The sequence below is a fragment of the Protopterus annectens genome, chromosome 2.part1 (genome assembly GCF_019279795.1).
Source record: "Protopterus annectens isolate FY-2018-M chromosome 2.part1, PAN1.0, whole genome shotgun sequence".
NCBI lineage: Eukaryota > Metazoa > Chordata > Ceratodontiformes > Protopteridae > Protopterus > Protopterus annectens.
The window spans coordinates 934,834,676-934,906,764 of NC_056729.1; positions in this window are offsets into that span (position 1 = coordinate 934,834,676).

A 72,089-nucleotide genomic window follows, 5' to 3' on the forward strand; every position below is an offset into this window, starting at 1 on the left:
TGGCTCACTTTTTGTTGGACAAAAGTTTGCATTTCCTCCTTAGCCTGCTCCATGTCAAAAATGACTTTGATCCTCAAGGAAAAAATAATCTGCAGATAGCTGGATACATCAGATTGAATGTGACACCTGCTTCTAGACATTCACTGAGTAATGGAATAAATTTGTTTCTCTTCTGCCTGGTGTACAGTAAATAAAATACTTTGCCCTTTTGCCACAATGTTGTCATGATCAACTCTTTCTTCTGTTAGGTTTGCATCTTAGCCAATAAAGGTCTTAGCTGCTTTCTCTTGGCCATATTTTGGGCATGCACACTGCATGCCCTTTCATTTAACAGTTCCTGCTGTGGAATACCAGTCTAGTTGCTTATCTCTGCTTCATAACTTTAATATAGTCTGTTCCTTCTAGCTTATGTGGTATGGCAGAAAATCTCAGCTTTTCCTATGTGCTCTATGCTCTAATTCTGCCATTTTTTGAAACATCTCTTCTTGAGCTGTTTCATACTCAGCCAGCTTTTTCTTCATTTTGCCCTCTAATTTTTTAGTAGTTTTATTAGCTCATCTGAATATCTGTTTAAAGCATCTTCCATTTTTCTAGTCTTTTGTTATTTGAGTTAATATACAGTTTCAATGTTTTATTTATTTTAACAGCTCTAAGCACACAACTTATTTTATTTTTCCTCTAGATTACTGGAAGCCATGTCTTGCACCAATGCTGGAGCATGACCTGCTTTTTGCTGAACAGCTGCAAGATTCTTCCCAGTTGGTGTTTTCACTTCCCCTGTTCTAGTTAGTTTTATTTCAGGATGTCTTAATTTTCTTCTCTGCTGGCATCCAGCTAGTGTACTTACTAGCCAGTAAGTGAATTTAATTCAAGCTGACAATATCACTGGCTGTTGATTTTCAGTTTCTGTTTTCACACTGGCAGAGCTGTAGTTAAGCTGTTGACCAGTGGGTAGCCATCTTGGAACCTGCACTTAATTTCAAGTTTGATATAAAATGTTTGTTAGAAGGGACACTTTTGTAGTTGAGTTTATGATTTAAGTCAAATTTTGTTATCAATACATTGGTGTTTAATAAGATGTGTTTACAGCAATTAAAGTGTTGTGATATAACACAGATTGGAGAGATTGTGCTGGTGTAAAATGTTGCATTTTGGTGTGTGACATATTGGTTTGGTGATGAAAGATAGTGAGAGGGAGAGGTTGAAAGAAGGAATGAGATTAAGTTTGTGATTAGACTTGGAGGAAGTAGTATTATGGGCTGAAGAATGAGCTTAGCTGATAAAAGAAATGAGTGAATGAATGTACAGGGTATGAGTAGAGTGAAGGAAATGTAAAAGGTTTTGTGAGAGGTGAAGATTTATACAAGTTTTATGATGTGTTTGAATTTTGGTGTTTTGCTTGTAAGATGTTTTGTGGTGGTTGACAGTTTGGAGCAAAGGTACTGTGAAAAGAGGGGCAACAGTATTTGTTCTTGAATGGTGGAAGAAGGGAAGGATAAAGTGGAAAAGTGAAAAAGAAGTAGGACTACTGTGGAGTACTCAGGTAGTGGTAAGGTGAAATAGGTGGCAATGCACGAGTAGTTCTGTATGAGTATATTAAGGAAAGAAGAGTGTGTATTTACTAGAAAGGCTCACCCAGACTGCTACACTTTGCTGTGAGGGAAAGGTTAGTTTGCTTTTTATTTGTTGTATTACTTTATCCCCTTTTTCTATTTGAATACTGTGATTTGTTTTATTTACCTTGTGTTTTACTTGTATTCTGCTTTTAACTGCATATTAAAACTTGAAAAGAGACCACAGCTCTGTCTCTTGTGAGTCAGGCAGAAATTAGTATAGGTCAATAGAACAGGTCAGTTAAGGTTAATCATCTGTGAACTGAGGGGGTAGAAAACCTTCTATTTAAGGGGTAAAATAAATCATTTCAGAGCTTTACTAGAAAAGCTCACCCAGACTCTGCTACACTTTGCTGTGAGGGAAAGCTTAGTTTGCTTTTTATTTGTTGTATTACTTTATTGCCTTTTTCTATTTTTAATACTGTGATTTGTTTTATTTACCTTTTGTTTTACTTGTATTCTCCTTTTAACTGTATATTAAAACTTGGAAAGAGACCACAGCTCTGTCTCTTTTGAGTCAGGCAGAAATTTTTTTTCCTCACCCGGTTACTGTAGTGTTCTTAAACACCACTGTCTTTCTAGTTGCCTTCCCCTTATGTTAATTTGACCATATATCTCATTTCCTCTCTGTTTTTACTGGCTTGTGTGAGTAAGCACAAAATTATCATTTTGTGAAATCACCCCCCCTTCAACTATTTAAATGTATTGGCCATCCTCCTGTATTCCATAGTACCAGAATACAAAAGTGACCACCCCCTTTCAATCTATCTTGCTGTTTTAAAAATAGTGACTCTCCACTAAAACTTAACTTTTTAGACAGGTAAAACTTAAGTTATCTACTTTCGCATCTAACTCCTCTAGTGCACACTGCAGTGTTTAGGATAACCCATTTTTTTTTCATCTTACCTTTAAGCATCCCTGTGACTAGCACTTGCTTTAAAACCTGCTGGAAAGCACTAGGAAGACTTAAACTGATACAAGCACTGAACTCTCCTTGTTAATAAGGAGAAATTAATCGTAGGCACTAAACAGCCTATAATTGCAAAGTACCTTGCTAAGGTAAGGGAAAACAGCTCTTGTACTTTACAAAAAAATCAGCAAACCAGGCATGTCCAAGGGTCAGCTTCTGGTGATTTCTCCTGTCCACCTGGTGAATCTGGGCATACTGTGGCAATGCAGCAATTGCCTCATGTACACAGACAACCCTCTCCTCCTACCACCCAACACTACATCCTGCTAGAGAGGCACTTACATAGCCAAACTGGAAGCAAAGCTCTCTCCACCCAAGATTGTGCTAGACAGTCAAGAGGAGAAGGTTAACACTCGCACTACACCTCAAACAACACATAGTTATTTCTTAACTTTCTCCTCTTGCTTCTTACATATCACTTCCTGCCTTCCCTCCTTCCATATAACTTCTTCTCCCATATTTTTCACAATACTTCCTGCCTTCACCTCACCCAACACACCCTCTAAAGTGCCTTTAGTATTTGCTAATAATTACACCAAGAGACTCTTTTTGGGAAAAGGTGGCAAGTTTGACTGAAAACTGCCCTACTCTGCTCAAGGAATTGGTAGGGTACCTTTCTATGAGCAGATTTTACTTACAAATATATCTATACATCCATAGCACAGTATATATATTTAAATTCCCTGATAAAGCACTGTATGCACTTTATATCTATAATCTGCTAATGATATATGGCAATATTATCATATTCTCAAAATGCAGAAGATTCATTAGGACTGAACATCAAAGAAAAGTATGTCACCATATTCTGTTCTGTGTAGCTATAAATTTATTTAATACTTTATCATGTTATTGGGCACATTACATCCTACAGTGTCATTCTTTAATCTCATAATTTTAATTGTTTTAACTTTAAGCCTTTTAAAATGTAATTTTTAATCTATAATAATCTTGTAATATTTTCTGAATTATTATCTCTTGTCAATAAGGCAAATATAGAAGCCTTATTGCCAGGTGGGATTATTCACTGATATCTTTTAAGTGACTTTTATACATTGCTTTTTATGTATCATGCCAACTCTTTAAGTGTGTTGCTACTGATGCTCACACAGGCAACAGCTATAAACATCATTAGCATTAGCAGTAACCTGATGTTGGTTTAGGTGACTCCACGTTCTCTTGTTATTTACAAAGCATTAAAAACAATATCAGCTATTTGCTTTAACCACATTTGAATACCCCCATGTGCTTAGTATGTATTTTTAAATTGTCTGTTCATGTAAAGTATGTCACCTTTCATACTTTATTCCATCATTGTTTATTCCACTGTTGCACAGAAACCATTAATCTGATCATCAGTTATTGGAGAGCCCACATTCCACCTCTCAGTAGTTATCTTGGAATTAGTGCTTCTGCTTTCTCCTGGTGAGAGAAGTAGTGCAGGGACAATTCTTCCTGGAGACTGCTGATCACCAGAAAGCATAATAACTGCTTTATAGGTGACAGCTTGGAATCTGTGCTTATATTCTGGTCCTGGCATGAGAAGGAGCAGGCTGCATTGATTCCTGACTGTTTCTGGTTGGAGAGTGAGTGTTTGTGCTTAACGTACCCGATTGGTCTGGTTGCTATTTGAATCATCTATCAGAAAAAGGCTACAAGCCTGCAGACCCTTGCATCATCTGGGACAAGACTGTGGATCACCAAACAGACCATGGCCTGCTTCCCTTCTTGGGATTGGTGCTAACATTTTACTTCTGGTGCAAGAAGAAGCAAAGGAGCATTTTATCCCAACAGAGTGAAGCTGTGCTGAGACCAGCATTAGTAGTGGCCAGGCAGTAGCCATTCATGCGACTCCCCTCTTTTCATTATTCTTGACAAGCTAATCCTTTATTTTTCAGTAAGTACTGCTTGATTTCTTTCTAACTTCAGAATATCTGCCTAAATACTTCATCCTTAAACTTTCAGGGTCTAGTTATTAGTCTCCCCTCAAGTGTTTGGGAGTGCTCTGTATAGACTCAGACACCTCAAGTGACATTTTTCCTGTAAAGGCACAATTGAAATTTCTCCAATACCTAGTTGCACACAGTACAACTAGTTTGCAGTGACAAGCACTGACCACATAGTTGCAAATCCTGATACTCCTGACAGTGATTGATATACTCACTCCAACTGTCTAATCAATAAATAAGGGTCTGTTGCCATGGATATGAACTTTCCAACTATCACCTTTACTAGCTTGGTGGATACGGGCATCCTGAGGCAATGTATAAATTGCCTCCTGTTTACTGACAATCAGTTAATTATCAAACAATATGTGGTATGTGAGAGATGTATTTACACAATGTCACTGGAGTCAAAGCTCTCACATGAAAGTACTCCTAATGTCAATAAGGTTGTCAGTAGTACACACGCTGCACCCATCATGCACAATTCAAAGTAGACGTATCGACCCACATATGTTGAGGCATTAAATGTAACCTTAAACCACAAAGACCTCCTAGATTAAGTACACATAACAAATAACCTCAGCAGCCCCAAATGCACTCTTTCAAAACAACACCCACATCACCACATAAAGCTACATCTCTTGGAGCCTCTACCTCTAAGCCCATAAGACAAGCCAGCATACAATCCACCATTCTAGTTATTGGAGACTCCATCGTGAGACACACTGATGTTTCTCTCACCAGGCTGAGTGAGGAGAAAGTCACAGTCAGTTGCTTATCAGAGGCTAGGATCCACCAAATTACGTATTCAGATCACTGGAACACAATTGCCAATATACCTCAGTCATACTCCATGCAGGAGTAAATGACGTGAGACATACCTCCCTAGACTATATGAAGAGAGACATCATAGAGCTCTTGGAATATGTGCCTCAGGCTGGTATCAGCCTATCATTGAGCAGCATTTTACCGTTTCCAAGGATGATGCCACAATATGAACAAAACATGATTGACTTTAATAATTGGCTTATTTTCTGGTGTCATTCTAAGGGGGTGCAATATTTCTCAGCATGGAAGGAGATGGTCAACAGACCATGCTGCTTTGCCAGGGATTGTCTGCACCTCTCCCCTCTAGGCTTTCAAATATTAGATAAAACATTGCCTTCCCCCATAGTTCCTTTTTTAGGCAATGTCAAACTGAAAGTACTTTCAACATAGCAAATAAAAACTGAGAAAATCTAAAGGTATTACTGCTCATTGCTAGGAGCCTAAACAAAAAACTCCAGAAGTTGTCTTTACCCTAGAGAATGCTGAAGTCTGTGTGGTCAATGAGATGTGGTTCAAAGCCACAGAGAGCACGCCAACAGTACTAGGTTATTATGTCTTCCACACATTTAGGCCAGCTACCTCACAGAAGGGACTAAACATGGAACTGTCTCTATTTACATCAGAGATAAATATACTTCAAAGCTGGTCAAACAGAACAATGCACTTGAGCTGCTCCATGTTCAAATCACCATAGGCAAAATCCTATACCACTTCCTTGCAAGCTATAGGTCCCCCTCTATGACCCAGGAAACCCATGACATGTATTTAAACTTATTAGAAACAGTAACTATACAACCCAATACCATATTCATTGATGACTTTAATTACCCCACTATTAACTGGGAATCCTATATGACACCAAAAGTACAAGCACAGAGATTCCTGGATTTTGTAAACACAACCCCCCTGGACCAGATAGTCAGTACACCAACGAGCAGTGCAACCATACTGGATCTGTTCCTCACTAATATGGGAGCGTGCTGCACACCCCCTACTGTAATACCTTCCCTGGTAAGGTCAGACCACAAAATGTTCGCCTTTGAAGTAAAAATAAAACTTGGACTCCCAGCTAAACCTGGAATATTCAGGAACTATTCTAAGGCTAACCTCCTGCTATTAAGTGAGAACCTGGCAAAATTTCAAGCCCCCATAAACACTGAGAACATTGCTGCCTATGCAGAACTGTTCATTGAAGCCTTGTACAAGCATACTAATAGCTGCATAGAGGCAGCTGTACCCACCAGGAAGACGTACAGAACTAATTCAAAAAACAAGACACCCTGGTGGAATCACAAAATCAGTCTGATGTATAATAGGAGGAAGAAAATCATGGCAAAAACTAGGAGGTGCAGCACCCAGCAGGATAAAAGCACTCTCATCAAACTAAACAAACACAGAGGACAAAAAAAGTCTACCAAAGCCAGATTTGAGGTATGTTTGGCCCTCCAGGCCAAGGACAACCACAAAGCATTCTTTAGCTATGCCCACAATCTCAAAGGCAATATACAATTGTGTGCAGAGCTCATTGTAAATGGAGCCACCTATACTGAGCCAGAAGACATAGCAAACCTCCTGGTTGATAAATTCAGCTCCAACTTTACCCTTTCTCTCCTCCCAACCTTCCCTCAGGAAATATCATCAATTATACAACGACCCCCCCATTAATATTCCAAAACGTGCATGCTGATTGGTCAGCATGCACATTGTAAATCAGACTTATACTAATGGAAAAAGGTCCGGTCACCCGTACTTTTTCCATTAGTATAAGTCTTTTTTTACATCAACGGAGAACACAAGATCTCTGTTGCTTTTTAGACACTGTCTCACTATGTTAAAGGAGTTTAACATAGTGAGACAGCTTTAAAAAAACAACGGAAATTCTCTGTTCCTTTTTTTAAAGCTGTCTCGCTATGTTAAACTCCTTTAATATAGCGAGACACTTTGTGAAAAGCAACAGAGATCTTGCTTTCTCCGTTGCTTCCACCCACAGCTCTGATGTACTGCATAAGCATACGCATGCGCAGTACATCAGAACTGCCACAGAATACCAGACAGCTGCAAAAGGGCAGCAGGGAGGCATTATACAATGCCATTATTTAAGAAAAGTATTTGTTTTCTTAAATAATGTCATTGTATAATATCAATGACACACTTCTTGGTGGGGGTAATGCTGGATTTACCCACGGTTGTCTTTGTTTGGCCACTCAAGCTTCACCCTCATGACTAAACCACACCAATCGTGGATAAATCCAGCATTACCCACACCCAGGCATGGGTTATTGCTTAAATATAACTCCCCCTACTGTCACTAAGGAAGAGGTCCTTAATGTTCTCTCTAAGACCAAGAATACTGCATCAATGAGCCCAGACAATATCTCAGAATGCCTTCTAAATAGCATGAAAAATGACCTATCAGGGCCTCTGGAATTTCTATTTAACTGTGGCCTCCAAACAGATTTTGTGCCTCATGAATGGAGAAAGGCAACAGTCATCCCTCTACACAAAGGTGGGCCATCTATAGACCCTGGCAACTACAGACCCATAAGTCTCACTAGTCTTATATGTAAAGCCATGGAAATAATTACAATGGTGATGCTCAGAGATATAGTAAACCTCTAGACACTGGACCCAACCCAGTTTGGTATCATCAATGGCAGATCATGCCTACTCAACCTGATGGACTTCTATGAGAAGGTCACCAAAGCAATAGATGAGGGCAGAATCATTCACACTGCCTACCTTGACCTGGCCAAGGCATTTGATACAATACCCCATTCAGATATTGCTGACAAACTCAAGAGGTTAGGTACTAACCCATATGGCACCCAGTGGATAGTCAACTGGCTCACAGACAGGACCCAGGAAGTTAGAATTGTGGATTCCAGCTCTACAAAGAGGCCAGTCACAAGTGGAGTCCCACAGGGATCAGTCCTTGGACGGCTCCTTTTTGGCATTTACTTTTTAGAAACCAAGGCCAATGTCAGTGGTCTCTGGGTGACTAAATTTTCAGAAGATTGCAAATTAAAAGCTGTCATTGAATCTCACACTGACACAAATATTCTCCAGGAGGGGCTGACACAGACAAACAACTGGTGTGAGAGCCATGGACTACAACTAAATACCAAGAAATGCAAAATAGAATCATTTGGGAAGTCATTCATCCTTGGTAACTATCATATTGACAATATGCCCCTTAGAGTTGACCCAGTAGTCATGGACTTAGGGACACACATAGATGTTAATCTAGCATATGACTATCATGTGTCTACAGTGGTGAGAAAATCATTCTATGTTGCGCAACTTATAAACACAGGTATGGCATTTAAGTCCAGGAAAGTCTTTGTTCCACTGTATTTGTCATTCATCAGACATATCATTGAGTACAATGCTCCTTTTGGCATGTACCTAAGCAGGCATATCCAACAATTGGAACATCCACAGAGGTTCCTCACTAAAAGAATACAGGGCATAAGCAAAATGTCCTATGCAGACCACTTCAAGGCAATAGCCAAGTATTCTGTCTCCTACAGGCTTTTGAGGGCAGATCTATACCTGGCATACAAGGCATTGTCAGACCCCAATCTGATGGACCTCTGACATACCCACAAAACAAACAGCACCAGAATTACCCGTTCTAAAGACTTAAACCTTGCTTGCAAAATAAATAGGACCTGCTGGAGAGATAGGAATGTATCCTAGAGACTACTGCACCTATGGAACAGGCTCCTCATCCATGTTAAGCAGAGTTTCTCCTTAACCCAATTCAAGTACAACTTGGACAGTTGGATGGAAAACCAGAAATTAATCCCTGTTTTGGCACCTATGTCTCTAATGGGCACAGGTAACCTGTAAATGGTTAATTTCCCAGGCCCATGCTTGCACTTATCAAGGGTATCAGAACTTGTCAGAGATCTGGGATGCATGGCTAGGCTTAAAAAGGCCCTTGTGATCATTAGTCTAGTAAACACTTATGAACCTATGAACCTTTTTTCATATACACTTGTTATGATCAGACCATGATATCTTCAGCCCAAATCTTTGCCTATGTTTAATTCCACTATTATGCAGACACCTTAATACTGTCCATAGAAGATCAAAAAAGGGGTTGCTTGCCCAAATAAAAGTAATTTTCCTCTCAGCCAACACTGTCCTTTTTCCAGAAGGAAGGAAAAGTCATAATGCACAGAAAATGTTGGTAACGACTCTTGTCTGAGCCTGTCTACTTTATAGCCCCAGCCCAGCAGCTACTCCATTTGCTTGATAAGGGGATTCTTTTCATATTCTACATTGATGATTTGATATTGATGCCACCAATGAATCCCATCGCTAAAATAACCATATCCTGTCTTCACAAGTAGTGCTGTTCCATTCAGACCCATTAAAGTATTAGGGCATTTGACACAACCACTATTTATAAGTCATGCAAGTGCATAGCAGCTATCATTGGCTGTTCTGTTACAGATTAAATCCCACTATCATTCGTCACTTCTCACATGTTAACCTTGTCCCTTGTTGATGCCAAAATAGACTCTGCCAGTCCCATTAAGTTCCAATGTAAAAAAGCCACAGACAAACCAGCTGGTGATATATAATATGTTGACTTTTCAGATTAATTGGACAGTAGGAACTATGACCTAATGATGCAACTCTTCGCAGATTCTAATGTTTATTTAGAACAGCATTATACCTGGTAAGATAAATGCTACAGTTTTTCAGAGAATTATGAAACAAGTATCTGCACCTCTCTGCCAGGCTTCAGTACTGAACTTCCAAGAGACCCTTAAAATACTTTTCATTAGAAATTCAATATTTTTCCATTAGATATACAAGAGTTGGAGACCATGGCCATGATGGCTAACTGACAACAGCAACTACTGAAAGTTCTGTGATGGAAAACTTTTCTCTGACATAAAATATAATAAAAAATTACAATTTGCAAATACTTGTTAGCTAATTTTAATTCACTAATAGTCAGAGAAAAGATTTATAGCTTCAAGTTCTTCAAAAGCTGTACTTTTTCTGTCAGAATTTCATCTGCTTGGTTAAGAGAGAACCCACTCAAGAAATGGTACTTGGGTTTCTTGTGTTAAAAAAGATATCCAATTACTAACATCTAGTGTGCAGGATATATTACTTAAAATTAACAAAATGGATAAAAAATAGGAAGTTTTAAAGAAGAGACCAGAAAGAAGATGGAGCATTTATAAATTATTATGAAACAACAAAGTGCACAAATGGCATGGAAGTAACTTTAAATGATCATGAAGGGAGAATAACTGAAGGTGAGTTTCAGACTGAATTTCATTTAAAACAAAATAAGTGGCTCACAGATAAAGTTGATGATTAAGAAAACAGACTGATGTGAAATAACTTTACAAATTTTTGGTATACCTGAAAAGTATTTGGGAGACAATATAATAAACTTTTTATCAACCAGGCTACATAAAACATTAAATCCACCTGAAAAGTTATCTTTTCGAATTGAAAGGGAACATAGCTCCCTGATATCACATTCAAAGACAGAAAACTCATCACTGCATTCAATTATAGTTAAGGTTATGTCTAGCTTAGAAAAAGATGAAATATTAAAAAAGCATGGTCCAGCCCTCCTGTTAAAATAGGTGAACATATAGTCAGATTTCACAATGATTTTTCCAGTAAAGGAATGAACAAAAAATCCTGCTTACCACTGATCAGGGAACTTAAAAAGAACAATATTAAAGCCACTTTGGTGTTTCCTGCAAAAGTCAAATTATTTCTTTCTGACAGAACTAAGATATTTGACAGACTTGAGGAGGCATTCACTTTTGTCAACAAAAATGAAATAGTTAATAATACTGAAGAAATGGATTGAGACAGTATATTCCTCAAGCGACAGAGTGAGCTGAATTCCTGGAAAATTGCTCCTAAAATTAAAAAGCTTAAAACAAGTGACTTTAATTATCTGACTGCAGGGCTTTTATTTTCTGAAACAATATAACTACCCTTTGAGCAAAAGGTTTGTATTGGACTTTAAGCTTCAAAACATATGTAAGTATATGTTTATATTTTAAGCTAAAATGTTTTTCATGATAAGGAATATAACTAGTTATATTTATTGTTTTACTATATTTACAGTGAAAGATTTAATGTGTTCCATTTAATTAAACTTATAAATGTATTTCTAAATGTTAAAGTACTTCCTGTAAGAAAATGTCATTCAATTATAAGCAATAGAATTGGTAACTTTAAGACTATATAAGCTAAGTATTTTATTTTGTTTAACTTAGCATAGTATGTGCATTGCTGGGTTAACTGAATGTCAGATCTAAGTAATATGCCAATTAGAAGTGTTAAAGTAAGATAATTTTGTTTTCTTTGTTCCTGTGTAACACATTCCTTTCACAGGTCACTTATGAAACAATTAATGCTTAAAAAAGCTTGAGAACAAAATAAGGTTTCAGTTGTGTGGTGATGCTTGATTCTTGCTTGCCTTGCTTCTCACCTGCTTCTTTAACTGTTTTGAAGAAACTCTACATCAAAGTTCATCACTGGTGTCTGTGAAAACAGAGAGGAGCTTTCTTTTTTAAATGTATATGTGAGACATCTACTCAAAATAACATATTTTTTCCTTTTCTTAGAAGTAAAGAATTGTTAAAACAAAATTAGAGTAATGCTTTATATTGAACTTTTTTGCTGCATGTTAATAGCTTATGATGTAGTGTTATTAACTCTAACTGTAAATATTAATGGAAAGAAGTAAAGTTAGATGTTTGTTACTGATTAGGACAGGCTAAAAGAATTAAGAAGAATGAGAAACATACAGAAGAAATTAGCAGCTGCTGTGAGCTGTAATTATTCACATGCTGCATTTAGATTCTGATGTCAGGATGTGAAGCTATATAGTTAAGCTTTCTTGTAATACTATAGTTAATAAGAAGGGTAAACATCTTATGAATAATATGCAGATGCCCATACTATGCAAAGTTAATAAAAGAGCAGTATCAGTAAGTTAAGAAATATATATATGTATATATATATATATATATATATATATATATATATATATTACACATACATACTATCTCTAATCAAGAGTTGATAATTAAATAGCTCTTTGATGGAAGATTTTAGAAATATAAGTTATATACAATAATGTAGAATATTAGTGGGCAAGTAAGACAGAAGATATATTTAAATAAACTGCTTATAAGAAAGAAATGTATTACTTATACCTGCACATGGCAGAAATGTGAATGTACAAGAGCTCATATAATTTACATAAAAATCATATAAAATATTTGAAAATATCCTGAAAGTTGGAATGTGAAGCATGGTCATGTGAGTTTTGAAACCTTTTACATATTGCATGTTATTAGATTCACTAATACTACCTGAAATAACTCATGTCATAAGTCAGAGCTGAAATTTGAATGTTATATACTGTTGAATATGTACATTCATTTTGATAGAACGTAAAGTACTTTTTTCAATATATTTGAACCCAGGAATGGAGAATGGGATTTGAATTAGGTACATTGTAACTTTTGAATATAATATAGATTACAGTTGTTTTTTTTTTTTTTTACTCCATAGAAATAGCAAGACATTCTCTTTGACCTCAGTAATATACATATTTTTATTAAATACTTTAATAACTAAAGGATTTTTAAATATTTTTATATTTATCATACTGAGTGTTACACAATTTTGAGATCTAGACATTCATACTTTTAAAATTAATTCAGATCTTTTGTTAGATCTATAAAATATCTGTATATCTTTTAGCATGATGAATATATATATGCATTGATTTTCATTTTGTATAATAGCTTAGTATGATGAAATCACTTGTCATCTGTAAGTTTACAGATATCTTAATCTCTTCAGGTCCCACTTTGTTCTACTTATTTATTTGCAGACATAGTTATAATAACATTGAATGTGTGAATAATTTAGGAAAATTTAATAATAAATAATTTATAATACCATTACATAAATAGGTATATAGTACACTATTTGCTGAATCATTTGATACTTGTGATTAATAGGAGAGGATTAGTAAAGTTTCATGTAGTAATGGGGGAATAGTTTTAAATGACAAAGTATATAACTAAATTAATAGTCTTTTATTTGGACTGCAGTTTGGAGATTGCCTTCCCTATCAAGGATTGGTATCAGAGTATAGGCAAAAAGAAAGAAATAAGGGGTTCTTAAATGAAAGACTAGCACTGATAGAGTTTTTAGTAGAATCTAGAACAGAAGCTGCCATTAAAAAATGAGTGATTAGTAGAGAGTATAAATATTGCATGGTAACTATAAGAATCAATCAGAGGAGGTTAGAAAAGATTGGGAAGAGAAATTGGATAAGCAATTCACAAATAAACAATGGAAGGATATATGTCTGTCTCTAAAATATGTAACCAAATCTAGAAAATTCAAGATTTTTGCTTGGAAATGTTTACATAGATATTTTTATACCCCAAGTAGACTCTAGAAAATTTTTCCTTAGGTAGACAGCAACTATTGGAGGTTTAATGGGGAAGAAGGAAGTACTCGGGAAAATATTTTCTGAGAGTGCAGTGGGTTGGTGAACTTTAAGGATTCCCTGTGGGATGCACTGTTGGAGATGCTGGTTGGGTGGATTGGTGTGATGAGAAAGAGATGATTCTTCTCAACCATGATACAGAATCGTAATTGCCTAGACATGGTAAGGCCCTGCTGTATGTAATTATGGTGGCTGCCAAAAAAGCAATTACTAGAAAATGGAAATCAAAATTTAAATTAATAGTCTCTTATTACTTTTAACTTGTACATGATAGTGTATTAATTATCTTTAAGTCACAGTAGCTTTTGGCTATTTTTTTATATTTTTTTTTAAGAACTGGCAGGTAGAGAGGTAGTATAGCAGTTTGTCTATTTGATAGGCAAGCTAAGAACTGTGGTAGTAAATAGCAAACAAATTGCTTCAACAGTGGATATGAAACAGAAATTGTCTTCTGAACAGACTTACCGTAATCCAAGACTGAATCTTAAATCAAGTCCAATGTAGTAACCACAAAAAGACACCAGCTGTTGTTACATTCCCATGCAAATGGAATATGTTATAAATTCATCAGTGATGAAAGAAATAAACAAACAAATGATCCAAAGTCCATTAATACAGAACTTTATTATTAACACCATCAAAACATAAAATAAAGTAAAAACTCATATATTCATTACAGTGAATCTATTCGGAAGACAATTTCTGTTTCATATGTACTGTTGAAGCAATTTGTTTGCTATTTACTGCTCAAACACCATGAACTGTTTTTAGTTTTATTGACATAGTATCAATTAAACAATCTCCTTGCTCTGTTTGCTGGTTTTAAAGGAACAGTGCCATTTAAACCAGGCAAACTGTTAACTCTCAACTTAACAATCCCTCTCATCTCAGCAAACTCAGTACTCTGCATAATGTCACCACCTGTCATTTCTTGCAATCAGTTGTATTACCATAAACTTAAAACTATGTTGTGGAAAGTCCTTTATGTGTCTTGCAAGTGCATTGGTTATATTCTGTAATCTAACATCACTAAGGTGTTTCAAAATGTGATCCTTCAACAATATATTAGTTTTGCCAACATAAAAACAAGAATACCAATCACATAAAGCAAGGTTTAGCAAGTCCTTGCTCCTGCAATTTGAATGTAACGTCAAATAAAAAAATTGTCCAGAGCATGGATGGCAAAAAAAACTTGCAGAAGAAATTCACACACAAACCTTGCATGACCTGCAAGGAAAAGTACCAAACTTATTAGTCACAGAAGCAGAGCTCACTCTAGTACACAAATCTCTATAGCACAACTGCCTCCTAAGGCAAAGATAATTCCTGAAGCTAAATCAGGGAGAGAGACCAGCAACCCTGGATATATTTTGTATAGCCTTAAAATGGACCAATTTTTCTAAATAATGTCACAAACAATCCTGGTATCACCTGAACATGTCAGAGTCATCTGGGTGGTACTTACTGGGTGAAGTGAACACTTCAATGGGAAACTGGCCTTTCTGAAAAAATAAGGGACCCCATTAGTGGAGCAGAACTTTTGTTTTTGATTAAAGTTTTTTTTATTTTTAAGCTGGCTGTGATGACCAGAAACTCATTTCAGTATTTAGACTCTGTATATATGAAATCAATTATTCAAGTAGTTAAGGAATATGTTTTAAAACTCCATTAATATCAACATGGAAATGTTTGTGCTTTCACATTGCACATACCTCTGGATATAAAGAAACTCAGAACAATGTTAAAATGAATTTACTAAAAAGGAATGGATTAGTATTATGGTCTGATTTTTTTGAAAATGTAAAAGCCATGCCACTAGAATATTTAATGAAAGATTATAAGTTGCATGAATCTGTTAACCAGTTAATATTATCCATCAGTAAGAAATTAAAGAATCTGCAGATGATATGAATGAGGAGCAGAACACTATTCACCCATTATATGAATGTATGAACACTATTATCAAAGGTAAATTGACCTACAAAGGAAGCTTGTCCAAGTTATATAAGGTAGTTATAAATACTACTATTACTATTAATAATAATAATAATAATAATTTTGATACAAAATTCTGGAACTTTTTAGATAGTAGTGGATTGAGTGACTCAATAGATGGTAAGAATAAAATTTTGTTATTTAAATCAGTTAGTCAAAATTCTTGAAGTGTATACTGGAAAGTTTTTATATGGAAATATATACATATAATGTTTGTTACTCCATATAAAATCTCTGAGTTTAGTAAAATGACCTCTTCAAATGGTTAGAGATGTAGTAAAGATGTAAGTGTTGATTGGATGCACATGTTTATGGATTGTGAAAAATTAAATGTATATTAGGAAGAGCTAAGTCTGTTTTTTAAGTGGTTATGGTCTGATAAGTGTTCTTTAACTAGATCAATAATACAAATGAATGTTCCACTTCCTTTTTCTGTAAAAGCCAAACAATGAAAATGTTCCAGAGCTTTCTGGAATTAACCGGAAAAGTTATTACAAAAAAAAACTGGAAATCAAACTCCATTCCTTCATTGAAAAAAAAGTTAATTTAACAGCAATACTATATAAAACTAAAAAGAAGTGATCAGAATAAGATCTATAATTCATACTTAGACTTTTAGTGGCTGGGATAGCCTTGACATGTTAGTATTGAAATACCTAGACTCTTAATGTGTTAATTATATAAGGTTGCATTGATGATTCAATGTATTCCTAACACTGTGTAATAGTATGTGAGGTTGAATTTCTTCCTTTTTGTGTATATATTGTAAATATGTTAAATTAATAAATATTTTCTTAAAAAAATAAATTCAATTGTTACTCTCTGCCAGCATTCAACTTCTTAGAGATCCTTAAATCATCTTCAAGGTTAATACAATAGTTTCCCACTGGCCTCAGTAATAGCATTTATGAGATGTAATAGCATTTATTTTTTTTACTCATAAGTTTTTATTAATTTTCTTGAAATTTTAACAAAGACTACTTGAAGATTATCCAAAAGAAATATCAAGATGTAAATAATAACAAGAGTAACAGATATTTACATTATATACATTGGCCTGAGTATAAATTATATAATAAACCAATCTAAGTCAAATATGCAGATATTTTAGATATGTTTATCTTTCATCTTCTTGATACCGAGCTTTCAAGAAGAGACTGAATCCATTCTCAATGTTTCGATAAGATGAGTTATTTTCTTCCATGGATTGTTGCTCCATTTCTTAGGAATAATCCTTGACTCTTTTACTTTTACTTCCATCAGCGCTGTTTCGTTTAGAAGGTTCAAAAATTCTTCAAAAGTTGGTTCAGATTTGGAAAGCCATTTCCTAGAAATACATTTTCTAGCCACTGCTAGAATAGTCCATAGCAGTTATAAATCTTTCCTATTCATTTCTAGTTTTTCAGTAACATTCAGGAAGATTAAAGATTTTGTTCATACAAAAGTGTCTGAAAATAAAGCTTGCAGAAAATTTCTAATGTCTTCCCCAAATTTTTTAAGTTTAATGCAAGTATGGAAAATGTGTGTCCAGTCTGCTTTACATGTTTGCAAGCATCTCCAACAAATTACACTATTAGAAGAAACAAATTTGCTGAGTCTATTAGGTGTGTAGAATGATCTGTGCAGAATTTTTCAAGTATATATTCTCCAGAATTGAGTGTTAGATGTTAGTTTGACAGAGTACACTAGATTAGTTTTGTTTTCTGGAGTTAGATTAATTAAGTACCCTTTAGTAATGAAATTCCAATAACTTTGCTTAGGCTTAACTTTATAATTTATTAATAATTTATATATATTTGAAATTGTGTTTTTCCAATTAAAGTTATCATATATGATTTTGTATATAAATTTTATGAAGTTTGGCATATCTTTAAAAGGAGAACTACTAATTGTTCTGCACAAATCAGACATGTATAGTGTTATATTTTGAAGTAATAACCAGTCAGATGAGGATAAATTATAAGTATTGGCTATTTGTTGACTATCAATTGGTTTTAAATCTTTAATACAGTGTTGACAACAAATACAATTTTTAGTTTCCCATAAAATGAAGACATTACTATGTATCTTGTTGAGAAAACCCTTTGTAGAGCTAAAAGGAGTTAAGATATTCATCTAAATCTTTATGTTTGGATTGGACATAATACATTTTTAAATATGTTAAAGATATAGTTTATGAAAGTCAGATTAGTAGGTTCTGTTTTGTTATATTGGATACATATACATAAAATATGCCATGGTATATTATAATAGACATCTAAAATAGCATTTTTTTATCAAAGAAGTTTCATTCAAAAGAATAATAGTAATTTTGTTCCAATTGGAGGAGTAGCTAGGTTCTATCCAATTGATAACAATTCTAAAGATGGAAGCTCTAATGTAAGTTTCTACATCTGGAAAGTTAATTCCTCCTTGTTCTCAGGGTCTGATATGATATGTGATAGCTATTCTGTTTCTATTAGGATACCAAAGGAATTTTAATAAATATGAGTTTATTTTTTTTAGTATAAGTTTGTCTGGAATCCTGGGAATAGCTTGCGCTATATAAAGAATTTTTAGGTAATAATATCATTTTTATTAATTGTAGTCTATCTTCAAAGTACAGATTGATATTGTTCCATTTTGTGCTATAAATATTTAAGAAGTTTATTATATTGTTATAGTTAATATTTAGTATTTCTTCTATGTTATTATATAAAGTAATACCTAAGTAATTTAGAGTGAGTACTTGTTTACCAATTATGTGATTTTCATCCACTAAGATTTTATTCTTTTTGTTCAACACTAGGTAATTAGATTTAGCTTTATTAAAATATAGACCTGAGACTAAGTAAAATTTTTCTACCTGAACATCCAATTCCTCTAATGATTCCTTTGAATAAGTCAATGTGAGAAGTACATCATTTGCAAAAAGCATAATTTTAGAATTACATTGTCCATGTATATCAATACCTTTCATTATAGGATTTAAGTGGATTGAAGAAGCAAACGGTTCAATAGCTTGAGCAAATAAAACTGGGGAAAGGGGACATCCTTGTTTTGTACCTTTTGTACTAGCAATTGACTCAGAGGTGAATGGACTAAGTTTTACATATGCTAGGTTATTTTTATAGATATGTTTTATCAGTGAAATGAATGTGTGAGGAAATTCATAGAGTTCTAATATTTTAAATAAATAGCCCCATTTTAATGAGTGAAAAGCTTTTTCTATATCTAGGGCAATTAATAATGCTTCTTGATTATTTCTATTTAAGATGTCAATTATAGTTAGAATTCTTTGAATATTATTATTAGTTCACCTGTTATGGATAAAACCAGTTTGATCTTCATTTATAATATGGGGTGTGAATTTTTTGATTCTGTTGACAAGGATTGACATAAATATTTTATAATCATTATTAAGAAGAGACATGGGTCTATAGGAGTTATATAATGTAGAGTCTTTATTCTCTTTTATGATGGGTGTGATTAAGGAGTAACACCAAGAAGGTGGAGTTGAGTTATGAGTTTGGATTTCGAGTAAAGTTTCATGGAATAGTGAGATTATGGAAGTTGGAAACATTTTATAAAGTTCAATTATAATACCATAGATTCCTGGAGCTTTATTACTTTTGCTTTTCTTAATATTTTCTGTAATTTCTTTGTGTGAGATTTGTTTCTGTAATTCAAGTTTTAATGTTTCTGGAATTTTCTTAATATTTGAAGAATTTAGATCTAAATTTGAAATATTACTATGAGAATTTATAATTCTAAAGTGTTTTGTATAATGATACTTGAAGGCGTCAAGTATATCACTTATGTCTGAAACTTTTCTATTATTTTTTCCCTTGTGAAAAATGTTGATTATGTTATTTGCTTTAGATTGTTTTTTAGCTCGTAAAGCTAAGTTATGAAGATGTCTAGGAGATGTGGAATATGCATTTAATTTTAATTTTTCTAAGCCAAATTAGTCTTGTGAGTTAAGATTTCATTATATTTTTATTTAGTTCATCAATTATCATTTTATTATTAGACATAGGTGTTAGATCCTTATTTTTTGCCTTTATTAGCTGTTTTTGTATATTATGTAGTTCTGATCCCAATTCTTTTGATTTATTTTTAAACCATGTAAGAGTTTTGCCATATATATAAGCTTTAAAAGCATCCCATATCATAACTATGTTTATCTCTTTAGAGTAGTAAATGTCTAAAAAATTGTAGTTCTGATTCTAACTAGGGTTTAAATTCTTTTAATTTTGTGATATAAGCTGGTATTCTTGTTATGTGAGTTAGTTTTTTTAAATCTGTTTGAAATTTTAAAATTAGAAAATTGTGATCAGATAAAGGGCAAGGGATTATTAAAAATTGTATTATTTTAGTGTTCAACTCTTGTGAGATAAATAATTTATCAATTCTAGTTTGTGTTCTAAATCTAAAATCTTGATGTGTGAATAATAGTGAATTATCTGCTTCGAAAGTGAAAGTGTCAACTAAACTAAGGATTTCACTCCATTTTTTTAATATTTTTGCTATGGGAACAAGACAAAGATTTCTCAGGTTTGTCTCAGAATTGTTCAATATACAATTGAAGTCTCCTCCTACTATTAAATTACCTTTGTATGAATTACTAATAAAGTCTAGACGTTTTTAACTGTCTTTGTCCCTATGCCAGGAAACCAATATAAATTCACCAATGTCCAAATTCTATTGTTAAATTTCAATGTGACTAATGCCATAAGACCTTCGTCTTCATAATTAAAGATAATGTGGTGAAAAATAATGTCTTTCTTCCAAAGAATCATTACACCTCTAGTTTTTGATTTGTATGATGCATGTGATATCATTAAATATTCATTTGGACACCAAATATGTTTATCCTCTGTTTTGAAATGCATTTCTTGAAAAAAAAATACCTGTGGTTTGTTTAGTTTTAAGTACCTCAATAAATTAGATCCCTTCCTTGGATTATTCAAACCATTAATGTTAAGGGATAAAAATGACAGATCCCTACTCATTAATTAGATCTGTAAGACAAATATATAAATAGAACTCAGGAATCTTCCAAAATATTGAAATTGCAGACTGTTTTTATCATCCTTAAATATTAATGTCAAATTGGTTGCTTTTACTGAGAACTATAAGTTATGTTCACACTCAGGTTGGTTAAAAAACAAGAACTTAAACAATACATAAAAAACTATATATAACAAAAAATTCCAACATTTCAAAATACTTTCTAATAACCATGGAATGTTGAACATTCCTAATCTGATAGATGAAAGAATATCTATCAGATTAACCCTCATGCCTTAACAACAAACCTTTTTTCTTGAGCTCTCTAAAAATTTTACTGGAGTTCTTTTAATTTTACAGTAAATTATTATATTTCCAATGAGTAAAGAGGTTATTAACTCAATTCTCAACACAATTTTAATTAATATCAAAACATTTCAGTATTGTGTTTCATCACTTAACTGATGTAATGTTTCTGTAGTCAAAACATTTATGATTTTCTTTGAATTATAGCTAGTTTGATTCTAACAAGAGATTCTGATGTGTGAAGCTAGTAACCACATAACCCTTATACAAATAATTCAGTGCAAAGTGATTTTCCAAATGATATTCAATTAAATTAGTTCCCTTTCCCCTTTTTTCTCCCCCCTTTTCCCCTCCCCTTGCCTCTCCGAGCTACTAGATCTTCTTAGAATGCATATTTGCTATATGCTATTTCCATGTTTACAGGAAAACTGACCTGACACACTGTTTAACAATCCAGTATCAACTCAACTATTACATTTATTTCAAAAAGGCATACATTTTGCAAGCTTCAGAGTGTATTCCGTCCCTTTGCTATATAATTAATTGTACATCTTTAACCACTCAAATCTGATTGCCTGTCAACTGAAACTTAACTTACATTGCAACTAAACTAAAGCATTCCAACAAACATAACTTTGCTTGAGTTTTGAGGAATGTTGTGTCTTTCGGCTTTTTCCCAGTTAGGGGTCTCCACAGCTGAACTCCGGTCCGCTAATGATTGGCAGTAGATTTTTACGTGCCGAGTTGCCGGCTCTGATGCACAACATTCAACGAAGGTACGCCAATTCACGCATGTCTCCACATAGAAGATGCTCTAGCTGAGAATCGAACAGGACAACATCTTACTGTGAGGCGGCAACACTACCGCAGCACCACCACCGCATGTATTATATGTAACACAGTGCATAGTTTCATCTTTCATTTCAGCTTATAATCAACAAAAAAGTCTTAAGAGTATATAGATTATTTTGTAGAAAATAATGTATGATAAAACCTGTGTTACCCTAAAACGTTTGAGCTATCTTCTAGTTTACACAATCTTTTGCATATTATGCTCCATTCATGTTACATGTGTTTGCATACCTTCAGCTTTATATATAAAATTATATAATGGATTTTACCTGACTTGTATAGTGCAAAGTAGTACTCAATCAGTCCTTGTCTACAACAGAAGATTGATTTGAATTGGTGTGTGTGTGTGTGTGTGTGTGTGTGTGTGTGTGTGTGTGTGTGTGTGTGTGTGTGTGTGTGTGTGTGTGTGTGTGTGTGTGAGTGTGTGTGTGTGTGTGTGTGTGTGTGTGTGTGTGTGTGTGTGTGAGTGTGTGTGTGTGTGTGTGTGTGTGTGTGTGTGTGTGTGTGTGTGTGTGTGTGTATTTATATACCAACTCAGTAATCACCATGCCTTGGAAAAAATTGAATATTCTGAGAAATAGAATCTTGAGTTTATTATGTGAAGTCCATCCTTTCAGCCATTTAATCTATTTAATTTGGATCATGCTCTACCAGGTCTTGATATTTCAAATGCTTGCCCCTGTGGGGACACATGGTTATACAGTGGATTTATTAAAATTAGAACAAGTATAAAGAGAAAACTACAACACTTGCAAATGACAAGAAAGGACAGAGTTCTTTGTTTACAGTGTCAGCATATAAAGCAAGCACAGCTAGTGCCCATGATAATGGACGTTGATAACGAAGGAACCTGGCATCAATACTGTCACAACAATATCAGTGAACACAAGAAAATTGGGGATAATGTCTAAACAACTTTGTGTGCAATCAAGTATTTGTATGATTATGTATGTGTAACAGTCTTTATTACTTATTACCTTCCCCATTTCTCTAAGCTATTCATCTTTTCCCATTCCTTTTTCTTACCCCTCCCTTTTTATAGCTCCTATTCAAGTATAAAGTATATAAATGTGTGCCTATCACTTTAAGAGGAATGAGGAAGTACACAAAATGATATACTCTGCGGTGTTTCAGCTTTACCACAAATCTTTCCGACTCACAAGGAAGAATGTCATTTAATGGGAGGTAACTCATAGGGGATACTTGATTCAAGCAGTAAGTGAAGAGAAAAGATGAAGAAAGGGGCATTGGCATGGACAAGAGCATCGTTCATCAGAAAGGGACCTCTGAATCAAAGCAGGTGAGAGAGTGAGAAGTAGAGTGACACACTAGCCGAAACCTACCATCCCAACTGATCTTTCCCTCCTCACCCTCCGCTTTAATTTAATGACACTTCAAAGCTACATGACTTAATTGAGAGACCAAATGTAACTATTGTTGAGGTCTCCTACATTAATATGTCAGAATAGACAGTTTGAGCTTAAAGTAAAGTGATAAGCGCTTTTTGTGGGCTCGGGGACAACACACTAAAGCTTTCTGACAGTTCTCGGGCTCCGAGAATGTTGTGAATTCAAAAACACAGAAAATAACCGCAAATGCAGAAACGTTAGCTGTTTTTAAATATCAGCATGCAAAAGTATCTTGTATCTATTGTTATTTTAAAAGCACACTTCATCACTGAAGAAAAAAAAAACTCATGTCTGTATGTAACTCAAATGACTCGCTTAACAGAGAGTACAGTGACAGCATATAAAGCTTTGCCTTTTAACCAATTTACCCTCAACTCTCAGAGAAAAATAATAAAATGTCATTCTCCTGTAACACATCCTTCCATTTCACTACTATGGACAAGCAATGAGGGAAAAATAATGATTAGACAGTTATTTTAAAAATTATTACCATTTAGAAGAATGTTTATATATTAAATAGGTGTAAATTTAAAGTGAGAGGAAATGAGAAAACCAAAACCAAGCAATGGAAACACTTCACACAAGAAATATATCTAGTATGATAAAACAGAAAAGAAAAAATATTATACATACTTTTTTATTGTCCTTTTAGCAAGTGATTCATAATTTAGTTGATTCTATGAGAGAAGCAGTAAAAGAAACATTTTTAGATTCAGTTCTTTGTTTTTTTTTTTTTTACATCAGTCCATGCATTTTTTTCAGGTGATCTTTTTACGGAGGTAGTTGAAGTCCAGTCCATGTCCTCTGGAATTGCTATTATGTTGTTGTTTTTAATGAAGATGGTTGCTTCTTCAAGATTATTAAAAGGTCTCATTTCATTAGAAAAGAAAATCCTTATTTTTGCAGGATATGTAAGTTGGGCTTTTATTTTGTTTTGTTTAAGTAGCTTCACCAGTGGCCAGGATTTTTTCCTTATTTCTAGAACTCTGGAGGAATAATCGTTGTCAAATCTGATTTGTGAATGTTTATATTTCAGTGGACTTTTCCTCCATGCAGATTTAAGTACAAGTTCTTTGTCCTGGTAAGAGAGAAATTTAACCACAATAGATCTTGGTGTGGAGATGGATGAGGAAGGTATTTGTTTCCCTATAGCTCTGTGCACTCTTTCTATACCATAGGATAATCCTTCCTTTAAACCTAAGATGTCAGGTAACCAGGTATTTAAAAATAAGATAATATCTTCACCTTCTGATTTTTCAGGTAGCCCGAAGATTCTTAAATTTGTTCTCCTTTCTCTGTTTTCCAGTTCATCTAGTTTATTAATAAGCCAGTTGTTTTGTTGCAGAATAAATTCACCTTGGGATTCTTCTTCTTTAAGCCTCCCTTCTATGTCACAAAGTGATGTTTCAATGTCAGATAATTTTGTTTGATGTTGTTGTAATAATTCTTTAAAGGTTTCAGTTAGTTTTTGAGAATTTTCTTTTAAATTCTCAAGATTTTCTTTGAAGATGTCCATTTTCAAGAATAGTTCTTGTAATGTAGAAGACATCAATTGGATTTCTTTTTTCAGTGTAGTTTCTGAATGAGAATTCTTTGAGGAACTCATTTCCACAGTAGAAGATTAAACTCCAGCTAATTCTGACAGGAAAATTTTGATGAATATCTCCCAAAGCTGGTGTGGTGATGGTAAGGATAGATATATTCGATATTTGATAGTTTTTCCTAGAATTAAATTATTATTTTCCTGTTTTTTTAGAGTAATTTTGTGGAGCTCTGAAAAAGTGCTGCTTTCAGAATGACATCTAGGCTCCGCCTCGTAATAGCATTTATGAGATATGAAACCATTTAAATTCTTTGCCTGTGCTTTTTTTCATATTGTAAACAGAATGAGTTGTGCCGCAAAGACAATATGTTTCTGATTCTTTATTCAAATGCAACATCAGTGTTAAATAGTCTGCTTTTTAAAAGACTTAACATATCTACTGCATTTATTGTTGTTTACTAATAAGGAATCTTGGTGGATTGATTTGGGTGACTGCCCATTGGGAGTGATGCATGTAATTCTGAGGACTCTGTGTCTGCAAATATATACATATACAAACTTAGAAAAGCCAAAAAGCCAACTGGAATCGTACAAATTTTGGAAGGAGTGCTACATCACAAGAGCCAGGAGAAACAAAAATGGTTAAGGGGAGCACTGTAGAAAATTTTAATAATTTAAGATACACATAAAAAGTCCATGACAGAAATATATTTCAGAAAAAATAAAATGTACAAGGTCAAGGGACACACTTCAAAGAGGAGATGAGCACCTCAAATGTAATGCAGATATGTTTGTCTTAGTTCACAGATTGAGATGTGGTCCCATAGAACAGCCTCCTTAAGAAATTAAGGAATTCAAAGATGGTGTACAAATTCACTAAGTGGGTTATAGTCCAAAAAATAATACAGACTGATGGTTAAATGCAAAGACCCACTTACCTGGTAGGCAGGGATTCAAGCAGTATGGGTGGATCATGTGGATATTCATCGTATTTCACTGGTGCAATAATTATGAAAGGGGAAAATTCTTGCTGTGGTAGCCCTTGTTCAGTCCGAGTACCAGAGATTTAACTCCCTCCTCCTGGGATGGTGGACACCCTGCACCTGATGTCAGGATGTCAAGGTATAAGGATCATTAGCCAATGTCATCTTACAGCTCTTTTTTGCTGTCAGAGCTTGAAGCACCCACATCACTAGACTTTGTCAGTTGGTCCAATGACCAGAGTGCATCTTAAGGCTAATTATCCCTTTGGGGAAGACACCCCATTTTTCTTTAGAGCTTGTTAAATTAGATGAGTTCTATGATTAATATTCGTCTTGATTGTGGAAAACAGATTTCACATTGGGACTTCCATTCCCTTTGTCTTGTTTTCTTAGGCCTGGAACACAACATACCTAATTATCTCCATTCTACACATTTTAACAAGTGAACTGTTCATTGCAGGGCTGAATCCCTTGCTTAGTCCCCAAAAAAAGAAAAAGGGTTTCAGGGATTTTTGTGCTGTATGACATCTGCCAGTTCTTCAGTTTTTAACCCCTCTTGTAAATAAAGCAGAAGCATGTGAAACCTCTGAGACTGGCAGCTGACTCAACTTTGCCTTTGGCCAACTCATCCAGACTTGTTATTGTTGAAGGATAGCAGACTCCTTTGCAGTCCCTTCTGACAACTAATAGGATCATACGATCATAGGAGATTACTAGGCTATCGGCCCAGAGGTCATTTTAAGCCTAGCTGTTTCAACCCAAAGTAATACCATAGAGGTACTAGTTAATACCCAAGACTGCATTTATTGATGACTGCCCATGTCCAGAAGGGTTGTGGGGAGATGGTTGTCAAGTACCCTTTGGAGTCTGACATACTTCCTGACCCCTTCATGTCCACACAAGCTGAAGGATAAGGGTTTTTGGTTAGTTCTGAGGTCACTCTGCTGAACCCAGATTCTGACTCTCATGCTACAGTTTTAGATAGGTAAGTCAGAATCCCAGCAATCTCTGAAGGATCATCAGTTGAATGTATGCAGGCTACAGCTGCCTGCCAGGGCCTGGTCCTATTACATCTTATGGCACACCCAGGAGAAAGTCTAAGGCCAAGCCAAAAATAATGCTTTCATGCATGTCTCAGCCTAGGCTTTCAGGCTGACAACCCCCACAGGCCTACCAGCAGGACCTTTTAAGACTGGCTGAGGACTTGGCTTCACATTGCAGCTTTCAGAGATCATAGTCCTACTGGACATCCTGCTCCCTGCAGAATCCGAGAATCTGTTTCTGGAAAAATAAAGAGGGAGCCTACCCCCAGGAATCATCAAATTTTTATGATTCAGATGGGAACAAATTGGTTAATGTAGATCATTTGTCCACAGGTTATTACACTAATTCTGACTCAAAGAACATCCTAGCATCAGTCTCAATACCTGAGTACTTCACCTCTGGGGATACACTCCATAAAATGAGGGAGCATTTCCACTGGGAAGCTCAGGATTCCCCTCAGGCTAAGAACATGGAGAATTTGAGAAGCTCCCTTAACACAAACCTTTGGCCATTCCTCCAGTTCTGGAAAGAGTGGATGATCTTATTTTAGATTCAGCCCTATGTCTTGACCCCCCAACCACTGGTCCTAGGAAGCCAGACCATTTCTGTACTGTCCTGGATTCCCACAAACATCTTTTTAGGAATTCTACTGCTGATTCTAAAGTGGTGACTCAGGGTCCTAAGGGAGTTAAAGGGAGTGATTTCAGGAATTCATTGCCAAATAAGGAACAGAGAACCTTGGATTGAGTTGGCAAAAACGTTTATATTTCTGCCATCTTGGCCACCCTGACTATGAGAGCTCTTAGTTAACAATTCCATATGGTTAAATACCAGAAAACTCTTGTGGACCATATGAAAGAAAAACTGGAGGGGATGGAAGATAGTGCTATTTCCAAAGAATCACTGGTCACCTGCAACTTTATCTTTCAAGCTGCAAAGCATTCCTTGTATTGTGGCTATTATATTTTAGAAGCAACAAGGAGGAAAGCTGCCTCTGGTCTGTTATTTGCTGGCACACCTGGTTAAATGAACAACCCCTCCCAGTCCATGTTAAGTCTTATATTCTAGATGCTCCTCTAGACAAGGACTTATTGTTTGGACCCAAAGCCAAGGTTATTTCCAAAACACTGTAGGAAGGGCTTTCTGCAGGTACAGTCATCAAAGTTTAGTAGAAACTATCCCACTAAGTCCTGGCCCTTTCCTCCCTTCTAGCAAAGAAAAACAGGGAAAAGGGTCAGAAAGGATAGAACACTGAAGTAACATAAAAAATGGCAACCAGAACCTACTTCTAGGCCGAGTGAACCCTCAGCCCCAGGTGCCCAGCAGGGGGTAACCATGAGTCAACTGGTCCCCTCCCTGTCCATCTCCCCTGAAATCCCACCCCAGACTCCCCCTTTCTCCTACTTCCAAACCTTCCAATCCATTCAAAGCTAGGAGGAAGGATATCACTCTTTTTCAACAAATGGACCAATACTACCCAAGAAAAATGGGTGCTAAGCATCATCAAAGCAGGTTGCAGACTTTCTTTTACCTCTCTCCAAAAGCCTACTAGCATTCCTACTGTGCCTCCAAACTAAGTAAAAGAAGCTCTGACTCAAGTAGATCTGGTTTTACAGCAAGGCTGCATAGAAGAGGTATCCTTCCGAGGAAGGGAAAGGGGTATTTCTTAAGACTCTTCCTTGTTTCAAGAAAAGAAGAAACTTGGAAACCCACACTAGACCTCATCAATACTAAAAGACTTTTAATGGGTCCAAAGCTGAAAATGCTTACAAAAATAAAAGATCCTGCCTATGCCTGCTCCTCAGACCTACATGGTCACCGGAAGTGACATGGTCTCACAGGAAGCATCTACAATTCAAAGCAGGTGGAAATCGTAGTTCTCTGTTCTGCCCTTTAACATATTTAGTACACCCAAAGTATTACCCAAGTGTCTACTTCCAATAATAACATACAGCAAGACCAAGGATGTTCATAGGTTCATAGGTTCATAGGTAGGTACTAGGCTATCTGCCCGAGGGCATTTATAATCCTAGCCAGAGTGTGTCGGCTTTCACCGCCCCATTGATTAATTAACTGATCCTCTGTCAAGCAGAGCCAATGAAGTGATCCCAGCGGTGTATTTTCTGTTACCCATCCACTCGTCAAGGTTTCTCTTGAAGAGTGTTAGTGAGGGGCACTGCCTGATGTAATTTGGAATTTTGTTTCAAAGCATGGGGAGTCTCTGTGACAGGAATCTATCCCTCCAGCATGTTCTATTTATTGTTGTGGCGAGGTTTAGCTCACTAGAGCGCGTGGCTCGAAGTGACTTGGATTTCTTTAGGTGGAGCATGTCCATCAATTCTGAGTTGGACATGGCTTTCTAAGTCAGGCAGAGATCACCCCTGAGTAAGCGATATGCCACTGAGTACAGCCAGAGTTTTATCAGTCGGGCTGCATAGGACATATGTTTGAGACCAGTAATCCTCTTGGTGAGGTACTTTTGTGGTCTTTCCAGCTGTTGGAAGTGTCTTGTGAGGTACATTCCAAATGGGGCATTGTACTCCATGATGGATCTAATGAGTGATGAGTAGAGGGGCACTATAACCTCTTTATTTCTAGATGCGAACCCTTTAGTAATTAGATGGGCCTTAATAGAAGGATTTCCTAACTACTTTGGTAATATGATTGTCAAAGGAGAGATTACTATCTACCTGGGTCCCCAGATCTCTTATCTCTTCTATATTAAGGGGCTGCCACCTTTGTGGTAATTCATGTTTTGTTTTTCCCAAATGGGATGACTATGCATTTTTTTGCAATTAGCTTGAGGCCATGACTTTGACACCAGGTATCCGTCTCAGTAAGGCCCTTTTGGAGGATGTCCGTGTCAGCCAGAAAGTCAATTATGGCTCCCAGTTTGCAGTCATCAGTGAACTTGGTTAGCCATAGTCCTCCTGTGTTTGCCTGTACTTCTGAGAAGTATATGCTGAACAGTAGGGGTCCCAGGACCGAGCCTTGTGGGACACCACTTGTGACTGGTTTAGAGTTGGACCTGGAGCCCGCTATTCTTACCATGTGAGTTCTGTCTGTAAGCCAGTTGGCAACCCATCTCATGACATAGTGGTTTATTTTCAGGCTGGTGAGGTTTTCTGTAATATTCGAGTGGGGAATGGTGTCGAAAGCCTTGGTGAGGTCAAGGTAGGCTGTGTGAACCACCTTTCCCTCGTCTATGGTCTTGGTGACTGTCTCAAAGAAGTCAACCAGGTTTAGTAGGCATGATCTGCCCTTAACAAAGCCAAACTGGGTCGGGTCAAGTGTTTGGAGGTTCCCAATGTCTTTTTTTAATGAGTTCCATGATGATGCGCTCCATAGCCTTGCAGACCAGGCTAGTCAGGCTTATGGGGCGATAGTTACCAGGGTCAGTTGTGGCCCGTCCTTTGTCGAGAGGAATAGCCATTGCTGTGTGCCATTCTATGGGCATGTAGCCTGTGGAGAGGCTGAGGTTGAACAGTGTGTTTAGGTGGGGGGTTAGTTCGTTCTGTAGTTCGTGCAAGACGCAGCCTGGGACACCATCTGGTCCCATTGATGCTGTGTTTTTGGCTTTTGAGAGGGCTGTTTTCACCCGTGTGTCTGTGATTTTTGGGACACTACACTTTCCGGGTATTGTTGTGGGCCCTTTTGGAGGTGAGAGGGGGGTGAAGTTTGCACTGAATCTATCTGCCAGGATGTTGGCAATATCAGTCGGTTCAGTATATTTTGGGCTATTTTGCACTAGTTCAGTGCATTTCTGTGAGTTGCCACTTAGATTCTTAGCATAGCTAATGAAGGCTTTGTGGTTATCTTTTGAATCCTTGGCTATTTTTCTTTCAAAGTTAGCCTTGAATGATTTCATGAGGGACCTCACTTTCTTACTGATACTGATCAGGGATGTCTTTCCTTCTTGGGATTTGCTTTTTTTCTGAACTAGTTTCCTCCTTCTATTGTATACCCTTTTTATTGCAGGGGTCCACCAAACTGGTTTCCTTCTCTTAGAGGAGTGAGTCTTTGTTTTGCTAGGGATGGCACAATCCATGCATACTTGTAGGTGCTCATAGAGTGCATTTGTAAAGGTTTCTGCATCTTGGACAGCATTATCCTTTAGCGTGGGGGCTGTGAAACTTACCACCTCTGTCTTAAGAAAGGTGAAGTTTGCTTTAGAAAAGTTTTTTACTGTGGTTTCCTTAGTTGGGGGTGGTGGTGGGGTGTGGCCATCCAGAGTGATTAGTTTATGGTCTGATCTAACCAGTGACGGGTTGACCTCCGATGTGGGACACCTGTCATCCATGTTGGTGATGACCAGGTCCAATATGTTTTCACCTCTGGTAGGGGAGTTTACCAGCTGATGCAGGGCATTTGAGTTGATGAAATCCAGGAAACGCTGGGCCTGGGAATTTGTACTCTTGTAGTTTTCCCAGTGAATGGTAGGGTAATTGAAATCACCCAATATTAAGGTGTTTGGTAGGACCTACATGTTTTCCAGTGTCTCCAGAAAGGTGGAGTGGTGGTCCTGGGTCACTGAGGGTGATCTGTAGCAGGCCACAATTTGCGCCACTAACCTGGAGGTGTAGGTATCCTTGATGAATATGGATACACCCCCTCCTTTTGTGTTTCGTCCGTGTTCTGTGGCCGAAACGTGTGGTATGAGTTGTAGCCCGGTAGTGCTGGGGTGCTCTCTGGAGCCTTGAACCAGGTTTCAGTTACTGCACAGATGTCGACGCTCTCCATACTGAGGAGTGCTTTGAGCGCGTGCATTTTGAGATTTAAACTCCTGGCGTTGAGTAGCATAACCCTCAGTTTTTTGTTTACTGTTTACGGAGGTGGGATTGACTTTTGAGCCTTGCCTAAAAAAGGCACTATGGTGGCAGCAAGAGCCTTCGCCAGTATTCGAAAGCCTAGGGGTAACAGGTGCAAGCCATCTCTTGTGAAGCAATGCGGCTTGTCGAGCATGTCGTCCCAGGCTGACAGACACTGGATCCTCTTTGAATGACACCAGAAGCTTAGCCAATTGTTGAAATTGATCATTTTTTCTTTATACTGAGGTATCATTCTTGGTGAGGGCAGGATGCTACTCAGGGTCAGGGTCATACCAGCCTGGGCTACATGAACTGAGAGCTCTTCCATTTCTCTTTTCATGTAGTCCAGGGAGGTACGTCTCAGGTCATTCACACCAACATGAACAATGAAAGAGTCATATTTGTACTTGTTCTGGAGTGACCTGAGGGCTTGTGTTATGTGACGGGTTCTGGCTCCCGACAGGCAGCTAACAGTGACCTTCTGCTTGTCTAGCCTAGTGAGTGGGACGTCAGTGTGCCTGGTTATAGAGTCACCTATTACTAGTGTGTTAGGTATGTTATTTCACCTTAAGGGCTGTGATTATGTGGCACACTGATTTTGTGTTTTATGTGTTGTCTGGTTTGTGACGGGAAGTGCAGGTTGTTTGGGTGTCTGCTTTGGAGGTCTCTGATGCTTTTGCAGGTTTTTATTTAGAGCCTCAGAGTATGATTTTGTGTATTTATGTGGATTTTTTGCCAGTGCTGTTTGAGTAGGTCTGTGTGCGGCTGGAGTTGTGGTGCAAGTGTTAACCTTCTACTCCTGACTGTCTGTTCCAGTCTTGGGTGGAGACCATTTAGCTTCCAGTTTGGCTGTATAATTGCATCTCTCGCATATGTTAGTGTTTTGTGGTAGGAGGAGAGGGTTGTCTGTGTACATGAGGCAGTTGTAACATTGCCTCAGGATACCCAGATTCACGATCTGGACTGGAGAGTGCACCTGAAGTTGCCCTTTGGTCATGCCTGAATAGTAGGTTGAACTGCTTAGTCACTTGGTTGGTGAGGGGTGAATAAAGAGTCTTGCCCTGCTGGGCAATCAGTGTCAGGGTATATTAGCGCTTGCTATTAGGTCTGAGCAAGTGCTGGGCTGTAAGATGCTTTTTGAGTGCTTAGGTTGAGAGTTAGACTAGTTTCAAGGGAAAAACTGAAGAGGAGACTTAGTGGAGCCGGGAATAATGTAACCGTAGCTAACCAGCACTGCCCAGTGCGCAAAACCATGCAAACCCGGATTTTATAGTAGGGAAATGAAAGAGATAGAAATTAGCCCAAAATGGCCAATAAACTACTAACGTCTGAGCTGGAACCACTCCTCCAAGGACAGATAGGTTGCTCAAAGCTCCTCTCTCTCACAGGTGAACAGAGAAACTTCCTTCTATCCAAGTAAGGTATGGGCAACTCAGAAACTAGTATCACAGCCTTGAATTCAGCACTAGACTGAAAACTGGACTATACTAGCTTAGAAAGGCGGGAAACAAGGATTTTTTTTTTTTTTTTTTTGAAAAGATAAGGCAAAAACACTAAAAATTTCACTCAAAACAGCTCTACTACAAACGATAAGAAAAGGCTATCGCACTTTAGTGTGTAACCTGCAACAGTTAAACAGATAATTTAAACAAAAAACAACTTTTTAAAAGTGCAGGCAGTCAAATAAGTACAATATGTAAAAAAACAAGCTTTTAAATCACAATAAACACTGAAAAATCTGCATTTAGGCAGAAAACAGTTAAGTACAGCAAGAAAGTACAGAAAACTGATATGTAATCACTCCAAAGTCTCTCTCCTAAGCTAGAAGGCTTGTATCAGTTTAAAGCTTTCTAGTGCTACCAGTAGGTTAGTTACAAGAAAGATGGTAAACAAGCATAGATGTGGTCTTTTAAACCAGAAAGTTGAAAGAGACGGACAAACTTTCCCAATGGTCAATAAACTACAATTTCTGGGCCAAGAACCTCTACTCTCGTGGTAGACAGGCTACCTAGTGCTTACCACTCCCACTGATAAGCTAGAAGGCTTTACTCCAACACAGAAAGGCTTAAGGGGCTCAGAAGCTTACCAACTGTCCTGGATACAGCAACTCTGTATCTGGACTAGGCTAGTTACAGGAATGGTGGGAAACAAGCGCAAGTGCGGCTTTTAAACCAGAACATTGAAAGAGATGGAAAAAACTGCCCAAATGGCCAATAGCTACAATTTCTGGGCCAGGAACCACTCCTCTTGTGGCAGATAGGCTACCTAATGCTTACCAATCCCACTGATAAGCTAGAAGGCTTCCCTCCAACACAGAAAGGCTTGGGCGGCTCAGAAGCTTACAAAGAGTCCTGAATACAGCAAATCTGTACCTGGACTAGACTAGTTACAGGAAAGGCAGGGAACAAGTACAAATGTAGGCTTTTAAGCCAGCAAGTTGAAAGAGATGGAAAACTGCCCAAATGGTGAAATAAACTACAATGTCTGGGCCAAAACTCACTCTTCCCATGGAGGTTAGGCTACCTAGTGCTTACCACTCTCACTGATAAGCTAGAAGGCTTTCCTCCAACTGAGAAAGGCTTGGGGGCCCAGAAGCTTACTAACAATCCTGGATACAACAACTCTGTAACCGGACTAGGCTAGTTATAGGAAAGGCGGGAAACAGGCACAAGTGCTGCTTTCAAACCAGAAAGTTGAAAGATGGAAAAAAACTGCTCAAACAGCCAATAGCTACAATTTCTGGGCCAGGGACCACTCCTCTTGCGGTAGATAGGCTACCTGATGCTTACCACTCCCACTGATAAGCTAGAAGGCTTCCCTCCAAGACAGAAAGGCTTGGGGGGGCTCAGAAGCTTACAAAGAGTCCTGGATACAGCAAATCTGTACCTGGACTAGACTAGTAACAGAAAAGGCAGAAAACAAGTGCAAACACAGGCTTTAAAATCAGAAAGTTGAAAGAGATGGAAAAGCTTCCCAAACGGCCAATAAACTATAATTTCTGGGCCAGAAACCACTCCTCCAGTGGTAGATAGGTTACATAGTGCTTACCACTCCCACTGATAAGCTAGAAGGCTTCTCTCCAACACAGAAGGGCTTGGGGGCTCAGAAGCTTACCAACAGTCCTGGATACAGCAAATCTGTACCTGGATTACACTAGTTATAGGAAAGGTGGGGTCAGATCTACCCTTACATGGAGGACTGCCTGATACAAGAAGATTCTATGGAGGAGCTTCTCGCTGCCCTACAACAAACAATGACCATTTTTTCTCCATAGGTTATACCCTTATCTTAAACAGATCCAGTCTTTCTCCTTCCCAAAAGCTAGTCTTTCTGGAGACCTTTCTGGAGGTCTTCCTAGACACAGACCTTTAAAGTTCTTTAGTACTAGAGAGAAAGGTTACCTTCTTGACAAACTACTGTCAATCTCTTCTTCCACTCAAAGCTATTCCAGCACTGGAGCTAATCAGACTTCTTGGATACATGGCCTCATGTATCCTAATGACCCCACTAGTTAGGCTTCACCTGACAAAGATATGATGGTATTTAAAAATGTTTGAAATCAACACAACCAGACTCAAAATCAAAAAATTCCATTTGTTTTCTGTTTGATAATGGAACTCCAGTGGTGGATCTCTGATTGCAATCAAAATCTAGGGGTACAACTCAGGGTCCCTCACTCATATCAGACTCTGACCCCAGCTGCCTCAGACCTGGCTTGGGGAGGCCATTCCAACAGCCACCAAGCTCAAGGGAAATGGGAACTAAGTTTTTAAAAAAAAAAAAAGAAAATAAATCACATAAATTTAAAAGAAATAGTGGCTGTTCCCAAGGGCATCCTAGCCTTCAAGGAACAATGGAAATAAGGGACTCTACTGATAAAGACCGCCAATACCACAGTGATGTGGTATATTAACAAATGGAGGGTGGGGGGTGGGCCCACTCCAATCCTTTGAGGGGCCTGGCCATGTCATTATAGGACACAGCTCAAACCTTGAGCCTACATCTTCTAGTGCACTAGCTACCATGGGAAAACAGTTCTCTAGCAGACCATCACAGCAGGTCAGAAGTGAATTCTCATGACTGGACCCTGAACAACAACGTATTCAATCACTTATTCTTTTCTTGGGATGTGCCAGAAATAGGCCTATTTTGATTCAGACCAAAACAATCAGCTCTAAACGAATTGCTCAGTTGCCATACATCCAAAGGCCCGGAGGTTAGATTCCTTCTCCTTTATACATTCCTTCCCATCCATTTCATCTTCAGGGTATTGCTGAAAATCAGGCAGGAAGGGCCAAATCTGATACTGATGACACTTTTTTTGGCTGAGACAACATCATTTCTCTCTGTTAAACAGCTTGAGCATGGAGAAACCATGGTTGTTTCCTCAACAGGTGAACTTTCTGATTCAAAACAGTGGTTCCATCATACACCCCAATCTCGACATCTTGAGGTTGGCAGCTCATTTAATTCATTAACTGCTTCCCAAGGCTTCTGTTTAGAAAAGGACATGATAAACATCTTAAAAGAAGCCAAAAAAACTAATATTAAAAAGTCATACATTTCAAAATGGAAAAGGATTTCATAGTATCTTTGATTGCTAAATTGCACTTGCTTAAGTTATTTTGAGTGATCACTAATATTTCCTGCTTTTATGTGTGCATTTCATTGTATTTTTTGTACAAAAAATGCTCTTCATCTCACTGTTACTGCTGTAAGACTGTCTTGAGGTCACCTTCAGCAAGAGATTTCCAGCTAGCTGTTAACTGGTTTGTGGTAGCATTGCACTTGAGGGTGTCTTCTACTGTGTTTCAATATTAGGAGGACTTGATTTACTCATCGTGTAGCAAGATGTGCTTGCCTGCTCTGAGTTTGGAAATAAACAAAATGACTTTTGGTGTAGCTATCTTATTGGCCAGATAGCTCATTAGTTAGTTTTCTGTTTTTCCTGTGCTGTTATACATTTTGCACATTTACGTGGGTTAGCAGCGCCCTGTAAAGTAGTTAACACCTAGAAAGCAAATTTTCCCTTTGAATGGTCCATAAAAGTCTACACTGTAAATCAGCAATATAGAGCCAATACCTTGCGATCTGACAAGCTTATAGCAGTTAATAAATCCAAAAACAAATCTGCAATCACTTGAAGAAGCGTCTTGTTTTTTTATGTGAAAGCGCTTGTGGATTATTTATTTAAAAAATCTCCCCTGCATGTTGCACCAGATTTGTTTTTGGATTTATTGACTGCTTTGCTCACTTTTCTGGACTTATCTGTTATTCTGGGTTTTGTTTTTCTTTTAAGATTAGAGCAGCTAGTTAAGTGTTGAGGAGCAATACTTACAGATGTAGTATTCAGTATTGTGTAAACATTAAAGTTAGTAGAATTTAGTACTGTTTAGCATAATATCCCCCAATAAAGCACTCATCAGTCTGTACCAAAAAAGCACTCTTAATAGCCTTCTAAACCCAGTATCCCCCATTCCCCCCGAAGCTCACCAGTCAAAGGACTGGACAGTATAGATATGCAATTTCCTAACTTCTCTGTAGCCAGCTTGGTGGATATGGGCATCTTGAGACAATGTAGCAATATGTCTTATGTTTACCAACAACTAATTAAGCCTTAATAAAGCAGACACAGTATGCTAGAGGTGTACTTACACAATGACACTGGAGGCTAAACTCTTACATATAGGCGCACATCAGGATATCGAAACCACATGCACAACATCCACCTCACATAGCATACAACACACCTATAGACGTATGTATGCTGATGCACTTCAAAGTAATCTTCCTAAACAACAAAGATTGCCTAGACCACCCATAGTCAAAGCTATGCCTCAGCCAGCCCAAATGTTCTCAGAAAAAAAATACACCTAACACCATATACTGGCACTGTCAGAGGAGCCCCAAACACTAAGCCCCTAAGGCAAGCAAACACACTTCACAGGACTCTTATCATAGGGGATTCCATTGTAAGATATACTGATGCTACTCTAACCAGGCTAAACAACATCTGTAGCCAGGATCCACCAAATCATGCACACACTCAAGCCATTACGCCATGGGTACCAGTATGATTCCATCATAGTTCAAGTAGGTGTAAATTACTTAAGATGTACCTCCTTGGACCATATGAAGACAGACATGATAGAACTTTCAGACTGTATGTCTCAGGCTAGTATGAGCCTAGGATTGAGCAGCATATTATCTGCACTGAGGATGATGCCAGAATATAACCAAAAGATGATTGATTTTAACAATTAGCTGAGTTTCTGGTGTCATTCTAAGGGGATCCAGTATTTGTCACCAGGAAGAACATGGGTAACAGACCATGTTGCTTTGCCAAAGATGGTTTACACCTCCCTCAAGGATTTTGAATACTGATTAAAACTTTATCAACCCCCAAAGTGCCTTTTTTTAAGCACTGCCAAGCTGGCAAACCTACCAACATAGCAAAAGCAACTCAAGTGAACTTCACGGTATTACTGCTCAGTGCCAGGACCCTAAATAAAATAATACATTCCCTCCAAGGCTTCCTTACACTCAAGAATATAACAAGCATACCTCTAAGGTGGTGAAACAGGATGATGACATGCTGGAGTTTCTCCATGCGCAGATCACTACAGACAAAATCCTTTGCCATATCCTAGCCAGCTGTAGGTCACCCTCCATGTCCCAACAAGCTCGCAACACATACTTGGACTTACTGGAGACACTTACCATTCAACCTAGCACCATATTCATGGGACACTTTAATTACCCTTCTGCAGACTGTGAATCCTATATGGCCTCAAATGTACAAGCACAGAGATTCCTGGACTTTATAAATATAAACACTCTTGACTAAATAGTGAATATACCCACTAGATGCTCCAAAATATTGGAGTTCATGCTCACAAATATGGAAGAGTGTTGCACCTTCCCTGTTTCTCATCTTCCGTGGTGAAATCCGACCATAAAACTGTCTTCTTCAAAATTAAAATCAACTCCATAATCCCATTAAAACCAGTAACTGTTAGGAAAAACTTGTGGTATAATTATTCATACACAGCAATGTCAAAAGGGGGACAGGGACAATCATAACAATAGGACTAACCCCCCTAGGGAAAATAGTAATTATAATGATGGACAGGATATAGCTTTCTGACAGGAGGACCCCCCCCCAGACACTCGGAGAGATTAGCGAACAGAAATATAGAGAACAATTATCCAACACCAAATTATACAGAATGGTTATTCTCAAGGGGGGAGGAAGAGGAGAAGATATTAAATAATTCCTCTATATGTGAGATAAGTGAAGCTGACATTGTATATAAATACCAAGGTTTCAAAATATACAATTACAATTACAACATGGATTATGTTATTACAGCAGAATTTTTTACCCCATTCTCTAAAGGTTTTAAATATGTCCCCACAAAGATCCCTGATTTATCAGACTGTATTACGGATTTTTGTATATACACCAGAAAATTTAATTTGAGTGCATTTTTTTCACAACCCAGAGTAGGGTTGGATTCAAATGAAATCCAGCATCAAGGGGTTATAAAAAAGAGCAGCACCTTTAATCCTCCTTTGCACCTCCTGCTGGATGTTTTTGAAAAAACAGTAACGGAGGAGATTTATAAGTTGTGGTCACAAAAAAGACGTTTTCTTAGAAATTTAAATCAGAAGGAATTTGCCCTCATGTGTAAACTTAGAGTGGATAACAATTTACGGGCTATGACTCCAGATAAAGGGGGTGGCATAGTACTGTTTAATACTATGCAATACTCTAATATTATGCAGGAGATACTATTTAGTGAGTATAATTATGCACAAGTTTCCAAAAATCAAATTAACATAGCATATAGGCATATTGATTCTTACTTAGAGGAATACCTTCTTGATCAGTGTATTAGTTCTGATGTACATCAATACTTAGTTAATAACAGTCCTATAGTCCCTGTTATATTGGTATTCCAAAGATACATAAAAACATTGTAAAACCACCGTTTAGGCCTATAGTAGCATCTGGGGGATCTAAAACACAACGTATAGGTATATATATATTGATAGGACCATCAAACTGGTGGTGGAAAAGATAAAACATATAGTAAGGGATTCTTGGGAATTCCTAGGACAATTAACACAGGATATTTGGTCACCTGATCTAATATTTTTGACTATAGATGTCAAAGATTTATGTACCTGTATACCTAAGGATGAAGGATTGTTAATGTTTGAGGAAACTTTGCAGACTCATTCCGGGTTTTCTCACGATCAGAGAGGTATAACTGCTGAACTCATGACATTGGTATTGGAAAACAACTATATATATTTTGAGGGTCAGTATTTCCAGCAATTACAAGGAGTGGCCATGGGTTAACCTTGTGTACCAGCATATGCTAATATACTCATGCTTGGTTGGGAAACCAAACATGTATTTCCAAGTAAATATCATCAGAATATAAAATTATATATTCGTTTTTTAGATGACATCTTTATTTTATGGCAGGGGGTTGCAGAAACAATACCATCCTTCATAGAATATTTAGACACTACCACATCTTTTTTAAAATTCACTTATGAGTTCAACCAACATAGTATACATTATTTGGATGTAACAGTTTCCCATTTTAATAATGGGTTTTGGTCTAACATATATAGGAAGAGTACGTTTTGCAGTGCATATCTCCATTTCTCTAGCTGTCACCCTGTTTCACAGAAGAAAAGTCTGGTAAAAGTACAGGCTATTAGGATAGCCCGTATGACCTCTGTATATGGTAATGTAGAAAAGGAATTTAGGTTATTGGCAAACATGTTCCTGGAGAGGGCATACCGTAAGAAATTAGTGGAGGATATATTGGAAGGTGTATTAAATGAGTGGGGCAAAAGGTATCAACCACTATTGGACAACAATATACATCCTTCCTATACAATTACTAATTCCTCGAATAATTTTGTCAAAGCTTGTGCTATATAATACAGCCCTATTTCTAAGGCCTTTAAAGAAATTTTAATTAAGAATTGGAGTATATTTAAATCTAATAAAGAATTAAACACAATAGTGGAGGATAAACCTACATTCATTAACAAGGTAGGTAGGAATATGAAGGTTGTTGTGTCTTTCGGCTTTTCCAGGTTAGGGGTTGCCACAGCGGAACTCCAGTCCGCTAATGATTGGCAGTAGATTTTTACGTGCCAAGTTGCCAGCCCTGATGCACAACCTTCAACGAAGGTACGCCCATTTACGCATGTCTCCACACAGAAGACGCTTTTGCTGAGAATCGAACAGGACAATGTCTTACTGTGAGGCTACAATGCTACCGCAGCACCACCACCGCAGTTCTGAAGGTCCTGTTGAAAAATAAAATAGAAAGTAATACTTCTGTTAATGAGGGAACTAGACCTTGCACTAGATGCGCACAATGTGCTTATATTTATAAACACAGTAATATTGTATTAGCTAATAATTTAGCAAGCAGAATAAAATTTATGAAAGGTTACTGCTACAGTGAAAGAATAGTTTATTTAGCCCTGTGTGAGACATGTTCAGTATTTTATGTGGGCAAGACTGAGTGAGCTTTGAAAAACAGGATTTATGAGCATTATAATGATATAAAAAATAAGAAGGAAACAAATGCTCTTTATAGGCATTCTAGGAGATGCAAAGAATTTACATATTTTAAATTTGGTATTTTGGACATTATTAATATTGAACCCGGGGGGGGGGTGATTGCAAAACCCTTCTTTTAAAGAAGGAATTACAATGGCAACTCAGGCTGGCATCTAGGTTCCCCCTGGACTCAATGATAGTATTTCTTTAAAATCTGTATTAAAAGAAAAGGCAAACAAATTATAAGCTATGATGACAGTGGTTCTTTATACATATCTGCTCATTTTTATAGGGGTTAATTCAATTAAATTTTATTTTTTTACATTTTAAGAGTGTATTGTACTATTCACAGTTTGAAGTCTGTTTCTTTTCATGATATAAGGCTTTAAATTTCAATTGATGTAATAGATTGACCAATGGTATGATTCTAAAGTATATTTAAGTCAATAATTTTCAGTTTTTATTCACATTCTGAAGAAGTCTCCTTTGGAGAGATGAAAACACTTAATGTGTTTTATGAAGGTTGTTATTTTTATTAAAGTGTAGTCCTGATGCAACTTTGGTGCACTTTTTTATTTTTTTATCAGTAGCTGTTAGGAACTATTCCAAGGCAAATTACCTTTTATTAAGTGATGGTTTGTCAAAATTCAATGCCCCTCCAAACTCTGAGGTCACAGCAGTCTGTGCTGAATTGCTTTCAAAAACTCTGTACAGTCATGTCAATGAAAGCATATAGGCTGCTGTACCTACCAGAAATAAGCCCAGGACTTGCCCCAGAAAACAACTGCCCTGCTGGCATTCCAAATTAAAGAGGATTTACAACAGAAAAAAAATGATGGAAAAAATTGGGAAGGGCAATTTATATACAAAGATAAAAACTCTCTCATCAAACTAAATAAGCAACTAAGAGGGCTAATTAGGTCAAGAAAAGTGAACTTTGATATTAAGATACCCTCCCTGGTGAAGATAATCTTAAAGCCTTCTTCAGCTATGTCAGAAACTGCAAATGCAGCACTCAGCAATGTGCTGAACTGGTGGTTAATGGTGCCGCATTCACAAAGCCTGGTGATATAACGAACCAGTTAGCAGACAAATTCACTTCCAACTTTACCTCTCTCTCACCCCCCAACCATCCCACAAAAAATACCATCAAGAAAACCCCTCCAGCTATAACTAGGGAGCATGTACTGGCTGCACTCACTAAAGCCAAGAACACAGCCTTAATGGGCCCCAATAACATCCCAGGATGCCTCCTGAACAGTTGAAAATATGACTTATCAGCACCCCTAGAGTCATTATTTAACTATAGTCTTAAAACTGGCTTTCTGCTGTGTGAATCGAGGACTGTAACTGTCATTCCCCTCCATAAGGGAGGACCTTCAACAGATCCTGGAAACTACAAATCCATTACTCTGACTAATCTTATTTGCAAAGCCATGGAAATTATCAACAAGGACATAGGAGACCTCCAGACACTGGATAAACCACATTTTGGCTTTGTCAAAGGAAGGTCATGCTTACCAAATGTGGTGGACTTCTTTGAAAGGGTCACAAAGGCAATGGATGAGAGGAAAACTGTTCATACTGCCTACTTAGATCTGGCAAAAGTATTTGATGTAATACCCTACACTGATATTGTCATAAAACTTATGGAACTAGGTATAAACCCCATTATAACACACTGGATAGCTAGCTGGCTGGCTCACTGATAGGACCCAAGAGGTTAGAACTGGTGAGGCCACCTCCACAGAGAGGCTGGTCACCAGTGGAGTCCCCCAAGGCTTTGTGCTAGGCCTACTCCTCATTGGCATCTACTTCTCAGATGTCAAAGCAAATGTCAAAGGCCTCTGGGTAACCAAGTTCACAGATAATGACAAACTGGGAGCAGTCATTGAATCCCCACAAGATATGAACATCCTTCAGGAAAGTGCGGCACTAAAAATATGGCCTTTTGGGAAGTGGGCCACCCCCATGTAACTATGCTATCAATAAAACACCCCTAAAGGTTGATTCATTCATCAGGGATCTGGGAACTCATGTAGATAGTAACCTAGCCTTCGACCAAAATGTATCCAAGGTAGCTAGAAAATCCTTCTGTGTTGCTCAGCTTATAAGCCAAGAGCATAGCATCTAGGTTCAGAGAGGTCATTATACCACTGTATTCGTCCCTCATCAGACTCGTAGAGTATAATGCTCCTTCTATATGTACTTGACCAGACATATGCAGCAACAGGAACATCCATAAGGGTTCCTTAAAAAAGAGTACAGGGAGTTAACACAATGTACTACTCCCTGTTTCTTTACTCTCTATCATACAAACGTCTGAGAGGTGATCTTTGCCTGGCATACAAGACATCCCTGAACCCTGTTTTCATGAACATTTTGCACATCTGGAAAGCAAACAGCATCAGACATACTAGATTAAAATACCTAAATTTTGCTTGCAACATAAATAGGACATGTTGGAGAGATATGTTTCTCAGAGAATTCCCATTCTCTGGAACAGGCTTCCATTCATGTGAAGCATGATTACTCCCTATCCCTATTGATGGGCAACTTGGAAAAATGGATGGGTAATCAGAAATTCACCCTGGTCTGGCTCCTGTGTCTCTGATGGATAGAGGCAGTCAGTAAATCACACCTATATAAATCAAATTTGTGTGTCACATTTGGACTGCACAGCTAGGCTTATAAGGTCCCTAGTGGTCATTACCCTAGTATACACCTATGACCTTATTTGGTACCAGCAACAGAATATATCTCCAAGTTCAGCAGAGGTCCACCATGTTCTCACCTTCCTTTCACATTTATTCAAATCTGGTTTTTCATACTCATCATTTAAAATTTACTCTTCAGCCATCTTATCCTACCTCTCTATGCAGCCTCCTCTTTTCTCTTAACCCCTTATGAAGCAGTTTTCTAGGGAATTGTTCATCTGTGACATCCCAGAAAAGCTCCTTCTCCTCTTTGGGATCTCAGTTTTGAGCTTGAAAAGTTTAATCTGCCTCCATTCAATTCTGCTTCTACAGCTGAGAATAAATTTCTCTCATGGAAAATAGCTTTTATCATGGCTATTATCTCTGCTTGATGGGCTTCAGAACAATAAATCCCTGTAGACACTATTATAAATAGGTGTTTTTTTGTTTGCTGTTTCTTTTCAGTGATAATGTACTGTTTCATTGTGTTTAAACATTTAATAACACCTTCTAAAAAAAGAACTGCAAGGCCTCAGGTATACTGAATCCTTCCTTATTTTTCACCAGGACATCATTTCTCTTAAGAATAATCCATCTTTTATGCCAAAAGTGGTTTCTGAACTTATTCTAAATCATTCATTTCATCTCTCTGCTTTCTTCCCTCATCCTCAAAATAAGGGAGAATGTATCCTGCATCCACCTGATCTGCACAAACAACAAAGATATTATCTAGACAGGACCAAGGGAGTTAGAAAGTCCAACCAACTTTTTGTAAAAGCTAGCATTCTTAACCCTGGAAGATGCTGACATTTGAGCAAACACAGAAACATGGTTAAAAGCTGTGGAGGGCACCCTAGCCTTACCTGGTTATTCATCATATCATACATTCAGACCCCAAAATGTGGACAGCAAAGCCAAAGGAGGTGGAGTTTTGATATATATTAAAGACACACACACACACCTCCAGGCTGGTCAAAGAGTATGACACACAGGAGACACTCCGGGTGCAGTTAACCGTTGACAAGACCCCTATTCAAATTGTAGCTTACTACAGGCCCCCAAATTTGATTCAAGATGCCCACTCCACCTATCCAGACCTATTCAAATCTATCAAGATTCAACCCTTACCCTGATCCTGGATGACTTTAACTACCCAACCATAGATTGGAAAAACTGCTCATGCCAGAACACAAATGCCCAGCGATTCCTCAATTTTATCAATGCAAATACCTTGGAACAACTAGTCGATATCCTGTCAAGAGGTGATAATATTTTGGACTTGGTATTGACCAACATGAGTAACCACTGCACCATCCCTTACAGTATCATCTTCCCTGGTAAGATCTGACCATAAAGCGGTCACTTTCGAAGTCATTATCTCCCCTGAACCCCCCCCCCCCAGCTAGGATCAAAGAAAAAAACTTCTCCAAAGCTGATTACAACCTCCTGGTTGATGGTATAAACAGCTTCACAGCCCCCTCTGTAGGAAATGGCACCAATGTCCAAATCTACACCAAATTCCATATGAGCATTTATATAGATGCAGGGAATCAGGAATACCCGACAGGACAGAATAATCATCTGCAAGGAAGAGTAAACCTGGTGGACATCTGTAATAAATAAACTATATAACAAAAGGAAAAAAATTGCTGTCCAGGACCAAGAAGGAGCAGGTGCCCAATTGGAAGCAATCTTTTCTTAGCCTGAACAAGCAAATCAAAGCACTAGTGAAATCCTCTAAAGCCCACATCTAGTCCAAATTGGCCATATCTACTAGAGACAGTCATAAGGCATTCTTCACATATGTCCGCAATCTCAAAGGAAGCACCAAGATCTATTCAGATCTGGTGGTCAAGGACACCACATACACAAATGCTGTAAATATAGCCAACCTACTGGCTGACAGATTCAGCAAAAACTTCACCCCTCTGTACCCCATCAGTAAATCAGGACATCCCCAGTACCTGCCCCCTCCCCTTATCTCAAGGGAACATGTCATCACTGCCCTCTCAAAGGCAAAAAATATAGTCTCCATGTGACCCAATAACATCCCAGGCTGCATCCTACATGAACTCAGGCATGAACTTGCAGCACCATTAGACACCCTATTCAACCAAAGCCTGAGTACCGGCTTTGTCCCAGCTGAGTGGAGGACAGCCACTTTCATCCCTTTACACAAAGGTGGAGTGTCCACCGATCCAGGAAATTACAGACTCATCAGCCTAACTAGACTGACCTGCAAGGCCATGGAATGGATTATCATGGACCTCATTAACAGGGACATTGGCAACCTCCAAACACTCGACCCCACACAGTTTGGCTTTGTCAAGGGCAGGTCATGTCTGTTAAATCTGGTCAACTTCTTTGAGTCAGTCACCAAAGCAATGGAAGAGTGGAAGATGGTGCACAGCCCCTACCTTGACCTGGCCAAAGCCTTTGACATTATTCCCCACTCAGGTATAGTAGATAAACTCTGTCAACTAAGCATCAATCCATATGTTACCAGATGGGTATCAAACTAGCTCACTCACAGGACCCACCTAATCAAAATAGGGGAAGCCACCTCAAGCAGTAGACCCGTAAAGAGAGGCATACCCCAGGGATTGGTCTTGGGACCTCTGTTATTTGGGATATATTTCTCTGAGGTGCAGGGCAAAACCAGTGGGCTATGGCTGACCAAGTTTACAGATGACTGCAAGCTGGGTGCGGTCTTCAATTCCCCAAGTTATGTGGACGTCCTCCAAGAAGGTCTCACCCAAACAAATGACTGCTGCCAGAAACATAGCCTCAAGCTAAATGCCAAAAAATGCATTATCATCCCCTTTGGGAAGAGTGATGTTGCCACATATTATCACATTAATAACAACGTCCTAAGCACATGAGGAATTTGGGTACCCAGGTTAATAGTAACCTGACTTTTGACCACCATGTTGCTTCCATTGTATGGAAAGCTTTCTACATGACCCACCTCATAAGAAAGGGTATCAAATCCAGGGACAAGTAGGTCATAAAATCCCTGTATTCATCCCTTATAAGGCCAATTATTGAGTACAACACCCCCTTCAGCATGTACCTTGCAAAGCACATGCAGCAGCTGAAGAGACCATAGAGGTTCCTCACTAGGAAAATCCAGGGCTTCAAACATCTACCCTACACAGATAGGCTAAAAGCCCTATTCCTCTACTCAGTTTTATACAGACTCCTCCGAGGTGACCTCTGTCTGGCATACAGTGCAATCTCAGACCCCGCCTTGATGGGACTGCTGCATATCAGCTCCACTCGAGTAACCCACACACGTGATCTCAACCTGGTCTATGACATCAATAGGACTTGTTGGCAGGACAGATTTGTGTCCCAGAGACTCCTCCATCTATGGAATAGACTCCCTCTCTATGTCAAGCAGAGTACCTCATTATCCCTTTTTAAGTGCAACCTGGATAACTGGATGAGAAACAGAAAATACACCCCTGGGATTCCACCTGTGTCCCTGCTGGACAGGGGCTTTGGGTGCTGACTTGTCTAAACATGGGCTAAATTCTTGGCCTGGCTTAAATCAGACTCAGGGCCAATAGCCTAGTAACTTCATATGATCCTATGATCCTAGTAGCAAAATAGGAAAATTCATCAGAAAACAAACCATTCCACTAAGTATAAGGTCTCTGCTAGGGCTGCTGCTACCACTAGGGCATTTCTTAGAGGGGTCCTCACCAGGGAAACTTTAGAGTCTGCCACTTAGTCCTCCATCCACATCTTCATCAAACATTACAATCTTCCAATTTTCTCCAATTCCAGACCTGGATTTGCATCTGCAGTCTTGCAGAACATTCTAGCTTATGATTAAATCACCTTTCCTTCCAGCCTCTCCTTTCTCAGCTTTGGGAATCCTCTTATTTGGTAAATATTGCAACAGTGGAACACAGTGAACATAATACAGTTGTGTATACTTATCATAAAATGTAGCTGTTCGAGTGTCTTCAATGTTGTAGTACGTCTTCCTTCCTTCCCTCCATCCTCTCTGTTATACTGTAAGTTTGGTGTAGGCAACCCTTTTCCTGTCCCTTTTCACTATCCCTTCTTCTCTCTCTTTTTCATTAGGTCGCGTTCCTTCCCTTTCACACTAGGGACCTTTGGATGCCTTGTTTTCTGGGTGTGGAGCCTCTAATGGGGAGCTTCTCCTGTAAGATGGCACTGTCTAATGACTCTTATACCAAGATGTCCTGATGTCAGGTGCAGGGCATCTGCCCGCCCAGGAGGAGGGTGGTCAAATCTGCAACAGGGAAGACACTTGAACATCTACATTTATGGTAAGTATACACAACTGCAGTTTCTTCTGTGTTGTTACAGTCATTATTTTGATTATTACGGTGCTTACTGATTTCAGAAATGAAGCACTCATCAAGAACTGATAGTTTCAACTCTGTGCTTTTTCTTTTTGGCAATCTCCTATTTCTCTCTCAGTCACAAATGCGTGTGTGCGCGCGCACACACACACACACACACACACACACACACACACACACACACACATACACACACATACAAACATTCATTTTTTCTCTTTCCTTTTCTTTGAAACAAAATTTCTTCCTTAAGTACAACACAGAATTTTAAATCAATATCAGTTTCTGAAACGTAATGGATCCCAGATGATACTTGTTGTACAAAATAACTTACATAATTATGATGCTGAATTCTCTCACATGTTATTCAGAAACTCAGTCTATAGCCTACAGAGTTTGTTCTGGGGCCTTGTATACTTTCTACAACTACCATTATTGCTTTGTCTTGTAGTGTATTTGTTAGACCTTGACTCCCATTTCAGATCATAATATTGGCAACAATTCACAATTTACACAGATACGTAACTGAGTAAAATGTATTTTCAAGAAAATTCCTCATGTATAATGTAGACCCAGGCAGAAATATTTAATAAGACAGCAATAACTTTTACAATTACTAAATTATTATTAACTAAACATGAATAACCTACAGACTTTGTTGTAGAATAATTACAAAAGAATGCTGGGGGAATAAATGTTAAACAAATCAGTATATTAACTTGATAAAATTATACTAAATGTCTGCAGAAAAAAGTCAAATTCTTGATGGTGAACACATTTTGATCAGTTCATTTTCAGGGTGAATCTGAATTCCATTTACTCTTTCACGGTGTTTGGAGGTTTGGGCACTTCATTGTAGTCAATAAATTAGATTTCCCCTGCTTCTGATGACAGGCAAATTGGTTTCTGCTGCATAGATTCTTCTGCTGAAAAGGCTTATGTAGCCCTTTCTGCCTTGCAATACTTGGATATGATTGTGTAGTGGCTTTAATATTTCCATATTACTGATACCTCATGAATCCTGTAAGTTTCCCCTTTGCCCTTTCTCATATCAAATGAACAAGCAAACGTACAAGCATTCTGTTTTCTTTAGTTCCTTTCTCTGCATTGCATTCAAACTCAAACAGGCTTCCTGGCTTTTTTAAAAAGGAAAATAAATGACAGCATGTAACACAGTGAAAGAGCAGATTCTCATGCTTAGTGTTTGTAAGGTCAAGATTTTATTCACATGTTGTCTTTGAAATTGACAACATTAGAAGCAGAATGCATGGTCTTTCCAGCTGTTGCACATTTGCATTACTCCACACTGAAAACCAAAGCTTTCTGATGTTATATATAGAAAATATAATAGGTTACCATATAGGGATAATGTTAGACCTCAGGACACAGAGAAGAGTATAGCTAGATGTTAAAGAAAAAGAAACACAAGAAATAGTTGTGACACACAACACAGTCTTATGGTTAGTCCTGTAGGAAGGGATTTTACATTTACATCACTGTAATTATACTAGTGCTACTGCCCTAAGATTTAAGAAAACAGTGACATTTGTTTGGACTTCCCATGTTATATGTCAAAAAGTAGCTGAATAGCTGAAAACATTAGGACCTGGAAAAGCCCCCACACCAGCATAGATACATTTTTCAAACATTTGGGGAGCACGGTAGGTCAGTAGTAGCAATTTCTGTATCACACCTGTAAGGTCCAGGGTTTAATATAATCTCCTGTCACTGTCTGTGTGGAGTTTACATATTCTCCCTTTGTCTCTGTGGACGTTTTCCAGGGACATTAGACTGTATTAGTTCCACAGTCTTTTAGGTTTTTAGACACTTATCCCAGATCAGACCAGCAGCTGTTTTCTTTTCTGAATCTAGCTATTACTAAACTTTTAATTATTACTTTCCATTTCCTTCTGACTAGGATGGAAAAGCTGTTGTTCAGTTTGGGAAAGATGTATTTTTCTGCATAATTTCTTTTTAGAATTTTCAGCTGTCAAGCCCATATGTTAATGTTCATGCTTGCCTTTTTTGAGACTATGAGGAATGTTTCTGGCAACCTGATTCCTCTTCTGAGGAGTAATCTGCTTTGTGTACTTGTTTGCCTCTGTGTCTCAAATAGTCACCCACTGTGTGTAGCATACTTATGCTGCTGGTGATGCTACTTTCAGAACTCTGGACCCTGAAACTGTTCTGTGGAAGTTTGTTTGGCTGCATTCTCAAAAACCTTCCAGAATAATTTTGAATTGTCCTCTGGATAGAGTTGGTTTTAGACCATCTGCTGTAAAGGTCCTTATAAAGGGTGTTCAAAGAGCTATGCTGATTCATAGATTCTCTCTCTGTTTTTTAGCCTTCCTTCTCCAAGTCAGCCAAGGGATTTACTTCTTCCCCTACTACCTTTTTTAAGACTAAATAAACAATCCCAGCAAGCTGCTAGTAAGCAAATGCTTAAAAGCTACAACAGAGAATTTCCACAAAGTTGAGGAACACCTGAGAATTCAAGACAGCCTAATAAGTCTATATGACTATTTACAACACTTCCTCCCTGTGATGATGTGAGGTAGTGTCAGCTATGCCAGAGAAAGAGGGCAGTGGATGTGTTTCATATGCCAGCATAGCTAGCTGGAGTTTTGTAAAGAATTATATGTAATTTGTATATCAAACTAATTTGTATAGATGCTTGTGTTAAAAATGTATTTGTAAAGCTGCTTGTGTTAAAAAATGTACCAACAGTGGGTCCTGCTGGACAGAAAAATATACTTGTATGCCAGACTGTATTGTAACTGTTGAAATGAATATATTGTAACACAGGATACTGGAAGAGAAGAGGTTAATCTAAGTCCGGTTAACTTTGAAAAATATTCTGAAATTAAATGACCTGGTTTAAGCCATAAAGATTGTATCTTTCAGTTCTGATTAAAACCAGAGACAAATGTCTGTGAAAACCAGGACTAGGAATCCTACTATATTGTTCTTAGGGGTGAACTAATTGTTACCCTGGAAGGGTGAAAGTTTTTGAAATGGTTTTATAGCTTTCAGATGCTATAACACATCTTAGCAAAGCTCTATGTGTGTGTATTATGATGCACATGTGTTAGATTATGGTTCAGTTTCTAGTAAAGGAGGTAGTGTGGGAACCAGAGTCAGATCACCAGATGTGATGTCATTCTATAGCCATCACTGAAATTATATTTAGATAGTGAAATATGTCACTTAGCTCTCAGCAGTCTGTTTGTGAAGCCTGAAAGGAAGGAAGACTACTCACCCACATCATCTTACTTTGCTCTAGTAAGTGAACTAGGGGACACTAATTCTTTAGATCATTCAGGAAAATATAGTGAGAATAGTTAAGTATTGTGTTTCTGTATCTGTGTGAATCTTTCCGTTGATCTTATTTTTAATATTTCCTGTGATTGAAACTCTGGTGTTTAATGTGAATAGATATTTAGTAGTTTCATTTTATTTTATTATCTATTATTAAATATATTTAAACATTTCTTGCAGCTTGTCTTTTAGAGAATATTTTAACCTTTGAAAGTACTTATATTTATTTGGTGATATTGTGGCTGCTCCTGAAAGCCTTGCTGCATTCGTCAAATGCTACCTTTTGTATTACTTATCAATTTTACTCAGTATAATTGGATACCCTAGTAAGAGCCCTAGGAGTAGCCGGCTTTGGAGTGTTTTGGTGACAGTATCTACCTTATAGTCTGGGAAGAGTGGGCATAGATGATAAATCTGTGCCAGCCTTTCCCAGGTTTGTGTGAAAATCAAATCTCAAAGAATGTGTGTGTCAGCTACTTGGAGCAGGGACACAGAGCACTGGTTTCACAGAGAGGGTGGTGGAAGACTTTGCTTGGAGCACTCAGCTGAGGACTCAACCCTACAGCTGAGTCCGTGGGAAGTCTTATTTGAAGCCTGGAGAGAGAGAGAGAGAGAGAGAGAGAGAGAGAGGGAAACCCATCCCCAGAAAGGGAGTGTGCTCCCTGTGTGCTCTTAAGGGAAACTGTGCGGAGAGCTGCATCTGGAAATACTGTGTGTATCTATTTTTATTCCAAGTGAACATCCCTCACTAGTGTCAGTGGTGAGGATTGAGGCTTCTTGATTACTAGCCCAGAGGAAGGATGTCACACTCCATACCACCCTGACAAACCCTAATTTCATCAAGGTTACTTTTTGCAGAGGGTGTCTCTCCTTCCTGTTTGAATGATTACTCCCCCTCATTAGATTTAACTCTTATTTTTTTTCCTGTCATGGATCATACACTTGCTCAGGGCACATTAAAAATGCTCCTTCCTTCACTTTTAGGGTAAGGGTTTTATTCATTACTGCTTCTTATACCAAGCTGTAAATTTTATCCCTTAATTTCTTTGTAGAGTGTTTTTCAAAGTGTTAGAAATCTTTCACTTCTACTAGGGATCTCCTACACAAACTGGGATACAAGCAGAATTTACAGAGGTATTGCCTGGCTCATTGTCACATTATTATTTTCCTGGGATGTCTCTAGGATACCTCAGTTCAAAGAGATTTTCTCCACAGGATGAAACAGATCTGTAATTAGACATATTCCAGAGTTTTTCTACTACTGTTTCAACAAAGAAATTATTCAGAATTCTGAGTCTCATAGCATCTATGATTCTCATGATACCTGTTGCAAGACTCCACATTACAGAAGTCCTTTGGTAGCTATAGTTTGTAAGGTCTGAATATATTCACCCCCTGACAATTCACTTTCCACTTATGCGGTTGGTGAATAGATTTTTTTTTTCTGTAGACACCATATTTTTTCAAAATTCTGGTCTTCCATTCTTTCTAGCTCCAACATAGTTGGTCAATACAGATGTCTCAGAAGTTGCCTGGGGAGCAGTGCCAGACATGCTGAACAGGACCAGGGCAAACCTTCACAAATTAAAATTCTATCAGAGAGTCTTCCAAGATTTGATCAATCAGTAGAAAATACATCAAATAGAGCTTTTACCTCCACTTTTAATTATTAGTTGGCATTTTTGTCTGCTCTAGGTCCCCATCTTTGAAGGCTTGAAAGACAGATACTGTTTCTTTTCCTTTGACAGTAATTTTGCTATATGCTTTTCTACCATTTTCAATAATATTCAGGTTCATTCTGAAGATTCAGAAGGTTACTCCAAAGATCATTTTGGTGACTCCCTTCTGGCCTAGGAAATGGCCAGGGGCAATTACTACAAGCTCCGAATAGAATGGATCTATTTACATAAAACCAGGGCTGTTTAATTGATCCCAACCATAATAACCAAAACTGACTGCCTGGATCTTAAAATTATATCTTTCCAACACCTTTCTCATGAGGACATGCAGGAGGTATTAAAGAAGGCAACAAATCTTGCAACTAGAAAATTATTTATTGGTAAATGGAAAAGGTTTTCTAGTTGGTGCCTGCAAAATAACCATCACCATGCAAGGGCTAGTGCTTCTCTGGTTCTTCAGTATTTGTATGAGTTACTGTCCCATGGCCCATCTTACTCCACATTCTAGGTTTACCTGTCAGACATTTCAGCATGTCTGCCCATAGAACCCCCCCTGTCAATGAAACCTCATGTGAAAATATTTTTGAAGGAAGTGTTGCATTACAAGCTTCTTAAGAGACAGGTGGCTTCTCTTTGGGAACTTAATTTTGTGTTATAAAAAATAACTCTTACTCCATTTGAACTTGTTCATCATGCTGATGAGTTTTTTTACATGAAAACAATCTGGGTCTATATCAAAATATCAAAATTTACTTACCCGAACACCTAAACGCCGACCCATATTCCGTGAACCGCGAAATTCAAAAACTCGAAATGTCATAGTTGTCACATCCCACCACCCGCTACATACTACCTACACAAACAAACTAAATAAGCCACATACATACACTAAACAAAACCCTACTTCTGACCCTAAACTAAACTCTACTTCTAACCCTACACTAAATCGTTCATATACCAACAAGTATGCACTTAACTTAACCTGCACCCTAACCCTAAGGTCCGTAACTATCGCACACTTACCTTAAAAAGCTATACCCAAACAAATTAAATAATCCACACACATACACTTAATAAAACCCTACTTCTAACCCTACACTAAATCTAACATACATTACCATCTATGCACTTACCTTAACCCGCACCCTAACCCTAAGGTCCGTAACTATCGCACACTTACCTTACGGAGCTATACCGCAGAAGGGCCAACCATGATGAATCGACATTTTGAATTTTGTTTTTCAGGACAAGCGATGTTTTTGTGGTTCGCAGAATATGGGTCGGCGTTTAGGTGTTCGGGTAAGTAAACTTTCGATAGATATAGACCCAAACAATCTTACTAATTGCTCTGACCTCTGTAAAAAAAAGAGTATTTGAGTTGCAAGTTTTCATGGTGGATCATTCTTATCTCTTTTTCCTCAAAGACAGGGTTTATTTTAAGACTAATCCTTCATTTACATCTAAAATGGTATCTGAGTTTTTTCTTAAGCCAAGCTGTCCATCTTGCTATCTTCTTTCCAGAACCTAGTAATGAGGGAGAAAGGATACTTCATACCTTGGATGTCCCCTGAAAACCCATGTACAATTTTGATAGAACACAACTTTTCAGAATTTTTTATCAGTTATTCATTTCTTATGATGGTAAAATAAAGGACAGCCTGTGCCAAAACAGACTATTTCAAAATGGTTGTCTAGTGCTATTACTTTTTGTTATTCCACCACAAGAAAACTATTCTGGGCAGGATCAAAGCTCACTCTACTAGGACCTTGGCTTCATCAATGGGTTTTTGGAAAGGCTTGGATGCTAGACATATTCTAGAAGTAGCAACCTGGTCCTCTGTGCACACTTTTACAAAGCACTATAAACTAGACTTTTCTCCAAGTCTAGAACAGGCTTTTCTAGAACAATTCTCCAGGGTCTCCAGGACCCTCATCCTTCCTCCTCACAGTCAGTTTAAGCTATGATAATCGACCCATATAGCTTAGGCTACTACATCAGTGATAAAATGAATAACATAGCACAGTTATGTAAGCAAACTTACCATAACAGTAGATATTCAAATGGTCACTGCATCAATAACCACTCCTTCTCTCCATCCCCTGTATTTCCGATATGTTTTTATGCCAGGGTGTGGACTTTTTTATTGCTATAGTCCAAAGATTGTCCTTTCAAGGCTTTAGCCTCCCTCCTTCTGATGGCATGAAAACTCTAAAGGGCTTCCCACCCAAACCAAACTTGTAGTCAGCATAGCTTGAGCTGACTAATGGTTTGGGTGCATAGAAGTTATCCTAAACGCTTTGAAACCTGGACAACTGTTGAATCCTTAGCAGGATTCAACCCTTATAGCTAAGGCTACTGGAGCAGTGATCATTTGAATATCTGTTGTTATGGTAAGTTTACTTACACAGCTGTCTTTCATATGCTACAAAGATGGCCCAAGATTCCAGAACACAACATTAACTGTACCACTATAAACCATTCATGACATGAGCAACTTGATTCCATTTAGGATACAGTAACACAGTTATAGTAAAGAACAAGCATAGTGTAGGTACACATATTAACCCCAAGTAAATTCGTTAGGTTGTCTAGCCCAGCAATTTATCTTTCAGTACTTATGGCTGGTAAGCATTTTGTTTTATAGCCATAGCTGGGATCCAACCTACAATCCCACAATAATAATATTCAATAACACTGTATCAGACACACCTCCCCAGAGGTGGGACCTTGCTTTCCCTGCTGATTTGTAGAATGTTTACAGATAATGATGCTGTAACCAAGTTTTCTCTTTTATTGCACACTGATATTAGTGTTTAATCTGATGCACTACTGTAGTGCCCCTTTATTTCAGCATAGTAAGAGTGGCTGGTGATGGTATTCTTTGTATGACCTGATACTGTTAAATTGCACATGACTTGGTGATATTACTGTATGTATGACCTGCTGAGGGTATTCATCTGGCCTATATCTGAGCTGTAAATATTGTCAGCCAATGCCCTCTATGTATGTTAAAACAGCTTTGTTTATTACACGTTGCCTTGTGCTTAGGCTCAGACTAGAAAGAGTCTGCTTTGATCAGTCCCTTGATCCATTTAACGAACACTAAAAATGTGGCATAGTGGCTGTTTTACTTACAAAAATGCTGAATATATTTGTTACATATTATTGTAAACTTGTTTTTAGTATACATAATTGGTATAATGTGGTAAACCAGTAGTAACACAATCTAATGTACAGCACATGAAAATGTTTTTAAAAGAAGGGGTTGATGCCCAAAATTATCAGAGAAGTTTGTCTATCAGAGACAGGAAATATGAGGTTGAAAGTGAAGACACTTGGTAGATCTCAAACAGAAGAAGCTGTGATGTACCAAAAGAATAATTAGAGGTCCTGTGGATTTACGTACTTATGGATTGTTAGAAAAATATGTATTAGTAATATGCATGCTTAGTGCATCGAGTTTTAAAAGCGTTAATACATTTATTCTGTTCACACTGCATGAATCTGCACAGCTATTAGAAACTTAACAAGAAGCATTCTATTTTCTGCTAATGTCAGCAAATAACAAGAAGTGTTTCATTTCTACTAGTGTCATGAGACTTAACAAAGAGTTATTGATTTTCTGCTTATGCCATGAGAAAGTACACAGCTGCTAGAAGCTATTAATAATGAAAACAAAGGCTGCTTGAAAGTATAAACCATAGTCAGCATTACTTGTACCTAAGCTAGTAATGTACCTTGAATCTAGGCAAAATGTAACACATATATTAGAACTGCACAATTGAAGAATAGAAAGTTTGTGGTGGGCTAAAATAAGCCCCAAGGCCAGGTTGTTTTTTTCAAATATTTTGTAAATCAGCAGTTATTCTCAACTAGTCAGCAATTAATCTAGTAACATTTTCTGTAGAACAATACAGAAAGCTGTGTCTAACTACGTCAATAGAATAGTAACATTTACTGTGTGACATGGAAAGAAGCTATATAAAAGTACCATACTAATTATTATTGTTCAGACAAATCATTCTGCCTGATGCTTTGTCTCCTTGCTGCAAGTTAATAAAGGGTGCCTTACTTGAACCTTACGTGAATTGGTCTTTTAAGTTTTTTCCTTTGACAGATTGGTCCCTCGAGCCGGAACCCTCTCTTCGCCTCGGATTAGACGGGCCAGGTGGTTGAAACCGTACAGGGAAGAAACCAAATTGGTTCTTCTTATTTGAAAAGTCCTCTGACTGAATTGTCGTACAAAAGAGGCCTGTCACTTTCTGATCTGCGACTGAAGGACGGGTCTCCGTGAATCAGGTGATCAATCACGTAGGCTCAGGTAAGGTGAATCTACTTTTTCCTGTTTTCTGTTTTAGATTTTTGCTTACAAGTCAGGGACAGAAAAGATTACTGTCTTGTCATAGATCAGGAGAAACAGAATAAGTAGTCAGTCATTCTGAAGAGACTATAACAAAATCCGTGGTACCACGTTAAAAATAAGGGAAGTTATGTAACGATCAAAAGGGTAGAACAAAATGGGTAATAATTGCACAAAAAGACCCAAAAATCCGCCGTTAACAGAAGACGCAAAATACATGCAGTCACAACGCGCCGACAATATTAAATATTATTCAAAATGGGTTAATAAATATGAATTTGATGGAAAATTAGAAAAATCCTCGCTTATCAAACTTGTCAAACAGCTCAAAACTGATTCCAAAGGTCGGGTAAAAAAGCAACGTAAATTAGGAATTCCTCAGGCACACAGGTGGATTGAGGAAGTAAACCGTAGGGAACAAAAGAACAAAAATTCAAAAACAATGTTTTTAGATAAGGAGGACAATAACTTAGTAATAACATCAGCCCCTCCACCTCCCTTACCAGAATATGAACCAAGTGAACAGGTTAGCCCACCCCCACGATATCCTGTGGTCACTGAAGAAAGAGGCATTATGAAAATAAAACCGTATATTAGAGATCCCATCGGGACCAGGTCTCAAACAAGGGCAGATAACTGAAATGAAGGCATCGAGTTATATCAAATGGTTAAGAATTCATGATCTATGAGTGAAGAAGAAATATGCCCACTTATAGAAGTACCCAATCCTCAGGCAGGACAAGATAATCAGGACCCAACTATTTTAGTGTATAGACCCTGGACTCCCGAAGATATCCGGAAAGCCACTGAGGGAATTCCCCATCCAAAAGTTAATTTTAGAAAATTCTCAGAAGACTTACAAGGAATGAGGCTGAGTTATAACTTAAATGGAGAAGAGGTAGAAAAAGTAGTTAGACAAATTGTGGGGCCAGATTGGCATTTGATTAGTGGCAACTGGAATCCCCATGATGCTGCACAAAGACCCCTCCCACATAGCAGTGCAGAGTTAGACAACAGAGTAAAAGGTCTTACAGACCGCATCTCTGAAAAGTGGAAGCCTAGGGCAGACTGGACTTGCATTAATCAATGCATCCAACAAGAAGGTGAAACTATTGACCGGTATTATGCCAGACTATTAGAATGTTTTAATAACCACTGTGAAATGCAGGTTCCTGAAGATCAAACACAAGATTCCCCATATGAACAGCAGTTAAAGAATGCATTTTTAAAGGGCAGTATTGCACCTATAAGCAGTTTTATTGCAAAACACATGGTAGACCATCGTACAAGCAGGTTACAGTTATTACTTGAATATGCTAGGCATGCCGAAAGGCATTTTAATAGCAAAAAGAAAAAGAAAGCTCAAGTATTTTCTGTAGAAGATGGAGCAGAAGTTTATGTAGTACAGTCCGGGAAAAACGGCAAGAAAAATGCACAGGGAAACAAACAATCTGATCAACGATCAGAGGACTTTGAAGGGCGAAAGAAAAGGGGTGAATGTTTTAAATGCGGTAAAAAGGGATACTTGGCAAAGGATTGCAGGAAAAACAAGAAGGCAACCACGGAAGACAAGGAGGGTGAGGACTGACTATATGGTAGTCAGGAATCACTAGAAGGGGTTAGCTAAGAAAGGACAAATGAGAATGTGATAGAGGGAGTAGAGGATGTGACAGAGGGGATAGAGGAAGTGCAAGAAGTTAGTGACAATGAAGAAAATGAAATATTAGACCTAGCTTTATTGAGCTTGGAGCTCTATTTAGCAGACACAAAACCAGAAGTTACACTCTTGGTAGAAGGGAGGGAAGTCAAATTCTTGTGTGACTCAGGGGCGTCACGAACCCTGATACATCCCTCCAAACTGCCAGAAAACACAGAGTCACCTGATTATATACTGGTAAAAGCAGCTAATGGACAACTGTATCGGGAGCCCCTCTCCCGTAACATTGCAATAACTGATCCAGTTTCAGGATTGACACAGAAAAGCAAAATTGTTGTTTCTGCAAAATGCCCAGTAAACCTCTTGGGCAGAGACCTCATGCAACTATTCGGTATAGCAGTAGTCCCAACCATGCAGGGTATGGAAACACAGCGACAAATTGATACCTTTGCAGTGCAATCGGAGGGTGAAATGTTTTATTGGTACAGCCAGGACTTGGTTATGACTGGTCCAAGGACTGTGACCGAAGAATTAATGAATGTAACCATCAGCAAGTTCCCCTCCCTTGACATTGATAAGCAACATCTGTTGCACTGTACCCTGTATTATTGTAACACACCAGGACCTGATAAGGAATATGAGCAAGAATTGTTTAAAAAGTAGTGCAAACAGATTGATATTGTGTAACCTGTACTGGGACACAGAAGGGAACAGTGTAGCCAGCTGTTTATTGCCCCAGGAGTTCTTTACACTTTATAAATCTAATCGATTACCACATGTTAGCTTAACCAAGAACAAAAACATAGAATGGGCAGACCTAGGAGAAAAAGGGAGATGGGAGAAACAGACAGAATTAGAACTGTCAGAACAGGGAATACAAATACAGAAGTTGAATTGGATAACGCAGACCCACCCAGCCGTACACTTGCAGTCTAGCAAGGACAGCTGATTAGCACTCCTATTAAAGGAGGAAGAGAATGCCTTACAAAATATACCAGAGACTCTCTGGTCAACAGGAAAGTCAGATGTAGGACTTATTCATACAGCGGGACCAGTAACTATCACACCAAAGTCAGCATTTAGACCACAGAAAAGACAGTATCTCTTAAGAAAAGATGCAGAGGCAGGGATAAAGCCTATTATAGCAGCTTTACTTAAAGGAGGGATACTAATAGAATCTCCAAATTCACCATGTAATACACCCTTATTTCCTGTTAAAAAAGCAAATGGAGAATGGCATATGGTCCAAGATTTACAAGCTGTAAATGATGCAGTAATACCAAGGGCACCTACGGTGCCAGACCCACATACCCTGTTGAATGATTTAAAACCTCAACAGAAGTATTTTTCTGTGGTAGACATCAGCAATGCGTTCTTTTCAATACCGATATACCCTGATAGCCAGTATTGGTTTGCATTCACATTTCAGGGGAAAAGGTATACATATAAGCGACTATCACAGGGATATTGTGAAAGTCCAACAATATTCTCACAAGAAATGGCAAGCAACTTGGCAGGATTTACCCCACCAAGGGGCAGTCAGATTTTACTTTATGTTGATGACATTTTGCTGGCAGCCCCCAACCAGCAAGATTGTAGAGAAGATACTATAGCACTATTATGATTTTTTGCCGCTGAAGGACATAAGGTAAATAAAAATAAACTGCAGCTTTGGAAAAAACAAGTCAAATACATGGGATATGTAATATCCAAAGAAGGTAGAACATTAGATGAGGACAGAAAAGTAGCAATTTTGCAAGCACCAAAACCCACTACCAAGAAGGAAATTATGTCCTTCCTGGGTACAACCAATTTTTGCCGGAGCTGGATTCCAAACTATGCCTTGGAATCTGCACCTCTGACTGACCTGATATATAAAAAGCCTATGGCAGCACAGGATTTGTTACAGTGGACATCAGAGGCAGAATCTGCTTTCTGCAAACTGAAACAGTTAATAGCATCCTCATTAGTTCTGGGATTACCAAACTACCTTAAACGTTTTTTTCAAACTGTAGATTGTAAACAAGGTTATATGACATCAGTGTTAACACAACAGCATGGGGATAATCAATGCCCCATTGCTTACTATTCATCACAACTAGACCCAGTGGCACGGTCCTTACCCCACTGTGTACAAGCAGTAGTTGCAGCTGCAATGGCAGTACAGGCTTCGGCCTCAGTAGTTTTATTCCACCCTCTCACTTTGAGAGTGCCTCATGCAGTCGCGATTATTTTACTGCAAGAGAAGGTAGCATATCTTTCCCCTGCTAGGCATCTTTCCTGTATGACCATATTGTTGAGTCAGCCTCATATGACAATTGACCCTGCAGATGGCACACCACACCATTGCCTGCAGGTAATTGAGCAAAAGACACTACCTAGAAAAGATCTCACGGATGTCCCCTTGGATGATGCCGAGGTGACATACTACATGGATGGTTCGTGCAAAAGGGGTCCTGCAGGACAGGACCTAGTAGGATATGCAGTAGTTTCTGACACTGAGATTATAGAAGCAAAACCTTTACCACACAACTTATCTGCACAGGCAACAGAATTGATTGCCTTGACATGGGCATGTACCTTAGCAAAGGGTAAATGTGTAAACATTTTTACTGACAGCCAGTATGCTTTTTCTACTGTACATGTTTTTGCGCAACAGTGGAAAAACCGAGGAATGATAACATCTACTGGCAAACCTATAAATCATGCACAGTTTATTGTAGATCTTTTAGAATCTATTCAGTTACCTCAGAAAGTAGCTATTTGTAAATGCACAGCTCACACCAAGCAACAAGATAGGATTTCAAAAGGTAATGCGGAAGCTGATACAGCTGCAAAACAAGCAGCCACAGAAGTATTTCTTTTAAATGAGGAACTACAACCCTCTGAGATTTTAGACTTAGAAATGTTAAAAACAATACAGACACTCACTATGCAAGCTGAAAAACAAAGATGGGTAAAACGAGGAGCAATTCTCGAAAAGGGGCTGTACATCTCTAAAGAAGGGAAACCGATACTACCATCTAATTTGTTTAGATATGCAGCTTTGTTGAACCATGGGCAGTGCCATGTCTCAACAGGGGGGATGGTACAGCTGGTGAACCAGGTGTTCACAACATATGGATTTACAAACTACTCTAAAAAATTCTGTTTGATGTGCCAAATTTGCAACAAACATCATGCACAAGGGGTGTTAAAGCCCAAGCAAGGGAGTTTCCCTACACCACCATATCCGTTTCATACTATCTGTATGGATTTCATAGAATTGAACAAATGTGAAAATAAGAAGTATTGTCTTGTCATTGTAGATATGTTTTCCAGATGGGTGGAAGCCTTTCCAACCAAAAATCCAGATGCTGCCACGGTAGCAAAAGTACTTGTCAAAGAAATGATCCCTAGATTCGGCATTCCGGAAAGAATCTACAGTGACAATGGTACACACTTTGTAAACCAAACCATACAGCAGTTAAGTAAGCATTTTGGTATTTCTTTATAAAATCATTGTGCATACCATCCACAATCTGCAGGGCTAGTTGAGAGACATAATGGTATATTAAAGAACAAATTGAGAAAGTTAATAGCTGAGACAGGAAAGAATTGGCTGTATTGTTTGCCCCTGCCACTGTTGAGCATGAGAACTGTTCCGACTGCAAAAGGATTGACTCCTTTTGAAAAACTATTTGGAAGGGCTTATTATACACCCCAGTGGAAACTTCTCATGTCCTCAGACCAGGAAGCTGATTTTACACTAGCTGAATATATGAAAAAAGTCATGAATTCTAAACATCTGTTGCAGTCAAATTCTGTTTCAGATAAAGAACAAACCGAAACATCGGAAGTGGCAGTGATCCCCGGGGAGTGGGTGTGGGTGAAGAATATAAAGAAGAAGAATTGGTCATCACCAAGGTGGGAAGGTCCATACCAGGTGCTTCTTTTGACACCCACTGCAGTCAAGATAGCAGAGCGAGCTTGACACACTGCAAACTAGTTAAGAAATTTGAACGGGACAAAAATCTTACCTCTCCATCACGGCCCTCAGCACAAAGTCTGGCTACAAAGGGGGGTCAGATCAATAGGACTGATCCATCTCAACCCCAGCGAAAAAAACATTGGTGCTGAAGGTCCTATTAGGGTAGAGAGTAAGATCACATGTCAAAAGCAAAAATGATGGAATCCAGAAAAATCCAAATAAAACTACTCGGAAGAGTCGGAGAAAACAGGAATGCAGAACAACCGTTTCCTCAGAAGTATTGCATCCTGTTGACTGTACTAGTGACAATAATGTTTTTGTTGTGGCCATTCCTTTTCCCAGCCACACAAACTGAACTGAATAAGTGTGGAGAGTTGCACGTAGAGTAGCACCCAAACTTCAGCACTTACCAGGCAATCAAATATGTGTATGCTGAAACCTTCAATGTTTCAAATTGCTGGATTTGCACAGCTTTGCCAACAGCATACGGGGGTTATTGTTAACTTCAGTCCCCCTAGGAGCCAACAAGACCTGGGAAAATTTAGTCTATGATACATCAGATGTTACATCACAAGGTAAAGTAGCATTGCACTTGTCTGTTCGACAGAAGGGGACTGTGTGTTTTTACAAAAATGATACAGTTCAGGTGGGTTGGAGCAATTGCAATGTGACTGTTCCCTATAGATGCTACAATAAAACTGATAACACAGGTTCCTACTGCAACACAAGCTATGATTAATTTTTTGAGCTGATGCATAGGACAACTGATGAAGTAAAACATAATGCTGACCTTTATAAACAACTGATTATAGTTGACAAAAAAATGTTTCATCCAGAGCCAGGACATAGTAAAGTTACTACCAAAGTAGAAGACTGTTATTTTGTATGTGGTAGGAAAGCATGCAAATGGTTACCTGAGAAGTGGTCCAGCAGTTGTTATTTGGGGTACCTGGTTCCAGCCATACGACACACAGCAGTTTTACCTTAGGGGAAAATTCAGAATGTTCAACGAGAAATCAAGAAGTCTGTCAATCCAGTGGGGCAAATCAATGCAGGCTGGAAAAACCATCATGCTGTGGGCCTAAGGAAAAATGGATTGTCGCATATGGACTTGGGTGATACCATCATCTCGTGGGCAGATGTACTGCCAGCATATGGAGCAACTAAATCAATCTGGGAACTGAGAAAATTGTCTAAACTTCTCGAAATAATGAGCAATGCAACCTTTTCCGCTCTAGAATTTGTGACTGATGAACTGACTGCCATGAGAACTGTAGTGCTTCAAAACCGCATAGCTCTTGACTTCACCCTAGCAGCAAGAGGAGGTACTTGCGCTTTAACCCAGGAGGAGTGCTGTTCATATATTCCTGACAACAAACACGAGATAGACAATCACCATGAGGTAATTCAGCAAGTGTCGGCTATGACCAAGCCAGGACCAAATCCATTGACGGACTTTTTCCAGAGACTTTTTGGGGGGTGGGGCAGTACCCTGATGAACATCCTGATTGCCATCTGTGTGGGAATGATCCTACTGGTGGTATGTTTTCGCTGCTGCATCCCCTGCATGAAAAGACTGATTAAAGACTTTATAGACATGTCAGTTTCAGAAACCTTATACCAAGGTGCTGAACTTGAAGAATTGTTGAAAAATTGAAAATGCTTTCATAAGTTTAAACTGAATGACTGTCTTAACTGCAAATCCTGAGTAGGAAGAGGTTAGGGGAAGAAAAAAAACTGTTTATGCTTATTTTGAAAGTAGAATAAAAGTATTAAAAGGGGGGAAATGTTAGAAAAATATGTATTAGTAATATGCATGCTTAGTGCACCGAGGTTTAAAAGGGTTAATAGATTTATTCTGTTCACACTGCATGAATCAGCACAGCTATTAGAAACTTAACAAGAAGCATTCTATTTTCTGCTAATGTCAGCAAATAACAAGAAGTGTTTCATTTCTACTAGTGTCATGAGACTTAACAAAGAGTTATTGATTTTCTGCTTATGATATGAGAAAGTACACAGCTGCTAAAAGCTATTATTAATGAAAACATAGGCTGCTTGAAAGTATAAACTGTAGTCAGCATTACTTGTACCTAAGCTAGAAATGTACCTTGAACCTAGGCAAACTGTAACACATATATTAGAACTGCACAATTGAAGAATAGAAAGTTTGTGGTGGGCTAAAATAAGCCCCAAGGCCAGGTTGTTTTTCTCAAATATTTTGTAAATCAGCAGTTATTCTCAACTAGTCAGCAATTAGTCTAGTGACATTTTCTGTAGAACAATACAGAAAGCTGTGTCTAACTATGTCAATAGAATAGTAACATTTACTGTGTGACATGGAAAGAACTGTATAAAAGTACCATACTAATTATTATTGTTCAGACAAATCATTCTGCCTGCATGCTTCATCTCCTTGCTGCAAGTTAATAAAGGGTGCCTTACTTGAACCTTATGTGAATTGGTCTTTGAAGTGTTTTCCTTTGACAGGATATACCTGAAAGTTGCAAGGCAGACTGACCTAAGGCGAAACACCATATCTGAACTAGCGACTGTTGTAGTCCACTGAGAAAGTTTAAAGATCGACTAAAACTGAACTATAAGAAATCAGAATTATGTTAAGCAAAAGTATGCTTGTTTTTATTGTGGGATGGAAGTTAACCATTAAACCATTAATTTGATATTCCACTGTAAATAAATTGCACTTTAGAAGAACTGTCATTTGTGTATTACATTTAATATAAAACATTTAAACTACTGTAGATAGGGTTGAGGAAAGTGTATTGCAATCTAATAAAAAATGGAAAAGATATCTCTACCACAACACATGTATACACATTACTTACCTGTACACACACACACACACACACACACACACACACACACACACACACACACACACACACACACACACACACGCAAAACAGCATATTTTCCTCTCAGTACAACACACACTGAGAAATTACCTAATTAGTTGACCATACATTGGTATATTCTGTAAAAGCCAACACGCTGGAGAAATTCTTTTAAAAGACGAGGTCAGAAGAAAAACGTATTGGCCTAAAAGCTGTATCACTGAAACTACCCCAGAGACAGTGTTCAGAAATGCCTACATCCTGAGTAAAAGGGTCTGGCCTTTGTCACAAATGGTGAGACACAGTATACAAATGGTGAGACACAGTATACAGTGTATCATGGCTGAAACTTTTACATGCCAGGGTATACAACATATTAGAGAAAAAAGGGAAGAAATATAAGGGGGATGGATGCTAACTCAAAAAGAAAAGGAATTAATTCACTAGATCTTATGAATATCCACTAAATGAAGGAAGCATTGCAGATCATTCTGCAGGAGAGAAAGGTTAACACACTCAGTGTATATTTTTATTAACAGACACCAATCCAAAAATGAGAAAGAGACAGGGAAGTGACAGATGGAATTCTTACAATGTCAGAGTGGAATGGGATATTTTTAATGGAGGACCTGAGTATAGCAGATGTAAACTAGAATACCTTCCCTTCAGGATATATCATGATGGCTGCATAACTGCAACACCTAGCACCTGTCAGCGGCAGGGTAGGGCACATTTCTGGACCTATTACTTATTAATGGGGATGGCAGAATTTCTGAACTAGATGTGCATGAAGACAGGTTCAGCCTGAGGAATCATTAATACCTAATGTTAGGAAAAGGGACAACGTAATTCATTTTGAAGACATATCAATGAGTGAAAAACAACCCAGCCACTCGGGATGCACAAGCCAGTGCATTTCTTTGTGCTGGTCCCAAGCCCGGATAAATAGGAAGGGTTGCGTCAGGAAGGGCATCCGGCATAAAACTTCGCCAAATCATTTCATGCAGTCACCAATAAACATTTTCATACTGGATCGGTCGAGGCCCAGGTTAACAATGACTGCCACCAGTACTGTTAGCCTACAGGGTGCTGGCGGAAATTGGGCTGCTGTTGGCTGAAGGAGGAGAATAGGTGGAAGACATGGCCGAAGGCAGGAAGAGAGGAGAAAGGCTAGGGCTATGGTAGTGAGGGTCGGAACATTGAATGTTGGCAGTATGACTTGTATAGGGAGAGAGCTAGCTGATATGATGGACAGAAGGAAGGTTGGTATATTGTGTGTGCAAGAGACCAGATGGAAGGGGAGTAAGGCTGGGTGTATCAGAGGTGGGTTCAAATTGTTTTATCATGGTGTGGATGGGAGGAGAAATGGCGTAGGAGTTATTCTGAAGGAACAGTATGCTAAGAGTGTTTTGGAGGTGAAAAGAGTGTCGGATAGAGTGATGTTTATGAATCTGGAAATTGATGGTGTAATGATGAATGTTGTTAGTGCATATGCTCCACAAGTTGGGTTTGCAATGGATGAGAAAGAAAAATTTTGGAGTGAATTGGATGAAGTAGTGATGACTGTACCCAAGGGTGAGAGAGTGGTGATTGGAGCAGATTTCAATGGGCATGTTGGTGAAACGAACAGAGGGGATGAGGAAGTGATGGGTAGGTATGGTGTTAAACAAAGGAATGCAGAAGGCCATCTATTTCATGTTCTTTATATTCCCTGTCTAGGAACTCTTGTTTTAGTTCTTTCAGGGCTGTCTCAAGGTATGTATCATTATTATAAATTTGCATTATCCTATACACGTGCCCTTTTAACACATTCCTTTTAACATGTCTTGGGTGTACGCTAGTGTAGTGTAACAGGCTATTCCTTCTGGCGGGCTTCCTATACAATCTTGTTTCAAAGATATTAAGCCTTATATATATATATAAAACTGGTTGGAGTAATAAACCTGTGTTTTTACCAATATTTTGGATCATTTCATGCCTGTGGATTTTTTTGAGGCAACAGCACAGAGTGGGTTGTTTGTTCCTTGTGGTGTTTTCTCCACTCTGGTCACTGGTGGTTTGGTTTCTTAAGCCTTATATATAGATATAAAGAACATGAAATATATGAATGTATTAAGGCTGCTTGGAATGAAAGAGGCTCTAGATGTAGACCGTACTTTAGTGACATGACTGAGATTAATCCCAATACTACTGTGGATAGTAGGCAGATTGATCGTGAACCTCTCAGACTAGTTCTCCCCTTTTCGAATGACATTAGCAGAACCTGTGAAGTGATTAAAAAGAAATGGAATGTTCTGCATGCTGTAGAGGAATTAAAGGATGTAATTCATGATACCCCCCTTTTTTCCTTTAAGAATAATTGCTCTTTAAAGAAACAACTATGCTACAAATCTAATAAACGTACTGTAATGTTATCTGATAGGACAGGGACTTATCCATGTAGAAACTGCTCTGCATGTAAGCATATTTATACAGGTAATCACTTTGAACATCCCTCTATGAAGTTTAAGACTGATTTTAAATGTTATGCTGATTGCAGAACTAGGAAAGTGGTTTATTTTTGTTTCTGCAAAGTTTGTTTCGCATTCTATACAGGAAAAGCTAAACGAATGTTGAAGGATAGAATCCTTGAACATTACAGGGACATGCATAACAGGAAAGAAACTAGTGCACTTGCACAGCATGTTTTGAGAGAAGGGTTAGACCAGGAGTTCCATTTTTTTGTCATTGAGCATATTGGTGCAAATAACAGAGGTGGAGATTTTTGTAATAAAACTGAAGAAATAGAACAAGAATGGATTATACGTTTACAGGCTGATAAGCCCCCTGGTCTAAATAGTAACGTTTCATTAAAACCTTTTCTAAAATCTAGATGCTTGAAACATTAGGTTTCTGATGTGTGGATTCACACATACATAACTGTATATATATGTACTCTGGAGGTCTCTGTGGCTTTTATTCTTAATTGCTTTTAATTGTTTCAGTTATGCTACCTTGATTGTGCCTGTATAAAGGGTATGCTTTCTATTAGCAACTGAAGTCTGATGAAGCGGTTATGCTGAACCGCAAAAGCGCATATTTTTGGTCCTTTTAACAATAAATATACATTTTATTTACTTGCCGTGAGTGACTGAGGTTTCTATTTTTGATTATTCTTATATATTTTTTTTACCTTTATTGGTCACTTTCCTTGTGGGAGACTGTTTTTATTTCTTGAAATGTAGATTAACTTGGGCTCAGGTGTTGATTATTGGCTATCACTTTGTATAGTCCCAGGATTCTACACTACCAAAAGTAAAGGGAACATACTTAAATAAACCATTGTTGATGAGGGTATATAGGTTACCGCTTAAATCATCTGGCTGTAATACAGGCAACTTATTTTAACAGACAAATTCAGTGCATATAATGCCTTCACATCAGAAATGACCTTAATTATCTGCTGTCATGCAGAGTGGATATTGTTAGCACTTTGCTTGAAGTAATTATTCAGGGCAAATAATAATGAAATTGTTGTTTCTGACTTAATTACTATAGTTCTAGAGTTCACAGTGCTTCATTTGAGGACATATATACCCCCAGGAAGGTATTGTTTCCTTAATAAATGGGTCATATTTTCTGCCTATTTTGCACAGTGTTAAAAGTAGTAGTGAGGTGCTGAAGGCAAATGAAAGGCATAGCTCACTTGGAAACTGTCATAAAATATATAGTTCCATGTTATGACCAAATCTGTGATAAGTTCATTACACATTTAAGATCTTAAGAGTAGTTATGTAAACACCCTTAAATAATGAAGAGTTAAAGAATGTAACTTGTGAAATGTGGTGACTTCATCCGTAAGCTAGCTAACGGCATCATTTCTCTGACTCCAAATATTACTTTTGCCACCAAGACCTGAACAATGAGCTGCACAGAACAGGCATATTTTAAGTTACCATATTATTTATTATTTATTTATTTACATTTGAGAACCGGATAGTGTCCAACTAGGCAAGTAGCCCGTTTTCAGCGGAGACCCGGGAAGAAAAGCTCCTAAGTGAAGTTACAATTGTTAAAGAGTAATCAAACATAGTACAGTACATTGGATTACAAATGTTAAACATAATGCACCATACAATATAGGCTAAATGAGAAGAAAAAGTCAGAATATATACATAATTAAAATAGAGATAAAAACTTGCATATAGTTCAACATCTCAGGTCATAGGTTTTTTTTTTTTTTTTAAAGATTATAAAACTTATGAAAATTATGTCTGAAAAAAAGAGTAGTTTTGCTGTAGCTGTAGTTTTTAGATGTACTAATCATACTCAGTCCATTAAAAGAAAGTTAAAAGAAAACTTCTTATGATTTTAAGCTTCCTGTCAGCATGTTTGGGTGGGTAAGCAGGTATATTGTACCTGAAAGTTTGCTAGTTAAGGATATTAACAATTACTGGGCTGAACTGAAGATCACGGAGCATTTGTATATTCCCATGTTTGAAACCAGTAATCTGCCTAACTCACTGATTATACGGTTGAATACAAAAGTACAAATTATACAATAGCCACAGAAAATTCCCATCAAATCCTGAAATCCCATTAGTTAGAAGACACACATTTATTGTTATAAAATATAACTGTGTTCATCAGAGGAAATACCAGCTAGCAAGATAACCATGAAATTTTCAAGATTCCAGACTCCAAAAAAATAAAAAGAAATCAATCTACCCCTTCCCAAAAGAACGAACCCGTCATAATTACAGAAATAATGTAATTACACACAACTAATTAGACTTCATGTACATAGTGGTCACCATGAAAATTGCATAATTTTCCCCACAACATAATGCAGACTCATCGATGCAGAGTTAACTTCTCTCAAGCAGGGACATATCTGCATTACTTTAAGGGAAATGCAAAACATGTTGAACAAAACTTTTTGAATGCATTAGTAGCAGTGTGATGGACAGAGGCTATGGGCTCATGATCTTCACCACTGCTTCCAATTTATATACAGTGGTACAGGTTTTTAAATCTGCACAACTGGCTGCAAATAATGTATGTAGGGTGATGAAATGAATAAAGTAAATGTGCACTTCTGTATTGGCTAAAAGCCAACACATGCTCCATCCAAATAAGTTTTATATTACACAGATTAGATTTATAATCACTGGCTGCCAGGATTTCATCCACTTCAGACTGAGCGCAGTAGTCTTCTATGCAATTTTACTAACAGTACTTGAAATGCGAGCAAGATTATTTTCCATACGGAAGTATGTAGGAGTATGGATTAAAAAGGATTTTGTTATGGCAGTTAAGGAAATGTGGGAAGAGACTAAATAAAAATAATGCAAAACTGAGAAACTGAATGCTATTGTTTATATGGATAGCAAGATACAAACAGTAAAAATGTTTAACTCCTTTAGTTTTATGTACAGGTCAGGCATATTTGAATCAACCAGAGGAGAAGTTGTGGACAAGAATTAATAAAATGTTGAAGGAATTTATGAGGGGAAGAGGGCAAGGGTCAAGTGGGATAAGTTGATCCTTCCAATAGAACAAGGTGGTTTAGGATTGTCTGACTTGAAGGGATATTTTAGAGTTACACAATTAAGGCTCATATACATAACACAAGCAGAAAGTTATAATTCAAAGTGAAAAGGGATGGCGATGAAGCAGCATGGGGGGGGGGGTTTCAAGAAATAAGGAGAGAGTGGATTTCTATATGCAGATCCTTGAGGAGAATAACAACAGTCATACAGAATATTATATTCAAAAAGTAGCAGAACGTATTCTAAGAACTAAGCCAACACAAGAATG